Below are 72,089 nucleotides of genomic sequence, written 5' to 3'. Positions count from 1 at the left end.
GGTTGGTCATTACCTGGAACTTGTGGGACATCTCCCACTGCTCCTGAGCTCTCCTTATCAAGAACTATTTCCTAACGATGGGTGTCCAGGATGTAATCGGATTCTAAGAATTGGGCGTTTCAACTGCAGAACACTTTCTGCTCACTTGGGTCATAGAATAGATAACCCAACGAATCCTTTGGGTAGCCTATAAACAGGCAACGGCTGGTTTTAGATTCTAACTTGTCCGCACTTGTTCTTTTAACGTGTGCAGGACAACCCCAAATCTTCAAGTGTCTTACACTTGGCTTCCTTCCGGTCCAAAGCTCATATGGAGTTTTCGGGACTGATTTGGTTGGAACCCGATTCAGCACATAGATAGCAGTCTCTAATGCATATCCCCAAAAGGATGTGGGTAATTGTGAGCATATGAGAAATGACCGGACCATGTCCAACAGGATCCTATTCCTCCTCTCTGAAACACCGTTGAGTTGAGGTGTAGCAGGAGGAGCTAGTTGTGACACTATCCCATTGTCCTTTAAGTAGTCCTTGAATTTGTCAGAGAGATACTCACCACCTTGATCTGATCGAAGGGCCTTAATTTCTCTCCCTAACTGTTTCTCGACTTCTTGTCTGAACTCTTTGAACTTTTCAAAGGATTCAGACTTATGTCTTATTAGGTACACGTAACCATATCGTGAAAAATCATCTGTAAAAGTGATGAAATACACGTGTTGATTCCTTGTCCTAACACTCAGAGGACCACATACATCAGTATGTATTAGGTCAAGTGTGCCTTCAGATCTTTCAGGCTTACCGTCAAATGGCCGCTTAGACATCTTACCTTGAAGGCAAGGTTCACAAGTGGGAAGATTTTCTATGGTTAGAAAATCCAAAGGACCATCCTTTACCAGCCTTGTGATTCGGTCAACACCAATATGGCCAAGTCGGTAATGCTAGAGGCACGTGGGACTTACTGTATCACGATTCCTTTTCTTGGGATTTTCGACCGACGTAGTTTCAGTTAAGTTAGTTTCCAGAGAAGGATGCAGAACATAGAGATCGTTCTCCAATTCCCCGCATGCGATGAATTTGTTATTCCGTTTAACAGTAATCATATTACTAAAATAAACAGTATATCCATTAGCACACAGTTTAGAAACAGAAATTAAATTTCTTCTCAAGTTTTGTACATAAAGACAATCTTTAAGCACAAGTACTCCTTCTCTAAAAACTAATTCTACGGTTCCTATTGCCGCAGTTGCAACGCTTGCAGTCGTTCCCAAGAACAGTGTCACTTCCCCTTCACTCAACCTTCTGCTAACTTTGAACCCCTGTAGTGAGTTACACGCATGAGTTGAAGCCCCGGAGTCAACACACCAGGACACAGAAGTAACTAACATATTAGTTTCTATGACACAAGTTTCAATGTTACCTTTCTTAGATTCCAGGTAGGCAGGACAATTCCCCTTCCAGTGGCTGGTCTGCTTGCAGAAGTGACAGACATCAGATGCCCTATTCTTCTTCTGCTTCTTAGGTTTGGCAGCTTTCTTCTGGGGCTATTTGCCTTTCTCTTTTTCTTGCCCGATTTGTTAGCTTCAGCAAGCATAACCACAGGCTCATCCTTCTTGAGTAAATCCTCGGCTCTCTACAACATATTGCTGAGTTCCTAGACGCTGACAATCAGCTTATTCATATTATAGTTCATTGTGAACACATTGAAGGAAGAGGGCAAAGAATTTAGGATGGCATCCACTTGCGTGCCAAGATCTAGCCCGGATCCAAGAGCTTCTACTTCATTAATGTATCCCATCATCCGAAGACAATGGTCATGAACTTTCTGCCCTTTGGACAACGGCGCGGTCATGAACAATTTCAGGACCTTCTGTCGAGTAGAACGGTTTTGCTCTTCATACATTGTTCTTAGACTGTCCAATACGTCCTTGGCTAGTTCGATCTGATCGAACTGCCTCTGTATTGAGTTGTCTAGTGAGGCAATGACAAAGCAGTGAGCTAGGGAGTTCTTATCCTCCCAATCTTGGTAGTCCCTCCTACGGGCCTCAGAAGCCCTATCACCCAGACGTTCCGGGGCAGGATTTTTCACCACCTTGTCTAACTTTTCGGAAGTTAGGACCAGCATAAGATTTCTGTACCAGTCGGCATAGTTTGGGCCCTTAAGCTTATTATCATCTAGCAGCTTTGCAAATTGACCATTTGCCATTTTCTGATAAAACAGCAAAATAATTAGTCCACGACCTTAGTTTGATTCATATTACCTACATAGATATGGATTTTAATCTATGTTTCACTCCATTTGTTCATCTCTGAGATTTCCTTCCTTTCTCAGGGACGCAGACGACGAAATGTCTCTGGAAAAGTAGGAAATCACATGGGGTGCGTGAAGCCAACTGTTTCAGCTGCATAACCCCACCACCTTTCTGTGACGGATCATATCCCCTCATCAAATGAGCTTCCCTTTGGCCTCTGTCAGACAAGGATCAGAGCCGTTTTCAGGTAAACCTTTCTGTCCAGTGAGTGCTTACCCATCATATTCAGGTTACGCCAAGGTACCGTGAGAGAGTTCCAATTTTCTGGTGAAGCCCCTCCCACATCGGTCTATGACGCCCCTATCATCTTATGAAACACTCTGACAGATCCAACAGCAAATGGATAGCCCAATTTTATGGTGTGTTTCCTCATTACTGAAGAACCCATCATTGTGCTAATGACGGAAGGCCTTTAGAGAGTCCATCATATGGATCTCCCTATCACATGCACTCATATTTGCTGGAGGGAACAAAATTACGCCCTAGTTCTAATTTAGGTCAAACCAGAGTGGCTCCCACTAACTTTTATAAAGTCAGATTTCTGGTGGGCCTTAATCGGCTAGGGGTTCCGTACGCATCCCTTTTCAGGGTTGTGGGGCCCACCAAACAAAGAGGGGTCATCCAATGACCTTAAGGGACACCATGGCAATGATGTGCATTCAACCATGGTGTGCGTAAGAGCCACTTTCGAGTCTTCATGGGCCAAGTACTTATGGCTCATGATCGCAGCACATCAAACATCCAAACATCACATGTAATGGAGGAATTGATCCAATTAATTAACTGCTGTAAAGCCTATCGAATAGCCCATTTAAAACTAAATCATTAACAATTAATGTTCACTAGGTGTATGGGCTGAATCGCAGATAGCAGTTCGGCCCATACATCTCACAATAATGGGCTTTTGTAGTTTTAACCCTTTAAAACTGGGCTTTACAGGTGGGCCGAATTAATCCCTGTTATTGAACATCAGATTTGGAACAGAAAGAGTGAGAAAAATGGATTGAAAAACAGTCATCTTCGAACCCCAGATTCGGTCCAAACAGTTTTGGTCCAATACAGTCCGAAAAGGTCCAAAACTGATTTTCAATTCAAGAATTAATTCAGGAAAGATCTGAAATTAATAATTTTGATTTCAAGCATTCACAAATCAATCTATGGACTGTTTGCACCACCTGCAAAACAGAGGTTAGTCTCCAATGTTGCAGTTTCACAAACTGCAAATCGTAGGAAGCGATTTCTCCATCTGCAAATCTCCAGCGCCGTCATCTTCTTCCTTCTTCTTTAATCAAGAAAATAAATAACAAAAATCCTATTTCTATTAATTAATTACATTCTTGATCAAATCCTATACATTCAGTCTAGAAAAAAAATTATTTACAGGCCGAATTGAATGAAATAAAAAAATAAAAAAGGAAAAAGGGTGCGCAGACTATCTGCGCCAAATCTGCACTGCGATCTCCAGGTTCGAACAGTCCATTAAATCAAAATTAAATATAGAACAATTCTAAATAAATTTTGGATTTAACAAAATTAATTTCATATCAATCGCCCTTAACAAAAACCAATTCTTGAAAAAAAAAAGAAAGAATTCTGCGCAAATCTTGGAAAAACAATTTCTATCCATCTGCGTAGGGTCAGATCTGATTTTCTTTTGGTTCAAGATTCGAACCTGTGGCTCTGATACCACTGAAAGAATGGTAGGATCCATCTAATGGAAGACATAAAGGTTGCGGAATGGGTGGGGCGAATTTCAAAAATTTCCTACCTTCTCCCAACTGGGAATCGTATTCCCTAGATTTAAAATACAATATTCAAGGATCCTACTTGAACCATAATGAAACCAGATCTGAACCAAAAGATAAAAGGGAGGAATATACCTGATCCGGAGAAGCAGTATCTCCCAAAGTTGGTGTTCACGCCCAAAGAATGCACCAAGATCCGTTCCTGCTGAATATGACACAGTTGTGAATGGAACAGAACCAGCAGGGTGTGTGCTACACACTGGATCCTTCGCAAGAACCCTCTGCAAGCACTAAACACTGAGTCTTTTTCAGTCTTTCTTGCAAGACTGATGTCAAAAACAGATTTCTTGACTTCCTATTTCTGCAAAGATCGAATCTTGCAAAGGTAGATGGCGGCGGCAAGAGGAGAACTCCAAGGGCGAAAAGGCTGAACTGCTTTTCTTCTCTCTCTGGTGTATGAATGAGATCCAATCTCAATTCGCAGGGAGTTTTCTTTTCACCAAAACCCTAGTTCGAATTCTGATGTTTTTCCCTTTGTTTTTCTCCTCTTTTCTTCTTGATTAAGAAACCTCCTAATTAGGAGTTATCCCAATCCAAATCTGTATTTGGATAGGGGATTATCTTAATCCTATCTGCAGATTAAGTTAGTTTACTCCTGATCTTATCAGGAGGTTACCAGATTCAAATCTAATTTGAATTTGGTCTCTTGGAGTGGATAAGGTTAAAGGCCCAATCCTTTTACTAACATTAATCTCAGATTCGCCCCACAAATGGGTAATCATATCAGCCCAGCTCGAAATGGGCTTTTGGCTCATTAGATGTTCAGTGTTTAACTAGTTCCCAATCTGTTGCCCAGTTGGGCTTCTTTGTATGGTGTGGGACCCAAGCATTGATCTACACACCAGCCACATGGGTTCGGCCCAACCTTTAATACAAGGCACAGCCGAATTCACTGAAAGACTCAATAAACCCCTGAGCCCATCATATAGACCCTATGGGCCCAACACTTACATTAAGTGGTCCTTGGGCCAAGCCATCTTATAAAAACCCAGGGACTGTGGGCAGGTGCAAGATTAGCCCATCAGGTACTATCCTAAATGGTCTTACACTTAACCTCTCAGCCCTTAATGATCAAGCACTACCCGACAAGAGAGGACCTCTCCCTCGGCTGCAAGGAACAGTGCTGCACTCTCTACTCACATGGATCCCGGGAATTAAAACCATTTGCAAACAATTTGAAACCGTACAAATATATAAATATATTAATTTTGCAAAACAAAGATTCCAACGATTGAAATCAGCTGCCGGCAGTTTGGTTTCCATCAGGGAGAGTGCATTCCCGATCATTACCCTTTGTCCGACAAAGGGGTTGATCCCGTCACTATGATCACCCACTCAGATGAATTCTCAGACTGTCCCAACATACCCAGGTTTTGATCCCCATCTAAGGATCTCACTGATTGGCATATCAAAGACAGCCCGATCCGACACCTAGTGAAACGTCATAATCGAGTCTAGGGGTTAGGTGTAACTTTCCAATTTTGCCCATCTGTCTCCAAGGTCTAGGGCAACATTGGAAATCTGGTCCGGTTCAAGGATTCAAGCAATCCCACATTGCATGTGCCTCGGGTCCCACCCTGGCGGCTGAGATAGACCATCCCATCACTTGGTGGCACACCAGTATCTGTTATGGTCACACCATCCGGCAAGGCACCGCGGCGCCGTCATAGGCAGCAGCACACACAGCAGGCTGCACAGCAGTGGGCACCGCCTGGCAGCACTGCACAGCAGCATGCACCGTCGATAGTGCGCAGCACGCACCATGCACACGCCCGGCACCGCACGGCAGCGGCACCACGGCGCGCAGCACGCACCGCCAGGTAGCAGCGCGCACCGCACGCACTGCACGCCAGCATGCACCATGCACACGCCCGGCACCGCACGGCAGCGGCACCATGGCGCGCAGCACGCACCGCCAGGTAGCAGCGCGCACCGCACGCACTGCACGCCAGCACGCACCGCGCACACACCCGGTACCGCACAGTAGCAGCACCATGAGGCGCGCGCACGGCAGCGACACACTGAGGCGCGCGTACGCTCTGCGCGCATGCATCGCGTGGCAGCCAGCAGCAGCAGTAGAGCGGGGCCCACACGACAGCTCATAGAGGTGGGCCCATCCTTATCTGGACACATCAAGCCAACTCGCCACCAGCTTACCTCATCCTTATCTTATCCCTTATCCCTTATCTTTATCTAATCTTATCTTTATCTTATGTTAAGTAAGAGTGAGTTACCATTAGGAGTAGGTAATTAGGAGTTTGAGTTTAATTAGGAAATTCCTTCTGTAATCTCCTATTTAAGGAGCTACGAATTGAAATAAAACATTCAGTTTTCCAGCCAAGAAAAGAGTGAGGAGAGTTTGGGTGGTCTCTTGGACAAATCACCCCAAGGGAGAGTTCGGGTGGTCTCTTGGACAAATCACCCATTCAGTTTCCGTAATCGGGTCTGCAAGCAAGGGAAGGCGCAAGGGGAAGCAGGGCTTTCGCACCGTGGACCGACCCGTGACGGGATCCTACGTGCGGGACCATAACAATTGGTATCAGAGCCAAACGTCATGGGCGATATGGAGAAGTTGTCTTCCAAGGTCCACGAACTGGAACACCAACTTGCAGAAACCAGCATGGAGGTTCGTGAAGTCAGGGAAGACATCCGGGAGATGCAACGCCTGCTGGAAGCATTCCTCTCCGATAAAGAAATGAGCCCGGAGGGAATCGCCAACACAAACAGAAGCCATCCGGACTGGGCAGAGGCATGCAGTGAACAACAGATCGCTGCCCCTACAGCTGTAGTTAATTCCAAGGATCAGCGCACGGAGGATGAAACTGTAAAGTCTCCTCTTTTGGCCAGGGACGATGACACGAACATTATAGTAGAACCTGCTGAATGCGCTCCTTTGACGAAGGCAGGTGGGCTTGGCAATGTTGCTGGGGCTTTACCGAAGGCCTTGGCTCAGCGTGGACATAAAGTTATGGTTGCGGCACCACCGTATGGTAACTATACAGAAATCCAAGAAACAGGAGTGCGCAAGAGATGTAAGGTGGAGGGGCAGGATATAGAGGTAATTTTCTTCCAAGCTTATATTGATGACATCGATTTTGTGTTCATGGACAGTCCTATGTTTTGTAATATTGAGGAAAGAATATATGGGGAAGGCCGAGAGGATATTTTAAAACGCATGGTCCTCTTCGGTAAGGCCGCTCTGGAGGTCCTCTACTGTAAGCATACCCGGTACAGCATTCTTATGATCCACAATAGAGCACAACGGGGTCGTGGTCCAGTACGTGATTTCTATTATGTGGATCTTCCACAAAACTACTTCAAACCCTATGACCCGGGAGGTAGGGAACACCACAATATCCTTGCGGCTGGCCTGAGGGCAGCCGATCGTGTAGTCACGGTAAGCCATGGTTACGCCGGGGAGCTGGAAACTAAAGAAGGTGGCTGGGGTCTGCATCAAATAATCCAGCTTTATGCACTGAGCTACGGGGCAGTCCCTATTGTTCATACTGTTGGTGGACTGAGAGACAGTGTGCAGCCGTTTGAACCATTCGCAGAGTCCCAAGCCATATATCCAGAACACGAGCTTGAGGACAAGCTCGTAGTCCGTGAGGGGTGTAATGTTATGGTCACACCATCCGGCAAGGCACCGCGGCGCCGTCATAGGCAGCAGCACACACAGCAGGCCGCACAGCAGTGGGCACCGCCTGGCAGCACTGCACAGCAGCATGCACCGTCGATAGTGCGCAGCACGCACCATGCACACGCCCGGCACCGCACGGCAGCGGCACCACGGCGCGCAGCACGCACCGCCAGGTAGCAGCACGCACCATGCACACACCCGGCACCGCACGGCAGCGGCACCATGGCGCGCAGCACGCACCGCCAGGTAGCAGCGCGCACACACCCGGTACCGCACGGTAGCAGCACCATGAGGCGCGCGCACGGTAGCGGTACACTGAGGCGCGCGTACGCTCTGCGCGCACGCATCGCACGGCAGCCAACAGCAGCAGTAGAGCGGGGCCCACACGACAGCTCATAGGGGTGGGCCCATCCTTATCTGGACACATCAAGCCAACTCGCCGCCAACTTACCTTATCCTTATCTTATCCCTTATCCCTTATCCCTTATCTTTATCTAATCTTATCTTTATCTTATCTTAAGTAAGAGTGAGTTACCATTAGGAGTAGGTAATTAGGAGTTTGAGTTCAAGTTGGAGTTTGAGTTTAATTAAGAATTTCCTTCTGTAATCTCCTATTTAAAGAGCTACGAATTGAAATAAAACATTCAGTTTTCCAGCCAAGAAAAGAGTGAGGAGAGTTTGGGTGGTCTCTTGGACAAATCACCCCAAGGGAGAGTTCGGGTGGTCTCTTGGACAAATCACCCATTCAGTTTCCGTAATCGGGTCTGCAAACAAGGGAAGGCGCAAGGGGAAGCAGGGCTTTCGCACCGTGGACCGACCCGTGACGGGATCCTACGTGCGGGACCATAACAGTATCACCCTTGGCAGGATAAATCTCCCCAGATTTACCCAACGGCTGTGAATATTTAAAACTAACACGAGTCTCTATAAGTGTCCAGTTTTAGGGTCTTACATAGAATTAAACCAAACAACATGAATCAAACATGTACTTTATTTATTTCCACTAAATAACAAAAGTACATCAAATCGGATTGAAGCTAAGGGCATACAAAACTGTCTAACAAAGATCAAATCCTGACTTCTCCCACAACTAGAGATCGAACTGGCAAACAGGGTGGCAAGAACAGGCAAGCGGCAAGAGAGTATTCGCAGGGTGCAGAATTCTCTCTTCTTGATTTCAGCACTGAAGAAAATCCGATGTGTTTGTCTAAAGGCTACCGCCCCCTTCTCTTTAGGTGATAAGGATAAACCCTTATCTTATCTGCAGATTAGATTAGTTTTCTCCTAATCTCAGTAGGAGATTTCTAGATCTGATTCACATTCAGATCTGGACTCTTTGAGTGGATAGGGTCAAGACCATATCCTATCTGCTAATCCATCTCAGAATTTGCCCCATTATTAACTAAACAAATAGCCCAGTTCGAAATGGGCTTTAGGCCCATTGAGCTTATGTACTCACTTAACCTTCCTAACTGCTGCCCAGTTGGCTTCCTTGTATGGCATGGGACCCAAGCATTGATCAACACATCAGCCACATGGGTTCGACCCAACCTTTATTACAAGGCCTGGCCGAATACACTGTTATGGACAGTGCACCCCCTGAAACCCATCAAATGGGCTCTATGGGCCCAACACTTACCCTAAGTGGTCCCTGGGCCAAGCCAATTTGTAACACCCAGGGACTGTGAGCAGATGCAAGATTAGCCCATCAGGCATTATCCTCAATGGTCTTACACTTAACCTCTCAGCCCATAACAATCATACATTGCTTGACAAGAGAGGACCTCTCCCTTGGCTGCAATGAACAGTGTTGCACTCTCTACTTATATGGATCCCGGGAATTAAAACCTTTTGGCATCAATATTGATAGCTTTCAGTTTCAGCCCAATATTGATGATTCGTTTGTATAATGAACATATACATGTTTTGTAGTTTTTGTACGAGAAGCACATCATGATAAAAATAAACAGATCAAATAATATTATTGTGTGATGATTGAGGCACATCATGATAAATTGGTTGCTTTCAGTTTCAACCCAATATTGATGATTTATTTGTATGATGAACATATACATGTTTTGTAGTTTTTGTACTAGAAGGACATCTTGATAAAAATAAAGATATATATATGTTATGGTTTCGAAATATATAAAGATATATATATGTTATGGTTTCGAAATGATTTGCAAAAGGTTTTAATTCCCGGGATCCATGTAAGCAGAGAGTGCAACACTGTTCCTTGCAGTCGAGGGAGAGGTCCTCCCTTGTCGAGCAGTGTTTGATCATTATGGGCTGAGAGGTTAAGTGTAAGACCATTGAGGATAATACCTGATGCGCTAATCTTGCATCTGCCCACAGTCCCTGGGTGTTACAAGGTGGCATGGCCCAGGGACCACTTAGGGTAAGTGTTGGGCCCATAGAGCCCATAAGATGGGTTTTAGGGGGTGCACTGTCTATAACAGTGTATTCAGCCAGGCCTGGTAACAAAGGCTAGGCTGAACCCATGTGGCTAATGTGTAGATCAATGTTTGGGTCCCACGCCATACAAGGAAGCCCAATTGGGCAGCAGTTTGGAAGGCTAAGTGAGTACATAACCTTAAATGGGCCTTAAGCCCATTTCAAACTGGGCTGATTTGATCAGTCAATTAAAAGGGGCGAAGTCTGAGATGGATCAGCTGATAGGATTGGGCCTAGACCCTATCCACTTAGAGAGTCCAAGATCTAAATGAGATTTAGATCTGGAAGCCTCCTAATTAGATTAGGAGATGGCTGATCTGATCTACAGATAAGATAAGGGTTATCCCTTATCACTTAAAGGGACCTCTTACACTCTCTTGTCGCCTCCTTACTGTCGTCGCCATTACCCTCAATTCGATCTCCAGTTCTTGGGAGAAATCAAGATCTGATCTTGATTCCAATCTTTAGGGGAAAAGATTGGTTGGATTTGTACTCACATGCCATCCAGTTGATTCTTGCGAAGGGTCAAGTTCTTTTGGAAGAACATTGTTGATTCTACTCCATCTTGCACTACGCCATCTTCAGTGGGAGCAGATTTTGGATCCTTCCTTGGGCGTGAACACCTCCATTGGGAGATATTGTTTCTCCGTATCAGGTACATCATCCCTCCTACTCCTTTTGGTTCAGATCTGGTTTGGTTTTTGATTCAAGATTGATCCTTGAAAAATATGTTTTTCTAAAATAGGGAATTCGATTCCCTGCAAAATATGTTTTAACATCTGAAAAATTGGACAAGGTAGTCAAGTCTCCTGCCCCGGAATGTCCGGGTGATAGGGCTTCTGAAGCCCATAGGAGAGAATTCCAAGATTGGGAGGATAAAAACTCCCTAGCCCGCTGCTATGTCGTTGGTTCTTTGGACAACTCAATACAGAGGCATTTTGATCAGATCGAACTCGCTAAGGACATATTGGACAGTCTGAAAACAATGTACGAAGAGCAGAACCGTTCTACACGGCAGAAGGTCTTAAAAATGTTCATGACTGCTTAGATGTCCAAGGGGCAGAAAGTTCACGACCATTGTCTTCGGATGATGGGATACGTTAACGAGCTAGAAGCCCTTTGATCTGGGCTAGATCTTGGCACTCAAGTGGATTCCATTCTGAACTCCTTGTCCTCTTCCTTCAATGGGTTCATTTTAAACTACAATATGAACAAGCTGAATGTCAGCGTCCAAGAGCTTAGCAATATGTTGCAAAGGGCCAAGGACTTACTTAAGAAGGATGAGCCTGTGGTGATGCTTGTTGAAGCTAACAAAACGGGCAAGAAAAAGAGGAAGGCAAAGAAGCCTCAAAAGAAGACTACCAAGCCCAAGAAGCAGAAGAAGGACAGGACAGCAGATGCATGTCACTTCTGCAAACAAACCGGCCACTAGAAGAGGAACTGTCCTCAGTACCTGGAATCCAAGAAAGGTAATTTTGAATCTTGTGTCATAGAAACTAACTTGTTGGTGGCTTCTGCATCCTGGTGTATTGACTCCGGGGCTTCAACTCATGCGTGTAACTCACTGTAGGGGTTCAAGGTAAGCAGAAGGCTGAATGATGGAGAAGTGATGCTCTACTTGGGGACTTCTGCAAGCGTTGCAGCTACGGCAATAGGCACCGTAAAATTAAAATTTAGAGAAGGAAATATTGTACTTAAAGATTGTCTTTTTGTGCAAAATCTAAGAAAAAATTTGATTTCTGTCTCAAAACTGTGGGCGGATGGATATTCTGTCTTTTTTAGTAATACGATTACTATTAAAAGAAACAATAAATTCATCGCATATGGGGAACTGGAGAACGGTCTCTATGTTCTACATCCTTCTCTAGAAACTAACATAGCCGAAACTACGTCGGCCGAAATCCCCAAGAAAAGAGCACGTGATACAGTTAATCCCACGTGCCTGTGGCATTATCGACTTGGCCAAATCGGTATTGACCGAATCACAAGACTGGTAAAGGATGGTCCTTTGGACTTTCTAACAGTAGAAGATCTTCCCACTTGTGAGCCTTGCCTCCAGGGTAAGATGACAAAGAGGCCATTTAACGGTAAGCTTGAAAGATGTACAGGCACGCTTGACCTTATACATACTGATGTATGTGGTCCCCTGAGTGTTAGGACCCGTAACCAACATGTGTATTTCATTACATTCACCGATGACTATTCTCGGTATGGTTACGTGATGTATGTGGTCCCCTGAGTGTTAGGACCCGTAACCAACATGTGTATTTCATTACATTCACCGATGACTATTCTCGGTATGGTTACGTGTACCTAATGAGACATAAGTCTGAATCCTTTGAAAGGTTCAAAGAATTCAGACAAGAGGTCGAGAAATAGTTAGGGAGAGAAATTAAGTCACTTCGATCAGATCGAGGCGGCGAATATCTCTCTGACGAAATCAGGGACTACTTAAAGGTAAACGGGATAGTATCACAGTTAGCTCCTCCTGCTACACCACAACTTAACGGTGTTTCAGAGAGGAGGAATAGGACCCTATTAGATATGGTCCGATCACTTCTCATTCATTCAGAGTTACCCACATCCTTTTGAGGATACGCATTAGAGACTGCGATATGCGTGCTGAACCGGGTTCCAACCAAATCAGTTCCTAAGACTCCCTATGAGCTTTGGACCGGAAAGAAACCAAGTATGCGACACTTGAAGTTTTGGGGTTGTCCGGCTCACGTTAAAAGAACGAATTCAGACAAATTGGAATCCAAGACCAGCCGTTGCCTATTTGTAGGCTACCCAAAGGGCTCAGTGGGCTACCTATTCTATGATCCAAGTGAGCAGAAGGTGTTATGCAGTCGGAATGCACAATTCTTGGAAAATGACTACATCTTGGACAATCTTCGTCAAGAAATTGTTCTTGATGAGGAAAGCTCAGATGCAGTGGGAGGTGTCCCGCAAGTTCCAGGTAGTGACCAACCTAGAAGATCTACTCGGGTGTCCAGGTCACCGGTCCATTTTGGTTACGATCAGGATAGTTACCTAGTCGAAACCTTGACTAGTGAAGAGGATCCCGTAACTTATACGGAAGCTATGTTGGACATAGACTCCCTTAAATGGGTAGATGCCATGAGAGCTGAGATGGACTCAATGAAGACCAATGGAGTCTGGACTCTAGTGGATCCGCCCTCCGGGGTAAAAGCAATTGGTTGCAAATGAATCTACAAGAGGAAGAAGGGCCTCGATGGCAGGGTTGAGACCTACAAAGCTCGTTTGGTGGCCAAAGGATACACTCAGAAAGAAGGCATCGATTATGAGGAAACATTTTCGCCCGTGGCCATACTTAAATCCATTAGGATCCTGACAGCTGTAGCAGCTTACTATGACTATGAGATTTGGCAGATGGATTTCAAAACTGCGTTCTTAAATGGAGATCTTACTAAAGATATCTATATGCAGCAACCGCAAGGTTTTGTAGCTACGAGTCAGGAACACATGGTCTGTAAGTTGAATAGATCCATATATGGACTCAAGCAAGCTTCTAGAAGTTGGAACATTCGATTCGACTCTACGGTCAAAAAGTTTGATTTTGAGCAAAATCCGGATGAACCCTGTGTTTACAGGAAGACCAGTGGTGACAAGGTTACGTTTCTGGTTCTGTATGTAGATGACATTCTGCTCATTGGGAATGATGTAGGAATGCTAACTACGATAAAAGTATGGGTATCACAACAATTCTCCATGAAAGACCTTGGAGAAGCCTTCTATATACTGGGTCTTCGACTCTATAGAGATAGATTGAAGCGGATTATAGGGTTATCCCAATCTGCTTATATTGACAAAATAGTCAAGAGATACAACATGGAAAACTCCATGAAAGGAAATGTTCATTTCAGGCATGGAGTCAATTTCTCCAAGAAGATGTCTCCAAAGACCTCTGAGGAGATCGAGAGCATGAAAGACATTCCATATGCCTCAGCCGTAGGGAGCATCATGTATGCCATGCTGTGCACTCGTCCTGACATCGCCCAGGCAGTGAATGTAGTAAGCAGATTCCATGCCAATCCAGGGCAGGAGCATTGGACTGCTGTAAAATGCATACTTAAGTACCTTCGAAGGACAAAAGAGTTTTGTCTGGTATCCGATGGTAGTTCACTACAGATCCAAGGGTATACAGATGCGGATTTCCAGTCGGATCCGGATGATAGAAAGTCTACATCTGGATATGTTTTCACGATAGGATCATGTGTTGTTTGCTGGAAAAGCAGCAAACATGGGTCCATAGCAGACTCCACAACCGAGGCCGAATACATTGCTGCAAGTGAAGCTGCCAAGGAAGCCGTGGGGATGAAGAAGTTCGTTCACAAATTGGGAGTAGTTCCATCCAGCACATCACCCATCCCATTGTTGTGTGACAACAATTGAGCGATTGCTCAGGCTAAGGAGCCACGAGCCCACTTGAAGTCGAAGCACATCGAGAGGAAGTACCACGTACTCCGGGAGATTGTTGGTAGAGGGGATATCTTGATTCAGAAGGTAGCATCAGCGGAGAATGTAGTAGACCCATTGACTAAGCCACTGACACAGAAAGTGTTCGAGAAATACGTGGAAAGTATGAGACACTGGCTTATACCAGATTGGACCTAAGTGCAAGTGGGAGCTGTTAGACAGTTGTATGCCCTTAGCTTCAATCAGAATTATGTACATTATGAATTTATTGTAAATGAATAAAGTACACATTTGATTCATGTTCCTGTGGTGTGTTTCTGTGTAATACCCTTAAACTGGACACTTAATGAGACTTGTGTTAGTTTAGAATGTTCACAGCCATTGGGTAAGTCTGGGGAGATTTATCCTGCCAAGGCTGACACTGGTGTGCGGCCAACTATTGGGGTGGCTTGTCTCAGCTACCAGGGTGAGACCCGAAGCACATGCAGTGTAGGATTAATAGAACCTTTGAACCAGACCAGATTTCCAGTACTAAAATAGGGAATTCGATTCCCTGCAAAGATGGGAGAAATTTTTGAAATTCGCCCAATCCCTTCCGCAATACTTGGGCATCCATGTGATGGATATCCCATCCCTTCAAGATCTTCACACCGGTAGAGCTTGTTCAGGTCGTAAAGAGGGTCGAATGACTTGATTTTCGAGTTTTATACGGAGGACAAACAATGTCATTTTGAAATATCTTTGAGGATAGTAATGTCTTTTACGCACATCTGAATTACATCTGAGCGCATTAAGCACTCACCCCACCTCTTACGAATTAAGATCTGAAATTGGATTTCAAATCTAGTATTAAGAGGAAATACCAGACGTCAGTGGTGTCTAAAAAGCAACTAATTCAGACCTTAAACGTCTGAAAAGTGCAATCAAACACCACCTTAGCTATCCCTCTTATCAAGAAAAGTGGTTTTTTAGCAAAATCATGTGAATCATTTGTAACTTAGGTTGAAGAGAAATTATGGATTAAATTCTTTAAGAAAAGCATTTGGAGAGAGATTCAACAACACTATAAACTAAAAATTATTGGAGACATCAAATAAAGCTAAAAAAAGCATACTATGAAAAAGATATTGACACATCCAAAATATACTATACAATATTTACAAGACTTAAACAAAATGGTAGTTAGTTGCATATAGGTGATCAAAAGACCACAATATTTACATGGTTCTACAAAATAGAATCAAAATAACATTTTTGGAGGATGTATTAGCTTGCACTCTCTTTTTATATGTCAATATCTTCAACTTTGTTCACAATGAGGTGTTTTTTACCTCTAGGTGTAGAAGTCAACTTCACATTGGAGAAATAAACTTTATGAAGGTATTCAGCCATTTGCTTCATGATTTGATCAACATAACCCTGTAAAATGTAAAAGAAGTGTGTTTAATCTAAATCATAAAAGCATTTTTCTTTTTAACATTTTTAATTTTAATAATAAGTGTACATATTGTGAAAGCTCCATGATTTGTGTGGATGTACAACTAAAGAGTTTTTCAACTTGTCGAGCAAAGATGAAAATTGGCATAGAAGCTATTGGATCACTTCACCAATAATTCGACATCTACAATTAAGTTGTTATCGTATTATCTTTTCTAGTATTTTATTAAAAATGATAAATAAATAAAATAGTAAAAACATTACCTTGGAGTTGCTATAGCAAGTTTCTCGCATCCTTCACACTTAAAAAATGTTTCATAATTTTGTAAGGTCTTTCAGTTGCATTGATTGCATGATATGTACCAAAAAGATTGTTCTGTAACCAAACTTGTAATAAAAGCTTTAATGCAATTGACGCTTTCCTTTAAAAATAGTAATATCATGTGAGAATATTGAAAGAAATATATAAACATATATACTTAAATAAAAGAAATGAGTGTTATTACCAACTTGGCAAAATTTGAAATATCTTGAATAACATTTTGTTTGGGTGTGATTAATGTTTTATTGGCAAAAGCTAAATGTGCTTTTTCTTCCATCTATTTTTTCAAAAATTAACCATTGTCAAGTGACCTAGAAAATAATATTTTATTAGTATATATGTTTACAATATATACAAGAATTATGTTTTTTTAAATTGAACTTGTCAAAGAATGGATTAGTGAGCATACAAAGCTTGCAATCCTTTTGCTTTAGGTATATTGGGAGTCACTGTTATCTTGCTTGATGGTTTTGTAAAAAGAGAGATACTTGTCTTGTCATAGGTATTTACTATTAAGATTATGATAACAATTTTATAATATTTAAAATCTTAAATTTATTTTTACCATTGTAGATGGCCAAATCTTTAGCAAGAATAATATGTCTAGTATTTGATAATTCTACAAGAAGCTTCCCTTCAGTTGTAGCAAAAGTATTCCATGCTTTGAGAGTTATGGATTGCATGCCATAAGAGAAAATGGTAAAAAAAATAATATGTATAAAATCAAATTATAAAAAAGCTTAACTATGAAATTGTTGAGAATATACCTGTTGTCAATGATGATAATTTCAAGAAGCACTATTTCTTTATTATCATTTTTCTTGAATACTGCTTTTTGTTCCATAACATTCAATACGATGGCAGGAACATCTATAATATAATTAGAATTGAGTAAAGTTTTTACATAATATAGTAAAATGGTATAGGAGTTATTACCAATTTACTTTGTTGTGTTAATTAATTCATTCAATTGTTGAAGAGGGGCGAACTTATACACCTTTGTAGGTGTTAGCACTATATCTTTTATCTCCTCAATCTTGCTATTTCTATTGATGGTCATTTGATAATTGGTTTTGAACTTACTCAAATGTGTAACATGTGTAGGGATCTTTCTTATGACACCATTTGAAATGGAAAATGTACTATCAAGATTTATAATAGGCTCAAAGAAATCGTTGTTATCATTAAAGATTGTTGCCTGCATTTGATTTCCCTAAAAAGTTTTAAAAAATCATATTAGCTAAATATTAACAAAATTATAGAAAAACCTAGTGTATACAATATTATATAAAGTTACCTCCTTGTCAACTAAGACCAACCATTGATAGGAAGATGAACCAATCCTTGATGCTCAACATTGTGTGATTTTTGTAAATTTAATCTTTACTCTCCAATTGATTGATTTGTCAATTAGTTTTGAGAGGAGCACATATTTTTCTTCCATTCTAGAGGACTTATGACTTAGTAAGAGATTTTGAATTCAACTAAAATAGGTTTCTTCAAAGTTAAAGTTTAATTTGTTTACATTGGTTTACCTGCCAAGTGGAACTTAAATGCTCTTTTGGGTGGATAATCTAGAATGATAAAACAAAATCTGGACAAGGGACCTGTAACATGACAAAGAATCTTAAATTAATTCACGAAATAATCAGTATATATAAAATGATATAATAAAAGGATAAAATTTAATCTGTTTATATTGATTTACTTGTTAAGTGGAACTTAAATGCTCTTTTAGTAGATAATCTAGAATGATAAAACAAAATTTGGACAAGAAACCTACGACATAACAAATAATCTTAATTTAATCCATGATATAATAAAAATAAAATTTAATTTGTTTAGATTGGTTTACTTGCTAAGTGAAGTTGAAATGCTCTTTCAGTAGATAATCTAGAATGATAAAACAAAATCTGTACAAGGGATTTGCAACATAACAAAGAATGTTAAATTAATTCACGAAATAATCAAGATATATATAAAATGATATAATAAAAAGATAATATAGATGGTAAATACATATTTGATAAGAAATTTTGAATTTAAGGAAGACGTTTGATAAGAAATTTTAATATTTTATTTACCTTTTAGGGAAGAGTATATTGAAAATGGCAATTGCCATATGCCAATGCTAGTAGCTCTTGATACACAATATTTGTTGTGTATGAGTTTTCTTCAATCTTATTTGAAGTTGGATACAAAAGCACTTTTATTGCTTTAGCTGACCTAACTCCAGATAAAACAACATAGAATTGGCCATGAGAAAGCAGGTTGAGGTAGGTATATTCCAACATTTTCCAATGTTTGGCCTTGAGCTTTGTTGATTGTCATTGCAAAGCTTAGTCGAATTGAAAATTGTTTTCTTTTGAAGGGAAATGGAAAATTTTCAACTTCTGATGGTTGCAAGGGAATTCGTGGAAGAAAAACTCTTCTACCTCAATGATGGCCAACAATTACTTCAGCATCAATGACATTTGGTTGAAAATTTTGACATATCAATCGAGTTCCATTACAAAGTCCATAGGAATGATCTATATTCTGCAATAAGATCACTGGACAATTTTTCTTTAATATCAATTGATGTGGAGTCAATCCATTTAGGAATTCAAATGGAAGAGATTATTTGCTATCATCAATTGTAGAGTCATAGTTATAGTATATGGTTGAATCTCCTGGAAATTGGTTAATTAAAATTTGATTAATTTCATCAATAAAATCATTTTTTTTTTGTAGTCAATATGACTCTACTTGTAATGAAATCTGCATTGAATGCATTGACCAATAAATTAGGAAACATAGTATTAGTAAGTTGAAATCTTGAATTGATGCCAATATATGGAATAATCATGAAATCAGGAATACGTCTTTTTTTTTCTAATATAGTTCTTTAGTACCATTTCCAACTCGTAGTAAAAATTCACTTAGCTACAATTTTTCTATGTGATTCCATAATTTTGACATCACTAAACTGGCATCAATTGATTCATGTCTTCCACCTTGAGAAACAATAGGAAGCACTTGTCGAAAATCACCTTTAAATACAATGACTTTGCCTCCAAATAATGAATTGCAATCTGTTATGTATTGTAGCATAATGTCAAGTGCTTTAATTATTTCATTGCCAAGTAGTAGGTGGAGACCACTGCCCGTAGGGAATGAGTGATTGGCCACCCTATTATGGCATTGTATGGGGAGGGGGTTGCGGCCACCAAGAAATCGTGATTGAGTCTGACCGCATAGGGCCATGTGCCGACTTCTACAGGTACTGTTATTTTCCCGAGGGGCCTGATTTCCTCTCCGCTGAAGCCCATCAGAGGAGTGTTTGCGGACTTCAACTCGCTTCTCTGCAACTGAAGCTGGTCAAACGCCGACTTAAAGAGAATGTCCGCCAAGCTGCCTGAATCAACAAACACCGCTTGACTTCGAAGTTGCTGATCCTTAGTTTGATGACAAGCACATCATCGTGGGGGTAGTGGACCCCTCGCGCATCGTCTTCCGTGAAGAAAATTGGTTCCTCCGCCTTTGGCCTCTTCGGAGAGTTCTGCTCTTCTCGGGCAGTTTCGCGAACTAATGCCCGGGCCGCTACCGAAGTACAACTCGCTACTACCGAATCTCCGACTATCACGTGGATGGTTCCCCGAACTAGCCTCTCTTCCAGAGGCAGTCTCTGTGACTATTCGACCAGCCTGCTGCTGGACTCGGGAGCATCCTTACCATGCTCCCCTTGCCGACCTGTCTTATTATTATTATTATTATTATTATTATTATTATTATTATTATCATTATTATTATTATTATTATTATGTTGTTGTTGTTGTTGTTGTTGTTGTTGTACAAAATTTCTTAAGTACTCGCGACGGATGAGTCCCTCTATCTCGTCGCAGAGATTATTACAATGTTCGGTACTATGACCGTGGTCTCTATGGAAACTACAGTACAAGTTTTTGTTCCTCTCGTTTGGGTTCCCTTTTAGGTGAGGTGGCCACTTTACGTACAGGGCATCTTTAATCGTCATCAAGATGTCAGCCCGCTTCGTGTTCAAGGGCGTGTAGTTTGTCCAACCTGCCATTGGAGCTCGGAACGGCTGGCTTGGTTTCGGTGCCCGAGCTGGATCCTTCCGGCTGTCTCCTTGATTGGGGAGTTCTTTTCTCTTTCTTTTTTCAAACCCGCCCCCAGTCCTTTGGTTGATCTCCTCCTCCGTTCACATGAACTTATCCGCGAGCTTAAGGAACTCAGCAATGGTCGCAGGCTGGTTGGCCACTATGTGCCACTTGAATTCCTTGTGTGTCACCCCCATCTTGGCTGCCACGAGCTGAACCGCGGGGTCCAGGTGTGAGATCTGTAGGCATGCGTCGTTAAACCGCTTGATGTAGCTGTAGATGGGCTCTCCTTCCTTTTGGACCATGTCAATGAGGCTCTCCTCGGTTCGGGGGGACCGCTTGCTGGTGACGAAGTGCGCGGTGAAGACCTGCACGAACTGGGCCCAGCTCCTTACTGACCCGGGGGCTAGGTTCCTGTACCAGGTGCAAGCCACTCCTCTGAAGGTGGTAGTGAAGGCTGTGCACATACAGGATTCGCTGGTCCTAGCCAGGTGCATCTGGGACTGGAAGGCATCAACGTGGTCGCTGGGGTCAAATGACCCATCATACTTGTCGAGTGGGGGGAGTTTGAAGTCTCTGGGCATAGGAACTTCAAGGAGTTCTGATGACAGGGGGGAAGGAACTGAGAGGATTGGAGCAGCCTTTACCTCTTCCGAGCTCGCTTCTTCTTCACCTCGGAGCTCGGGCAGGACGCAGGTTGCAGTTCGGCGGCTTCGCCGGCGGCGCCTCTGCTGCTTGGAAGGTGGTTCCAACAGAGGGAGGAAGGGGAACGTTCATGGCGGGAAGATTCACGGGCGCCACTGTTTGTGGCGCATTTAGGCTGGGGATCCCATCCACCGGGAGGGGGATGGTGAACTGTCCGATGCACACCACGGGGACTTGAAGTTGTTCCCCGGTGGCGTTCATCTCCATGCTACGTCTGGTATTGCTGGAAGAAGCCATCGGTGTTAGGGTTTCTTGGAAAAAAAAAGGTGTTATGAAAGTTTTAGAGGGAGGCTTTTAGAAGCGTTTCCCATAGATGACGCCAATTGATGGAGCATAATCCGGTCGGTCCTATCTGTCAACGATCTTGCCTCTAACTGGAGCGAAAGGTGTCTGAAACGGGGAAGAAAGCGAGTAGTCTCTGGGGAGGAACCCGATGAGAGTGCTCCGAAGCTCAAGTTAGTATTCTCTCAAAGGCAAGATAAGAAACCAGATGGCGCAAAGTTATCACGTACCTCTATTCCTAGGGGGAAGAGGGCATTTTATAACCACTTTGCGCACTCACTCCCAAGCTCCTGTCAGGTCGGGTATCATTACCTCTGCACTTCTGCCAGTTCGGGTGTCATCACCTCTGCTGGGGCAGACAACCGCCACTGTTCTCTTTGTCGGAGCCGTCTTTGTAACTAGAGGTGGTGGTGACAGGTGGCCGTTGAAGTGCGATTGCCAAGAGTCGAACCCTAAGTCAGTCAGGTGCGCCGCCTCAAGATACAGACTCCTTTGGTGTAAGGTACGGTTGTTCAGTTCGGCAGCCTGGAGACGAAGTGTTGGAGTGGTGTGTGAGGTAAAGTATTGAGTTCGGATAGAAGTGTGGCCCGAACTGCCCTGGGGTGGGCCAGTTCGGGTTGTTGCCCTTTGCGCTCCTCATAAGACTCGGGGTCAAAGGGAGAGTTCGAGCTCTTTTTGGGGAGCTCGGACTGCTGGTTCCTCCTCTCGGAGCTCGCGCCTTGAGCGTACTGCCGTGCCGAGCTGTTGGTCCTGCCAGGTCACCCTCGGTTGTTTCTACGTGTTGGGTGGCTAAGAGGTCGGGCCAAATCTTCCTCCATCAGATTTGAAGAATAAATCAGAAAAGCTATTGAACATACCCATTTGGGCTAAACAAACCATGTTGAGTTTTGGATTTTATTAGCACCGGAAAGGAGCATCTTCTTTTACTACCTGAGCCAACTAAATGAAGTAGTGTCATGGCATCACTTTGATTTTACCCAAGTGAACTTGAAGAAATAACTCAGTAGTTTTGTGAGTTGATGGCTACCTTGTAAAATTAATCCAAAAATATTAATTCGAGGGTTGAAAAGTAGCCTATTTCTGCATGTCCTTACGAAGCACATTAAACACTATTTGGAGATTCTCCCTTAGCTTCTAAGGAACTGCAGCAGAGTTTGCATTGCTTCTTCCAGATTGTTGCAACTGAATGAAACTGAGAAATATGAAACCGATCACAACGAAGATAAATGAATGAGTTTCGTGTTGTTGTTGTAGCAACTTTAATTCGTGTATGGAGGGATCACCGCCACTGAGTTCGCGTTGATTAGGGTTTAGATAACTAGAGAGAAAGGGAGGTGAATGAGAGAAAATCAAGAAGATTCAAAAGAAAGAAAGATGAAAAATCAAAATACAAAAATTCCTAATATATCGATGGATACCCATTGGGTACCTATCACCCAACCTGCCCAAATCCATTAAGCATGGCTTTAACTGGTTAACCGACCCACTATTGACCTGGCATTGAAAAAATACAACCCTACCCGTTAATAAATGGGTGGATTCAAGTCATTCAATAGGTTGGGTTGGAAATTGCCACCCCTCCGTAAGTGGAGATAGGGGGACCCTGGGGGCTGGAGAGTTATATATATGGTATCTCCATAGATGATTGGCCCATCTATGTTTATTTGCTCCTTCCCCCATGACCTAGGTTTGTTCAACCTTATAGTGATTTTTCATGGATGTATTGAACAAATACGAAACTATAAGTTTTAAATATGTAGATTTTAAGAAATGTTAGCAAAGAAAAAGTTGATACAACTCTTGGATTTCATTTCGGGATACTGATTCATGAAAATGTTTGTTTAATGTTGTCTTATAACAGTGGGTCTTTTTAATATGGTCCCGCAATCTTTCTAGGCAAATGTATGGAGTTCCAACATCTTGTTGTTTACTAGCACTATTTACAATCGATTATGGTTGTCATTTTTGAGGGCCCCACCTAAGCTCGACTACTTTTCAAAATGAGATGTTGAATGGGATAGGCTTGGATTCTGAGGCTTAGTGATGGGTTTGGGCCAGAAAATTTGGGCTGGATATCAATTTGGGTTGAGGCCTGGAGTAGCATAGATCTAGATTCATATCATCATCTAAACCATGTTTCAACTATATGGGGTCAAATACATAAATCCCATTTTGCTATTCTATTTTATTTAGTATCACATCTATCATCAAATTTGGACACTCAAATTATTTCTTACTACTTCAATCCAAGTTCTTTGTATCTGCCCATGGTTCTTTTAACCCCTATAACTTGTAAGAAACCACTTTTAATGTATGTGGTAGATGCTATTCTATGCATAAGACCAAATCATTTCAGCCCTTTTTTATTCATCTTATCACATATTAGAGCTATTTCCAAGTACCTTTGTATGACTTTATTTCCAACCCTATCATATATGATTTCATCTTCCATTGTCCAATTATTGAAATTCAAACCTCAAATCTGATTTATAATTTAAAAATATTGGGCTAGGATTGGATTGTAACCAAATTAGATGTTGATGGGGAATGGAATTTCTGGAGTGCATTGACAGCCTTATATCCAACAGTTTGCCCCATATAACATGGCTGACCTTACAACTATTTTATAAATTTTTTCTTTTAGCAAAAGTGGTATTCTCCTATTGTAAGACTCTTGATGCATCCTACCATTTTGCCCATCATACCCTAATTCTACAATTGACATCTCAATCTGCCCTTTGTTATGAATTATTGAATCAATATAGTGGTGCAAAATATGACCAAAAATACTTTAAAAAGCAACCAACCTACCTAGATCTGCACTGCCCCAACCTAAATTGTGTTGGGTAGTTGGATTTTCCTGAGGGGTTAGGTTATCCAACTTAAATTTTGCCTTAGATTGGGTTGGGCTTGGGCCCAATTCTCACTTTCTCAGGTATCAGGATTGGACCTAGTTTGGCCTTACACTCAAATAAACCCACTCCAGTTGAACCCTATTGTTGGTTGTTTTGATCCAAGCCCAGTCCAATTCAAAGTCAAGCAGGTATTTTTCAACCCTAATCAAATCCGCATAAAAAAAGTTAAAAACCCAACCTGATATAGTTTTAGAGTATAGTTGGTTCAGTTTGGTTGAGCCTACTAACTCCAACCAACCTAGTTATTTTCCGAATCCAAATCATCCACATCTCTCCTTTAACTGTTTTCTCAAGTGGTGCCTACTTCTTGCACCTAAGCCAAAACCTTAGTCTGTTTGGTTGTTGAGAAGGGATGGGATGAAAAGGGAAAATTTATTTTCTCATTTTGATATTTTGGTGTTTGATTGTTGAGAAGGGAAATTACTGTTCATCGTCTTCCTTCAAACTCAAACCAGTGGCATGGATGAGGTGAGTTCCAATCTCCCCCTCATTAGTAAAAGAAGAACGCCCAAAAAAAATTTAACAAATAATAATATATTTATAAATCAATACTTCAGCAGCATGTAGGAAGGGTTTGTCACCTTCAAAGTTGCAAAGGATACAAGGGCGAAGCAAGATCTGGAGTTGTTCTCACTGCCTCCAATCTTCACCCCAACGAGAAAACGTATAAAATTAAATAAAAAAAGTAAAAAGAATAATTGGGACCTGGTTTAATAAATCTAAGGGAAGAGAAACATATCTCATGGGAAAAACTGATTCGAGGGAAGAAAACTCTAACCTTGAAGCGGGTTTGAACCCAAAAAAAGGCATAAACACCTTGGCACGTTTTAACAGAAAACAATGGCTTTTAGCTGATGAACGACCATGTTCATTCAAGGTTCTACAAGCACAAGTGTAGATCTGTAAAACATCTACCTCTATACCGCCAGAAGCAATGGATTTTAGCCAACGAACGACCATGTTTTCCTGATGGCATGAGGAAATCGATGATGCCAAAAACGTGAAGAATATAGTTGCCTTAATTCAATGGTCATGGATCTAGTCTTATCTTGGCCAGATATCGTCAGGAATGCTACCAGAGACTTGATTGTTGTAGACGCAAGGAGATGGTGAGAGGACGGCTGCGGAGCTTCTGTCAAAGGTCTCGACATTTTTTTCTCACAATTTTCTCTTCTCACCGGAGTCTCACAATTTTCAATGCGACCCTGCATCCTTGGTTTTGAGAACCAACATCCCATCCCATCCCATCCCAAAGAAACATTTTAAGAATAAGAATCGTGTTTGGCATACATTTTTCGTTGGAATGAAACAAATTCGTCCCACCGCGCGACTTTCTACGGAGTGACAAAATTTGGAGATTCTTTGGAGGGCTAATTCTTGCTACGTCCTCCCTTTAAAAATTGAACACATGCGCCATATTTACACGTGAGAGTGAGGTTGGAATAGTAAATTTCCACAAAAACAAAACCTTTTTGATCAAAACCCAAAAACCCATCATTTTTTCCTCTCTCTTCCCCCCACCCTCTACGACGGCTAACTCGGCTCTTGAACCACACTTGGACGACAGTAGAACTCTCAAGTATGTATGTTTTTCTTTTTTTTTTTTCTTTTTTTTTTCATATTTTCATTATGAAAACGAATATATGAATGATCCGTTAAACTGTTTTGGGTCTACCGATCAAAACCCTAGACTGATTGTTTGTTCATCTCTTCCCCCACCGTATTTAATGGCTAACTCTGCTCTTGAACCACACTTGGACGACAGTAGAACTCTGAGGTATGCATGTAAACTGTTTTGGGTCTACCGATCAAAACCCTAGACTGATTGTTTGTTCATCACCTTCTTTCCCCACCATCTCTACCGGTTAACTCTGCTCTCCAATGGCACTTGGACAATGTCAATCTCTCTCTCTCTCTCTCTCTCTCTCTCGCTTCGCTCGCTCGTAGCGGGGCAGAATAATCGTCGATACCAACCGGGAGTTTAGTTTGTTTCTAAGTTCAATCTCAATGTCACCACCCGTTTCAATTTTCTAATCTAATGTTTCATTCATAAACGTTTATCTTAGTTTGTTCAGCTTTAGTATTTATTTTTATTATTTTATAAAACCTCACCCTTGTCTAATTTTCTGGGTAGTTTCATGTTAAAGTTTCAAATTCTCTTTCGTGTTCAGTTGTGTTCATTTCACTGCGTAGCATCTCTTCTTTATTTGGTTTTCCCGTATGGGTTAAATAAATTAACCCGTTATGCTTGTAGTTTGAAATGCTTCTGTTTAGTCTCCATATCTCTGAAGGTATTGTTGCTTGCCTATTTTGACGTTTTCATTTCTTGTTCCTTGTAGATAGGAAACTTGTGTACAAAATGATTTCAGCTATTTCTTGGGTCCCTAAAGGAGTTTCAAAGTCTGCTCCAGCTGTGGCAGAACCACCTTCAAAAGAGGAAATTGAAGAGACACTGAAAAGTGGTGCTTTAGAGAGAAGGTAGAACTCTTCCATTGTGAATGGATTCTATATCAGGATGGGTCTTTTGGTCATTATTGTTTATTGTTGCTATTAGTTAATTTGAAATCTGTGATCTGTATTATATGATTTTATATGCCATCTTATTTCGATACTTATTTGTGTTGGGTGCAACGATTAGGAAATTTAAACCAAATAAATTATATATCTCTCTATGTTGAATTGTTGATATATAAATTTGCTTTAGTTATTCTTTTTGATAATGAAAGCAAACTTTAGTCAAGAAAAGTGCCAAAGTAACAAGAAAACAAGGAGGGAAAGCATTAATGCATGATTAACAACCCTCCTCCCCAAGGGTTAAAAGTTATAGCATCCACTTGTTACAGAAGTTAGCAAAAAGGTGGCCCTCAAGTCAAAGTCCATAGAATCAACATCCATGAGATAATGGTTCTTTCAATTACTCTGATCTTCACTTGAGCCTCACTAGACTTCCGTTATTATTTTTTTATGAAAATTTCTCTTTCCATAAGCATGAGCAAATTGCAAGAGGTGTATTCTGTTGTTTTCATCTGGTGATCCTTATTTATACTATTTTCCTTTTTAGATAATAAATTTGGTGCACCATTACTTCAGCTTAGCCTCCAACATTTTTTTTTTGATAAATACTTAGCGTCCAACATTTATGTATGTGATCTTTCCTTGAGATGATCTGGTTTACCTGAATATAAAATATTTGACTAGTTATTGGTGATGGATCTGTGATTAGTGATGCCTACACACAGTCAGGTGTTATAAAGGAGCTGAGTTATCTGGTGATCTTGAGGTTGCAGCTTCCTAGCCAAACACAGGCTTCAAGTTAAGCTCATTTGCCCAGATGAATCTGAACCCTGATAGTATTGGTGTAACTCGCTTAAAGCCAAACTCCTTTACACATGATGCATATGTACATGTTCATCATATGTTCAAATTTCATTTTTTGAATATTGGACTCTATTAAATGGTCTATGGGTTCTGTATCTAGTACTGTACAATACAAAGTATACTGCACTAAGCTTTGACTCATAATTCTTGCTTGGTCAGGTTATGCCTCTTCTCTCTACCTTATATAGTGGTCTCAGTACAGAGTATGAGATTTCTTGGTCATGTTGAGATTTCAGAAGGTTCATCAGAGAACTAAACTCAACTAGGTCTTATCCTAATTAATTTTGGGTTGGCTATATGAATCTTGCTTTGCTGTTCCACTTTGTCAAGGGTCAACTGCTCATTTTTAGAGTAGGAAAAACTTTTGGTGTTTAAGTGAAAATAAATTAAAAATAGTACTTAACATTGATATTTGTACCTTGGTTTGTATCTTGCTCTGTCTTAGACCTACATAAAATTTTGATTCAGTTATCTGTTATCTTCGAGTTCTCTTCACTATGTTCCTGATATCTTTTTTTTTTTGTGATTTTTCCCTGAATCACATTTGATCATGAGAACATTTAACTGCATAATTTACATATATAACCTCATAGAAGAAAAATTATTTGATTCTCACATTGGTGGAACTGGCATCCTCCACTTTGGTCTGAAAACTGCATGTTTGTGTAGTGGAGATAGTGAGAATGAGGAGGAAGAAGATATGAACGTTGATGCTTCCAAGCAGAACAATGAAGTTGCACGTGCATTAGCTGCAGCAGATGCACTTGGCAGGACATCTAAAAACACAAATTCTGGGACGAGCTTTGAAGATATAACTGATGGCTTAAAAGAGCTTGACATGGACCATTATGATGAAGAAGATGATGGTATCCTCTTTCTGTCCACTACACAACCAATTTTATGTTTTTCCTCCTTTTTTTATCTTAATTACTTTTGGAGGTTATCGATGATTCAAACAATGCATTCTCACTTTTCTCCATGTTAAGTATTTCCCCTTTGGATATATGACCAAAAATGCATTTCTTCCTGGGTAACCTTAGGCATTGAGCTGTTTAGTACTGGCCTTGGCGACATCTTTTATCCAAGTAATGACATGGATCCATATCTAAAGGACAAGGATGTAAGTATGATGTCCTTTGTTGTATTAGCATTTGAAATTGCATGCATTATGGGCTTATTGTGCATGCAATGCAATTATGCTTTTGGCAGGATGATGATGATGATGATGAGGAAATTGAGGATATGGCCATAAAATCATCAGATGCAGTTATAGTTTGTGCACGTAATGAGGATGATGTCAGTCATCTTGAGGCATGTAATTGTTCCTTGAAGAGGAGTTCCTCTTTGTTCAGTCACTATTCACATATGAATTAATTTGTATAAAGCTTTAAATATTCAACCTTGCAGGTGTGGATATTTGAAGACTTAGATGATGGTGATTCAAACATGTATGTGCATCATGATGTCATCCTTCCAGCATTTCCCCTTTGCACAGCATGGCTCGACTGTCCTCTTAAAGGTGGAGATAAAGGTGCGCTATTACTTATTGGCACATAACTTTGTTGAATTTTAATGTCTGTTTGTTATACAGAACTTATATGTTTCTTATACAATATCAACTACCAAGCAGTTATTTATTTGTTTGAACTTTAATTAACACAACTTGTGGGGAATTATTTGAGAAAATATTCCTGATTGTTCTCTTTTTTTGAATAGTAAAATAAAAATTCATTAAAAAATAAAAACAAAGTACAATAGGGAGGTGAAATCACCCGAGAGAAGAAGGCAACAGCTCAGCATCAACCAACAAGAAAACAACCATGCTACAAACACTCGAAGAAACAAAAGCAAAAACACAAGAACCTCCCTGACTCAGAAACACATCAGTCTTCTCCTTCGAACACTTCATCCCACCCGTATCCTTGCTCGTTCCACACCACTCCCTCTACATAATGCTGCTTCATCCTTTTCTTTGTTATTCCTCTCGAACACTTCAAACGCTTTCCTAGTAAACTCCTCTCCTCCACAGAAAAACAGACCTAAACTTTTGCCAACCCTAACATTCCTATCAGCCAAATTTGCAATGTCCACGTTTCCTCCCTCCTCCTCACCAACTAGAGGAAACTCAAAAAAACTCTTTTCAGCAATGCTCCCCCTCTTCTTTTTCCTCTGACCCCATACCTAACTCAACAACCTCCTCTGAAACTTCTGACACCTGAGTCTCCAAACCATCTGAAGCTTGAATTTCATGACCACTGCCCACCTTACCCTCAGTAACTTTTTGAGCTCAAATATTGAAAGCCAGACAAGCAATCCCAAAAAATTATCAATATGAAAGTTCCTCTCTGCATGCATACCTGAGTTAGTGTGGATGTGTGGTGTCCAAGCTAACGTGTGGCACTTATTTATTGTCAATGTTCAATTGGCATGCTGAATATCTTTGCAGAGCCTTCTCCCACATATCATAGACTAAAAGTCTATTAGCTATAACCTATGTTACCCAGACATGGAAGAAAACGGCTAGACAAGGTGTTATAAAGTTTTCACCAAAAACTGAAGTGCCTGACACAATACCACACTCTTATGCAGGTATCCAGATACCATAGGTTATCACAAAAGATTGAAAATTTTATTTTTTTTTGATGGACTTATTGAAGGTTTTCTTCTTCCTATTTTGATTTATAAGCATAATTTAAAGATTAAAATCCTGTATGTAATGCTGATTATTTTATTAATACAAGTTCCTGTTATTGTTGATCAATAAAAAAAAATTTAAAGATTACAATTTCTAGCCATATGTTAGTAACTAAGTTAACCATACTATGTTACCTGAATACCTGTATAAGATTGCTGTATCATGTCCGATACTTCATTTTTTAATGTAAATGATCAGTGATAACTAGTGGCCAATCTTTTGAGTACAAGATTTCTCTATGGGTCCGTTTGGTTTGTAGTCAGAATCGGAATCTGTCCTAATCAGAATGGTCTATTCCCTAGAACTGTTTGGTTCAGACAGGAATCAGAATAGGAATCGGAATTGGCTGGAATGGATTCTCATTCCCAAGGGAGGGGGAGGGAATGGCCATTACCTCAAATGGGGCAATGCCATTTCACCAGGAAAGGGAATCAGATTCCGAATCCACCCAACCAAACAGTTGGAATCAGAATGGTCCATTCTGATTCCAGTGCCCTATTCCTGCGAACCAAATAGACCCTAAGATGTATGGTGCCATGCATTTCTAATGTATCGAATGCATGCAGCATGAAAGGTGTGGTGACACATGTTCGGCACATGACTTGATAAAATGAGTTACACGACTATTGTCATTGTTGCAGACATCAGAACTGCAGGGACAGCATATAATGTGTTTCACCATGTTATGCATCAATTCTTTGTTCTGGACCATCTTCAACAGCAGTTAGCATCTTCCTATGGGCAAGCCCAACATAAACCAGTGGACCTTGGTTCAACTTTTCTTGTTACCCACTTAAAAGGGCAACGGCGTTTGGATTTGGAATGAATGTTACATGCAATTGATAAGTGAGGCGTGTTCATACATGTCTAACCTAGTCTTGGCACATTTTACTTTGACATGTGTTGAAAATCTGTAGTGACTAGGGTGCTATGAGTTTTTTCTATCAGTTATTTCTTTATCACTGTTTTATATTACTTTCATTTTGCTGTTTTGCCGATCAGGAAGTAACTTTTTCCTGTTATGCTCACTTGCTAAAGTTTCCTCCATATTCCTCTTAACACATTCATATTGACAGGGAACTTCATAGCTGTGGGCTCAATGGAACCTGCCATTGAAATATGGGACCTAGACCTTGTATGTGAAATTGATATTACATTGTATTATTGGTTTACATTAATAAGAGAGATGACATAGGTACCTTCTACATTTGTAACATTTTCTCAATGTCTTATTGGCAGATTGATGAAGTCCAACCTGTTGTGGTATTGGGGGGCATTGCCAAGAGCAAAAAAGGAAAGAAGGTCCTCCATTATGTTTTCCTTTTATAGTCCTTCAAGTTTTGGTTTTGAGCCTGCATTTATGATATCGAACCATACTGCAAATTAATTAATAGTTATCTATTATTTTCCCCTAGATAATTATAGACGAGTGGTCATAATAAAATGTGGGGGAAGGGCAAGCCACCTGTACATGAATGAATGGATCCAGTAGGCTAATGAAAGGCTCCTTCAAGTGCTCCTGAGTTGCAGGCTGGCCCAGACTTGGGCAGCGGTAGATGCCATGGCTACCCTGTAAAAGCCTGGCCTGGCCCAGCCCATGATCATCCCTAAGTGTGGCCTAATACTGATTGACCATTTTTTTATTTCTTTTGATGGGATACACAATCGGGGGGGGTAGCCCATCCCCCAACCCATGTGCAGGTGAGATTCCATCCCAAGTCTCCGCTACAACCAGCAGGAGACCTTACCACACAGCTGGTTGGCACCTTGCCAAATGACCATAGGCATGTGCACATATAGAGATTAAATGTCGCTCTTGGGGCCTAAACATAAAGTCTAATGTGTTCTAGCCTAAGAAAGGAACCCATTATTGCCAACCCATAGTCCTAGCCCATGGGACTTTGAATATTTGACCTGTGGCCCAAAGTTGAAGCCCATTCAGCAAGCTAAATATTGAAGGATCTGGGAGAATATTCTAGAAGAATGTTCTAGGAATATATATATATATATATATATATATATATATATATAATATTGGTTTTTTGGTTTAGTATGAAACATGTTTTGCAAGAGAGGGCTTTCTTGCCCCTTAAGGAACCTTGTCTTTTTTTTTTAATATGTTCTGAAGGGCTACACAACGGGGGTAGTCCATCCCCCAACCCATAACCCCCTTAAGGAACCTTCTCTTGCCTATAAATAGCCCATTACTCCTCTTTTCCATATTAATGAAAGATTGAAATTTTTTGCTCTGCAACTTTTGGTGTGAAGCAAGAGTGCAAGACTCCTCCCCTTTTGGTGGGGAGACTCCAATTTTCCCCATCCTAATCATGATATTTTTATACCAAGGTTTGTTGGGTGGTGAGACTCTAGTCACTCAACCCATCGTATTGGCAAGACTTCACAAAATATAATTCTCTCCTCTTTCTGCTTTGTTTCTTTCTAATTTTGTGCAGTCACCATTAAGTTCAGCATAGCTTGGAGCTAGGGGTGAGCAAATGGGTAGGTTCTACCTGGAACTAAGTGGAACCGACCTCGAACCAGCCTTGAACCGATCCTATCCAATATGTTACAGGGTAGGCTCTGGTTCCAAATTCTTTGAACCGACCCCCACCCAGGCTGGTTCCAGGGTCTAGGGGTTTACCCTACCCGAACCGACCTTTGGTTGGCCTTGGTGGAACCGACCTTGTTGGAACCTGATTTGGAACCGAACTTGCCTTGAAATAAACCCCAGAATACTTTTGGGGATTTGAAGATTTGAATCCAAGCATTCATGGTTACAAAGGCCATGGTCTCACTTGACCACTGAGTTACTTAAGTGATTTGATCATTTGTTTTCCTTTTAATATTTGAATGTGTACAATAAGTAGTGTAAAAGGTAATATTTACAAAATTTAAATTTAATTTATAAGTTTTTAACCATATAATGATAATCTACATATTAAGTTATCCAATTTAATCAATAAAACATTTTAAACTATATATTGTATTTATTAAAAATCAAGTTTTTAAAGAACATGCTTTTTTTTGTGAAGGGGGAGAGTTAAAAAAGTACAGGTTCCATGGATAGACCCTGGAACCGACCCCAGAACCACCAAGGCCAGAACCGGCCCTGGAACCGACCTTCACAGGGTAGGTTCCAGTTCCAAAAACCAGGAATCGACCCCTACAGGGTAGGCTCTAGATTCTGCCATGGAACTGAACTGAACCGGCCCATGCTCACCCCTACTTGGAGCCATGGACCCCTCCCATTCCTCAAAAAAAAAAAAAACATTTGACCCCTCCCCATCCCTTGTTTTACTAGACAATCAGCCATATAATTAGCTTCTCTTTGTACCCATTGAAATGTTACTTCCATGCCCTAGTCACTTTGTCAGTCACTTGAATTTTTTTTTCATTTCATTCCTGTAAATCCAAAGAACTTTCCGTTTGTTCTGAGCCACCCAATTACCAATTGTAAGTCCCCTTCAATCACTACTTTAGCAGTATTCAACTTGCTCTTTGTGCACCCTTCATTACAGCCATTATCTTAGCCCTCAACAAATCTCCAGAGCCAATTCGGCCTGAGAATAAGGCAATAATGAGACCTGACTTGTTTCTGAAAATACCTCCCACTCCTGATGGTTCTGGATTACCCCTACTACTGCCATCAAAATTGAATTTGATAAAACCCCTCTTCTGTGCTTGTCTACTTGGAAAACCGACCTTCACAGGGTAGGTTCCAGTTCCAAAAACCAGGAATCGACCCCTACAGGGTAGGCTCTAGATTCTGCCATGGAACTGAACTGAACCGGCCCATGCTCACCCCTACTTGGAGCTATGGACCCCTCCCATTCCTCAAAAAAAAAAAAAACGTTTGACCCCTCCCCATCCCTTGTTTTACTAGACAATCAGCCATATAATTAGCTTCTCTTTGTACCCATTGAAATGTTACTTCCATGTCCTAGTCACTTTGTCAGTCACTTGAATTTTTTTTTCATTTCATTCCTGTAAATCCAAAGAACTTTCCGTTTGTTCTGAGCCACCCAATTACCAATTGTAAGTCCCCTTCAATCACTACTTTAGCAGTATTCAACTTGCTCTTTGTGCACCCTTCATTACAGCCATTATCTTAGCCCTCAACAAATCTCCAGAGCCAATTCGGCCTGAGAATAAGGCAATAATGAGACCTGACTTGTTTCTGAAAATACCTCCCACTCCTGATGGTTCTGGATTACCCCTACTGCCATCAAAATTGAATTTGATAAAACCCCTCTTCTGTGCTTGTCTACTTGGAATAAACATTATCAAGTATATCTCCTTTGTGGGACCCTTAACATTGGATTTACATCCTGTTTGTGTGCCATGCATATTGGACATACATTTACTACTATTAACTGTCTCTAGTACCCTTCAGGCTGTAATAGTTACATTTACTGTTTCCTTGTTTTCAGCTTGTTTTTGTATCCTTACTGTCTTATATTTTATTGAATATGACCTTCCTCCTTGTGTCCACACATATTTGGGTATTTTAGGCATCGGTCAAATACAAAAAGGACAGCCACACTGATTCTGTACTTGGGCTTGCATGGAACAAGGAGTTCAGGTAAGCATGCAACTTTCTATCTATCAAATAGTTTCTGTTAGTTTAATGTGCATATTTTTTATATTGCTTTTGATCGTGCTGCTTTTTTTTCATAAATTTTATGCTCAGGAATGTCCTTGCAAGCGCAAGTGCTGACAAGTCTGTCAAGATTTGGGATGTAGCAGCAGGAAAATGTGACATCACAATGGAACACCATACAGACAAGGCAGGCACCGTGTTTCATCCTGAGTGTTGAACTTTGGTTTGAGAGAAAGCCTGACTGATGCTCTACACAGTCATATTCTATACAAAGAAATGCTGACCACTTTCTGTTTTCTCCATTTACATTAGTGATCACTAATCCCCATTCAGTTTAGTCAGTTATACTAGACTATTTTGAAACTTTGTTGCCTGAAGACATGCCAGTAGGGTTGCTTCATATACGGAAACACAGAATCTTGGTAATTTAGATATCTCTAAGGAATATAAACTTGCTGGTCTCATTGAGCTAAGTAGGATAATCTAAAATCCAACTCTTTGCTTTTTTTTTTTTTTTTTTTTTTGATCAATAACACTTTCATTAATCATCAGTAGAAAATTTACAGGAGGAAGACAAACACACTTATCTTCCAAGAGTCACTAAGAGCCTCATAAAAGAAAGAAAAAAGAAGAAAAAGAGAAAAGAATACAGAATACACTAAAGTTACAGCTTAGCCCAAAATAGTGAATCCCTTTCTGCCCCTTGTTTAGCTAAACCGTTAGCTAGGGAATTAGCCAATCTTTTAACCCAACATGTCTTAACTTCCATCTCCCGCACCAGCCACATGAATTTCCTCCTCTCATTGTTATACTTCCATAAACCATTCCCTCCTATCACCACCTCTGAATCCCCTTCAACTATGAGTTTCTTGATGTTCAACTCTTTAGCTTTTCGGACTCCTTCCATAACTGCAAGGATCTCAGCTCTAAGGGAGTCACCCACTCCAATTGGGCCTGAGAACATGGCAGAGATGACCCCATTTTCGTCCCTAAAAACACCTCCAATCCCCGATTGCCCCGGATTTTCCCTACTGCATCCATCAAAGTTTAATTTCAAGAATCCTCTAGGTGGGGGAGTCCAAACCACTTTCATTACTGACTTGGTCTGTGTGCAATTTGCAATTTCACCCCACTTCCTCAACATGTCATCCACAATGTAATCTGTGAATAGTTTCAAATATTTCAGCCACTGTACTGCCCTAATATGTATGGTAGCCTTTAGATCTGCTGCTCCTCTTTGGATTTCTGAGAATATCTTGGAGTTTCTTTCCTCCCACAATGTCCAACATACTACAGCCCTTAGTCCTCTCCACATTATCCTTCCCCTTTTTATCCGCCACCTGAAAAAGGTGGGGGAGAAAAGGCCCTGCAAGTTTGATGGGGGATTCCAATTGCGTCCAAATAAGGAGGAAGCCCAATCCCAAATTGACCTCGCAAAGTGGCAAGACATAGTAGGTGAAAACCAGTCTCCCCATCCGCTTTACATAGAACACACCACTAAGGTGACAAACAAGTATTGGGTCTCTTCTTTTGGAGTAGATCACCAGTGTTAATTCTTTCCAGATAGGCTTCCCAACAAAAACTACCAACCCTAGGAGGTATTGCTCTACACCAAACCTCACCAACAGGGAAAGGGGGGAAGGTAGGACTGGTGGACTGACTTAAGACTTTGAAGAACGAGGCACAAGAGAAGATTCCATTGGGGGTAGGTGTCCAAATTCTAGAATCCTCCCTAGTGGGGTCTAAGACAACATTATCAAGAAGTGCAATAAGGCTCGAAATACTGTCAAGGTCTGAGTCCCTCATCCCTTCTTAAACCCAAGTTCCACCCAATCCCAGAAGTGGAAGAGGACGGGGTGATGAAAGACGAGATCGGCTCATTTTTCAAATCAGATAGAGCATACAAAGAAGGAAATTGATCCTTTAAAGGGGCGCTCCCCACCCAAGTTTGTTCCCAAAATTTTATGGAATTACCGGAATTCAAGTCATACCTGATATTAGGGGAGAAAACTGGTAGCAGGTCATGGATGGCTTTCCAAGGAGAGTTGCTTGTGGTCCTAGCTCTGATTCCAGCATCCCATCCATTGTCCTCCAGCCCATGTATACTTGCCACTATTTTAGCCCATAGCTTCTCCTTCTCCATAGGGAACCTCCACAACCACTTCCCCAACAGAGTCATATTCCTTCTTCTGATACTCCTAAGCCCCACACCACTGCAAGACTTACTCCTACACACTATCTCCCAGCTAACTCTGTGATCCCTCTTCTCCTCTCCTGGCACCCACAGGAAATCTCTCATAAACTTCTCTAATCTGTTAGCGACCTTTACTGGGATTTAAACACCGATAGGAAAAAGATGGGTAAGTTAGCAAGTGTGGCCTTAATTAGTGTAATTCTTCCACCGAGAGAGAGGTAATTCTTTTTCCAGGATACCAGTCTTTTTTCAAACCTTTCCACCACCGGGTTCCAAAAGCTCTCTCGCATGGGATTATCACCTAATGGCAACCCTAAGTAGTTCAACGGCCACCCCGAAACTTCACATCCCAACAGTTCAGCACTCTCCCTAAGCTCTCCCTCCTCCAGGTTCACCCCCACTATACAACTTTTCCCAAGGTTAACCTTCAAGTTAGACATTTGCTCAAACAGTTGTATCACCAACTTCAAGTTCCTGATCAAGCTCACATTACCGCCTTCACAAAATAGAATCGTGTCATCAGCAAACTGTAGGTGAGTGAGGGGGGTTTCCACCCTCCCAACTCTCTAGCCTCTAATGAGTCCCCTATCATTTGCTCTGTGGATCAGTTTCCCCAGAACCTCCGCAATTAGAATGAACAAGAAAGGAGATAGGGGGCTTCCTTGTCTTATACCCCTATTGACTGGAAAGAAATCTACCACTGTCCCATTCACTAGTACTGAATAATGACAACTCCTGACACAACCCATGATCCACTTGCACCATCTAGCCCCAAACCCAAATTTAGTCAAAACTCTCCTCAAGAAATCCCAGTCCACCAAGTCATAAGCCTTTTCCAAGTCCAACTTACAAACCACTCCCTTCTTCTTATCCCTCTTAAAGTTCTCCACACTCTCATTAGCAATTAAAATCTGATCAGTTATTTGTCTCCCACTCACAAAGGCTCCTTGATAGTGTGCAATGATATCAGACAATACCTTCTTCAACCTCATAGACAACACTTTTGCAATGATCTTATACAAGCTATTAACCAGGCTAATTGGCCTAAAATCCTTCGGGTGGGATGCATCTTTTTTTTTTGGAATTAAAGCTATAAATGTAGAGTTCACACCCGGATTGACAATTCGTCTCCTGAAAAACTCCTCAAACACCCGCAAGAGATCATCTTTCACGATATCCCAACAATCCTGATAAAAAGCCATTGTGAACCCATCCGGCCCTGGAGCTTTTATTCTATCCATAGAAAACACAGCCTCCTTGATCTCTTCTAGAGTAAAGCTTCTTTCCAGCCTTCTCCTGTTTTCCACCTCTACATCTGGCCAGTCCAGACCTTCTACCCACACCCTTCTACTTACAGGCCTTCTTAGAATAGATTTGAAGTGCTTCACACAAGCCCTGGCAATCTCCTCTTGTTGTACTAACTCGACTCCATCTACTACCAATTTGGAGATAAGGTTCTTCCTTCTCCTACCATCTGCTAGAGAATGGAAATACCTAGTGTTTCTGTCTCCCTCTTGCAACCACTTACATCGAGATTTTTGCCTCCAACTAATTTCCTTCTTGTGCAGACAATCCTCTAGCTGTCTTCTCAAATCTCTCCTGAGATCATTGTCTTCCTCTCCAAATTCTCCCATTTCTTCTTTAGAGTCAAGGCTTTCAATCTTATCCATCAAATCTCCCTTTCTTTCTTCTATCATCCCAAACTCCATCAAGTTCCACTCCTTGATTCTTGCTTTCAAGAATTGTAGTTTCTTATGAAATCTCATCCCCTCCCAATCCACCAGTGGGTTACAGTCATGCCACCATTCCCTCACTTTGTTAGTAAACCCTAGATGACGTAACCACATATTTTCAAATCTAAAGGGGGTAGGACCTCCACACCTTCTTTTCTCCTTACATAATACTATGGGCCAGTGATCTGAGGTCACCCTTGGGAGAGCTCTAGAAGCCAAGGTTCCCCAATGTTCTTCCCAATCCAAAGAGAACAGGAATCTATCTAGTTTAGAGCAAATGGGTCTAGATTGGAGGTTTGACCATGTAAACGTCTTATGGGCTAGGGGAATCTCTTTAAGCTCAAAGGCATCCACAAAACTATTAAACTTCCTCATGCTTTTTGTCACCCTCTGGTTAACCTTATTGGACTCCTCCGAGAATCTGATCACATTGAAATCCCCACCCATGCACCACGGCCCATCCCACAACCCTCTAACATCCGCCAGTTCCTCCCACAACTCCTCTCTCTCTTTGTAGTCATTCGGTCCGTAAACATTTGTGAGCACCCATGTATAGTCATCCTCTTGCTGCTTAAACTTCAGAGACACCGAGTACTTTCCGATCAACTCCTCCAGACCTTCCACCACATCCTTTTTCCACATTGTTACAATCCCCCCGGAGGCACCCCACGAGGGAGCAGCCACCCAGCTAATTCCCATGGCTTTCCATACACTCATTGCCCATTTATCATTAAACTGCATTCTCTTAGACTCTTGTAGCAGCACAATGTCTGGGTCACACCGTTTGATTACCTCTTTATTGTCGCCCTCTTCCTTGCACTCCCAATTCCCCTCACATTCGAACTAAGAATCTTCATTCCGCTTCTTGGTGAACCCCTTGCCACTTACCACTATTTTCCCCTTTCCTCCTGTCTCCCTTTACCCCGAGCCTCTTATCACCTTCTACATCTCTCTTCAATCTCTCTACTTCACTCAATCTCCTCTTCTTTATTCTGATCTTCTCCTTCCTCTTCTATAAGTTTTTTTTCAGCACATTCAGATCTTTCAATCTGCACCCTAGCTTCCCTACAAATTCTGCTATCATGTCTCCTCTCACCAAGTCTGCCAACCCTACCCTTCCTACAGGATCCCCTCCATCTGTATCCACCTGCCCCTTCTTCCTCTCCTCTAGTCCCACCTCTACTCTTTCTTCTCCATCCACCCTCCCTTTCCTATTACCTCCCTCAAACCCTGCTCTCTCCTCGTAGTCCTCTCCATCTCTACCCTCATTCCTTTCCCTCCTCTCCACTAACCCCTCCCCTCTTCCTACCTCCCCTTCCCCTCTCCAGATCAGCTCTCCTTCCACTTCCTTAAGCACTCTTTCAATAATTTCCCCGACTTTTTCACTCCTAAACCTTCCTTCCGGCACCTTCCCACCTTCCTTCCTTCTGGTCTCTCCCTCCTTGGAGAGCCCATCTGCTGGCTCGGCTACATAATCATGGGCTACAAGACATGGAGCAGGAACGGAATCTGGAACCAAAGACACTGGAGACACATTAGTAGCACAAACCGAAATCACTTGGTTACTTGGGACTGATGGACAAGCTGGAAAAGGACTGCTCCTTGCCTCCCTCTCTTGTTCCAGAGGTTGGTAAAAATTTATCTCCCTGAGTTGGTCAGGAAGTACTTCTGTCCTTTGGTCACCCTGATGATCTTTCCACTCTACCCCTGGTTCACCCCTTGATGGTGTGTTCCTGCTCTACTTCCGGTTCTCTCGGTCTGCCCTTCTGATCCTCCTTGCACACTCTGAGGTCTTGGGAACGGGTTGTACCGCTTGCCTTCGTCACCCTGAAATAAACTTACAATATTCCACCCATCCACGTCACCTCCAACGCAACTGCCTTCATCGTTTACACTGCCCAAGCTAGTACCATCAACCGAACAGTCCTCTGAGTCTTCATCATCTTCACTGCACTGCACTGCGCCCAGCCTTCATCCTTGTCTTCCTTCTCTTCAGGTCTTCCTTTAACGTAACTTGGCTTCGGCTTCTCTGAGGAGCGCCGCAGGGGGCTAAACTCCTTCAGCCTTCGTCGGTAAACCCACCGCAAGTCGAGCAACTTCTCTGCTTTTCGGCGCTGCACGCGTTCCTCCTTTGTCTCGCGACTGGGGACGATGATAGACCATTAGCATCGTCTATCTTAGTCGTGTCCCCAGTCATGTGAGTTACTAAAGGCTCACACGCCTTCTTAAACCACTGGATCTGGCCCGCTGACCCAAATGGGCCTTTAATCGCACCCAAGACTTTTCGAATGGGCTTTGGCTCTGGCCCATTTTTAAGCCACTACGACCTCACGTGACTTTTAAAAGAGTCACACGCACTCGGTTTGGTTTTATCCGGTCTAGATCCAGTTCTTCCTTGGACTTGCTCCTTTTCCTTGTTCAAATAGGTCAAGTTGGCGCCGGTTACAACCTGTGCAAAGGACCTGCCACCCTCCAGGCTGTTCACTGCTCCCACACGCATAAAACCCACCCCCTGAGTGCTACCCTTTTGTTTCTCCAGTCTTTGTTTTTCCATTTTTGTGAAAGATCTTTTCTTGTTTGAATCAACCAATCCCTTCTTGCCATGCAGTACTTCTTCTTCAACCTTCTCATCTCCCTCCCTACGAGCCTCCTTCTAGAGCACCGATTCAAAGGATGAAGCCAGCCACACTGAATAGCAAAGCCCTTCAACTAGCACCTCAATCTTTCGAGGAATCTCCTCAGGTTTTACACCATTCAATAGAATGGAGGCTGAACAAAGGTCTCCCCAAAAGGCACCTCCTAAAGATCCTCCACACATCAAAGCAATGGCTTCAGCAACTTCCTGCTTCCACAAGTTAAAGGGAAGACCTAAGAGACGTACCATCACTCCATCTTCAACAAAGAAATCTTTGGAGTTTGATCCCGGACACCATCTTGAAACTGTGAAGCTTCCAAGAGCAGCTTGGATATTTAATGCCTCAATCTCTACTCTATTCTCCAGCAGATCCAGCACAGCCTTATCCTTCTCAAAGGGTGTTAAAATAAATGTACTCTTCAGCTTTAAACTTGCTATTAATAGATCTGCAACTTTCCTCCAGTCTAGTATATGAGCTGAAGCTTCAACTATCAGCTTACTCTCCCAATCTCCTCTCTGTATGTTTACTCCCATTCTGTATTTGCTTGCCCCAGCTGTCACTAATAGAGTCTCTTGCTTATTATTTCTCACCAGACTAGTAGAAGTGCTCATCTTCCTTTTTACTGTTTTTTCTCTTTTAGCACCCAAGTGTTGCAGCAGTTCACATAAGAACTTAGGGGCCAGCTTTGGGGCTAGCTTCGGGGCAGCCTTGTGGCGCAAGGAGCGCTGCCGGTAGGGCTGGAGCTTCAACCAAACAAATTGTCCTGGATCGAATGATAGTTCCCGGTGGTGCTTATCATAGTGGAGCTTCATGCGGAGCTGGGCTTGCTGTAAGCGAATGCGGACGTCGGCGAGGAGGGCGTCGCGGTCCTGTAAGGAGTGATCGTTTGCGTCCAAGCGAGTAGATCCGGGCTCGTAGGACAGCAAGCGGGGAGGATCCCTGCCGTAAACGACGCGAAAGGGAGTCATGCCGAGGGAGGAATGGTAGGCTGTGTTGTAGCAGTACTCGGCCCAAGGAAGCCATTCCAACCACCGTCGAGGTTGATCGCCTACGAAACAGCGGAGATACATCTCGATAGTGCGGTTAACCACTTCCGTCTGACCGGCGGTTTGTGGCCGGTAAGCTGATGATTTGGCCAGGGTGGTGCCGTGCAGTCGAAATAACTCTTTCTAGAAGGCACTAGTGAAGACCGGGTCTCTATCGCTGACGATGGATTCCGACAACCCATGTAAGCGAAAGATATGTGTAAAGAAGGCGAGGGCAACCGAAGTGGCACTGTACGGGTGTGATAGAGGAATGAAGTGCGCGTATTTAGAGAAGCGGTCGACTACCACAAAGAGAACTGATTTGCCCCCTACCTTGGGAAGTCCCTCAATGAAGTCCATGAAGATGTCGGCCCAGATCTGCGATGGGATGGAAAGGGGCTGAAGGAGGCCTGCCGGGTGTAGGTTTTCCCATTTGTGCTGTTGGCATGTGGAGCAATTCTAGACAAAATCTCGAATAGAAGTCTTCATACCTCGCCAATGGAAATCAGTCTGGACGCGGTGTAGTGTTTTTTGAATGCCCTCATGGGTGGAGTTATGGATGCTGGTGATGATGGTGGGAATCAACGGGCAGTCTGCTGGAAGATGGACTCGTCCCTTATATAGTACCAACCCGTCGTGAAGTGACCAATCGGGGTCGGCCGTGCCGGTCTGGATCTTCTGTAGTAAGAGCGACCATTCCGGGGACTGTGGTGCTGCCTTCTTAATGTCGTCAAACAGAGAGATTTGAGGTTGGGAAATGCTACATAGAACCATCGTGTCTTCTTCTCGCCTAGACAAGGCATCAGTTGCGCGATTAGAGGATCCCGCCTTATATTCCACCCGGAAGTCAAACCCGAGCAGTTTGCTAACCCAATGCTGCTGAGGGGAAGTGGTGAGACGCCGCTCTAACAGGTATTTGAGGCTATAATGATCAGTTTTGACGATGAACAACCGCCCCCACAAATACGGCCTCCAGTGCTGGATGGCTCGGGCAAGGCCGATTAGTTCGCGCTCATAGGCTGGGAGCTTCAGATGCCGGTCGGCCAATCTGTGGCTGAAGAAAGTGATCGGGTGCCCTTGCTGCTGTAGTATGACCCCGATACCCACTCCGGAAGCATCGCACTCGACTGTAAATTCGAGGGCGAAATTAGGTAATTGCAGGACAGGGGTTGAAGACGGTGCATTTCACAGTGACAGAAAAGCTTCATCAGCTGCGTTGTCCCACCGGAAGGAGTTTCTCTTCAACAGGTTGGTTAACGGGGCTGCCAACACTCCATAGTTCTGTACAAATTTGCCGTAGTAACCCGTTAAATCGAGGAGCCTGCGTAAGGCCTTGGCGGATTGAGGTTTGGGCCATTCTCTTATAGCCTGAATCTTGGAACTATATACTGTTACACCCTGCCCATGGATGATGTGGCCGAGGTAAAGAACCTGTCGTTCCCCGAAGGAGCACTTGGACCGTTTCAGGAATAAGCTGTGTTGGCGTAGGAGTACGAAAACGGTCCTCAGATGGTGGACATGCTCTACCCATGATTTGTTGTAAACGAGGATATCATCAAAGAAAACTAAAACAAATTTGCGCAGATGGGGCTGGAATACCGCGTTCATTAGTGCCTGAAATGTAGATGGTGCATTGGAGAGTCCGAATGGCATGACTAAAAATTCGAAGTGGCCATGGTGGGTGCAAAAAGAAGTCTTCTTCACGTCACCGGGAGCCATGCGAACTTGGAAATATCCGGACCTGAGGTCCAACTTAGAGAAATACTAGGCACCATGCAACTCGTCCAGCAGTTCGTCAACAACGGGAATAGGGAACTTATCTTTGATCGTCCGGTCATTGAGTTCTCTATAGTCAACACAGAACCTCCACGTTCCATCCTGCTTCGCCACCAACAGAACCGGCGAAGAGAAGGGGGAGTGACTTTTTGCGTATGATCCCTTGGTTCAGCATCGCTGTACATTGTTTTTCTATCTCATCCTTCTGTAAGTGAGGGTAGCGATAAGGCCTGACAACGACTGGTGCTGAACCCGCCACCAAAGGAATACGATGGTCGCAAGCTCGGGAAGGGGGAAGGCCCTTCGGTTCCTGGAACAGATCTGAAAACTCGGCGAGAAGTTTTTCCATGGCTGCTGGTTCTGTTCGGAGTGCATGAACCTGCGGTGTCTTTTTTTTAACCTCGCAACCATGCCATGAAACTTGCTTGCCATTCAGGTGGAAGGTCATGGTGAGTGCGCTAAAGTCCCACAAAATCGGGCCTAGGGTAATTAACCATTTGACCCCAAGAACAATATCGAACCCATCCAATGAGAGTACAAATAAATCAACAAGAATTAGTTCAGAATTGACCTGTACTGGGACGTCCTTACAAATCCCTGGACTGTGAACTTTTTCACCATTTGCGACAGCTACCTGTAGTCGCCGCCGGAGTTCCATTGGTAGTTTTAACTGCAGGGCTGCATGTTCACTTATGAAGTTGTGTGTGCTCCCTGAATCGACGAGAATGCGCACCGGCCGACCTGCAATCTGTGCCTGTAATTGCATGGTCTGAGAGGTTTTAATACCGGTGATCGCATGGAGAGAGATCTCTGGTTCGAATGTGACGGGTTCCCCTTCCTCCTCCTCTTGCTCATCTATGAGAAGGCAAAAAAGCCTCTTGCATCTATGTCCTGCCGAGTAGAGGTCATCACAGTTGAAACATTGACCTCTCGCTCGGCGCTCTGCCATTTCTGCCCTGGTCAAGCGCTTGATGGGAGGAATGACCATGTTACTGCCTGTACTTGTCACTGCTCTAGAGGTGGTGGTCGTGGGAGGCTTCATTTCTCGGCTGGTAGCAGAAGAGGGGGTCGTTGCTGCTGGTCTTGGGGGCACCCACGAGTTCGGTGGATGACCCACATTAAAAATTCCGCAGCTGAGCTGCAGCTTGCGCTCAAATGCGCGGGCTAAGTTCATGGCTGTGACCAAATTTGGGGGATTCTGCATCTCGACATCCACCCGCAGGGGTTCTGCTAACCCTGCTATGAACATATCCACTTGCTGGTCTGGTCACACGGAGGATGCCCTCGCGAGGAGGGTTTGGAACTGTCGCTGGTATTCAGCAACTGTTCCGGTCTGTTTAAGGTTAATTAGCTCGCCCAGTGGGTTGCTAGTCAATGGGGGTCCGAACCGAAGAAGGCAATAGGATTTAAACTGGGGCCAACTGAGCCCGGGTTCTTCTTGCTTTAACCGATAAAACCAAAGCTGTGCTTCTTCTGTTAAATGAAAGGCGGCTAGGCTTACCTTGTCCTGGTCATTTGTCCGTTGATTCCGGAAGAACTGCTCGCAGCGATACAGCCAGCCTAGGGGGTCTCCGTTGCCATTGTACGATGGGAACTCCAGCCTGCTGTACTTGGGGATGATGGCTGCTCCATGGCCGACAGACTGCTGTTCGCCGGAAGACTCCGACAGATCTGGCCGGCGGTCATTAGCTGCTGTCCCTCCATCAGAGTTCCTTTCCGTACTGGAAAGAAACATCTCCATTAATCGCCACAGTTCTCGCACTTCACCTTTGATCTCACGAACTTCGGAGTTGGTCTCCACGAGTTGGTGCTCGAGGTCGTGGACCCTGGAAGGTAGCTGCTCCAGATCTCCCATGACGCCTTGCTCTGATACCAAGTTGTTGAGGGCCCGGGAATAGGATCTCGTCATGGGTCGGTCCACGGGGAAAACCTCCTATTTTCCCTTGTTCCTTCCTGCTCGTGATGAACCTATCTTGGCGCCTTTGGTGATTTGTCCAAGAGATCACCAATTCTCTTAACTCACTCTTGACTGAATAATTTGATATCTCATTCAATAATGGGTTCTCCTTAAATAGGAGAATACAAGAGTCCTAATCAAAGGGAGTCTCCTTGCTGAATAGGGAGACTTCCAGTTCTATCTTGCTAAGGATAAGATAAGATAATCCTAATCTGATAAGCTACTAACAAGATAAGATAAGCTAAGCTAATCCTAATCTGATAAGCTATTAACAAGATGAGATAAGAGATAAGAACAAGCAAAATGAGCTAATCTAATCTAGATAAGGCTGCTGTTGCCGAACTGGGTAGGATGAGCATCACTGAATCCTTGCTGCTGCTGGCGGTGGGCCCGGGGCCTGTTGCTGCCGGCGGCGATGGTACGTCTTCCCGAGGAAGGCGTCCATAACAGCTGTAATGCGTTCCATTTTCTGCCCTGACAATACATGCTGTTATTGATAGGTAATGGATTCTGGCTTTTCTTGTTCTTGTTACAGGTTCAAGCAGTTGCGTGGAATCATCACGTGCCACAAGTTCTTCTCAGTGGATCATTTGATCACTCAGTTGTTCTGGTACGTATCAGTATCTTTTTGTTTTATGTCTGTGCTATTTACTCAAATTATATATTCAGATCCTAAGGACTATTACTGAAGTCAAAACTTAGATGGAAATGAAATAATTAGCACCATGTTCTATATATACATGTTGACTTGTTGAGGGAATGCGGTTGGGACCTCCCATTTTATTCAGTCGGTATGAAGAGATTTTGAACTCTAGATTGGAGTTTCTATCAATCTAATCTATACATTCTTTTAGGAAAAACTGGGTGATTGTCAAGAAAAACCCACAGATATGTTTAGGACTTAGGGTATCCTACCAGGTTGCTTTCTGCATAGATGATCCCTCATATTGGTTATTGGATAGTGGTTCCTGACAATGGCCATGTGTACAATGTCTTATTTTTGAGAATTACTCAAATATTCTATACAGAAACTTCATCTTTCTTTTACATTCTTATTATTTGATCCATTGCAAGTTATTCAATATGGAAGAAAGTACTTGTTATGGTAAAGAGTGGAGACATTCAGGAAGGAAAATAAATAAATAAAACAAAATTGTTGGAAGGTTTCTAATCAGGTGCTGCAGGGAATTGGCTGTTCTCTAGGCTATTTTTGATTACTTTAAGGAAGTGTCTTTTTTCTTACTGTTGTATTTTATGATGCTTACATATTTTAGTATTTCAGATAGAGTTCTTTCCAAGAACACATGCAGAAAAATGTTAGTAAACTTTTTTTTTTTCCTTTGAAGGCCAATGATTGCAAATATTGGGAAACGCTCCAAGCCTCCAACCAAGCCCAAAACCGAAGCAAAATTATATAAGCATGCTGCCCTAAGCTAAGCAAGCATATTCTGTCAAATCCACCTCTTACAATCGCATTAGCAACCAAGGAGGCAAAATTTGGAACCAGTTAAACATGATATTATTTGTATTCAATGAACTTACATCTCAGTAAATGTGATTAACAATCATGCCTGCTAGAGTTATGGGAGATTTGGTTAATGGCTTTTCATAAATCTTGGTCCACCTCAATCTTCTTAAATCACTGAGGAGAGTCTAAGCCCTTGGGAATTGGGACACAGTTGAATGAGTTAATCTTGTTGATGTGACAATCTGGCCTCTCTGAAATCTGTGGAATTGCAGGAGATCCAATCAGTGGCTATTTGTAAATCCCAGTCAACTTCAACCCTCATGTACCACCCCTACCATGTGTCTCAGATTCCCAACAAACACCCATCAAGGTTTGACTCTAAAAGTATACAGATTGGGAGATGCTCAAATCTGCTCAATCTCTGGGTGACGAGGATTGGACTTTGATAAAAGTTGTGTCGTAGGTGTGAATATGGGGAAAGTGAGCTCCTTGAGTGTGCAAATATTTTGGGTTGTGAAGTGTCGAGTTGGCCTCTAATTTATCTTGGTCTTCCCCTAGGAGATAATCCTCAAAAAGGAAGTTTTTGGATTCTAGTAGTGGAGAGGTTTGAAAAGAGACTTGCTTCTTGGAAGAAAAACTACCCATCTCTTGGAGGAAGAATCACCTTAATTATCCTTTCCCTCTATTCTCTTAATTTAATGAAATTGATGTTATTGATCAAAAAAAAAAAAAGAATCACCTTAATTAGGTCTACTCTAGCTAATCTGCCCATTTATTACCTTTCAGTTTTTAAGGTGCCTGCAAGGGTGGCTAGCAAGTTAGAAAAACCAATGAGCGACTTCTTGTGGGAGCTAGGGGAGGAAAAAAATGATCATAGGGTTAGATGGGAGATGGTGTGTAGGAGTAAGCAGGATGGAGGGCTAGGTATTGGGAACTTAAGGAAGAGGAATTTGGCTTTGTTAGGGAAATGGTTGTGGAGATTTTCATTGGAGAGGGAGAAACTGTGGGCTACAAGATCACCCTGGAAATCCATCCAAGCTATTTTGCTTCTTTTCTCTCCTTGGATCAGGTATGACTGCACTCGGGTAACCTTGTAAAGTTTTGGGAACATGTTTGGGTTGGGGACTCCCCTTTGAAAGACCAATTTCCAGCTCTGTTTGCAATCTCCACTTTCAAAAATGAACCAATTGCCACTTTCCTTGTTTCCTCAAATTCAAATTATGGGTTTGGATGGAACTTGGGTTTGAGAAGAGCACTCAGGGACACAGAACTGGATAATATTTCAACTCTTTTGTCCATTCTTGATGGGATTTTCCTGGAGCCTACAAAGATAGATAGTAGGATTTGGACTTTGTCTTCCTCCGGATCCTTTACTTATGCCTCCTTTAAAGCTCAAATACAACCAGAAATTCCTATTGGTTTGTCGTTCCCTATCAAGGAAGTGTGGTGTCAACTTATACTTATGAGGGTTGGGAGTTTTTGTTGGGAAGCTTTCCTAGAAAGAATCAACACAGGTGATTTACTTCAAAGAAAAAGACCCAATAGCTGTTTATCTCCACACTGGTGTGTTTTATGCAAAGCTGCTGGTGAGTTTGGTTACCACTTACTAATATCCTGTGTTTTGGCAAAAAATATTTGGGATTTGTTTGCTTCTTTGTTTGGGTGCAGGTGGATATCCCCAACTAATGTGCAAAGCTTGTTTTCCTCTTCTTCTATTGAATGCTCAACAAAAAGATCAAGAATCATGTGGAGATGTGTGAGAGCTGCTGTTTGTTGGACATTATGGGAAGAAAGAAATGCAAGGATCTTTTCGGAAAAGGAGAGAGGCTTGGAAACTATAGTAGAAGTGATTCATATAAGGGTAATACATTGGTTGAAGACAATGAATGAGTTCACAGATTTTTCAACAAATGATATATTAAGAAATTGGAAAGAAATTGCTAGCTCAGTTTCAAGAAAGAAGACTTCGAATCTCAATTGGAACCCTCCACCTCCTGGTTTTATCAAACTAAATTTTGATGGCAGTAGCATGGGGAATCCAGGGCCTTCGGGTATTGTGGGGGTACTAAGAGATGAGAGAGGTCATGTAATAGCTATGTTTTCTGGCTCAGTTGGAGTGGGAGACTCCTTGAGGGCTGAGGTGTTAGCAGCCTTGCAATGGGTGCAAAGGGCCAAAGAAATTAATGTTAAGAAACTGATTATAGAGGGAGATTCTGCAATTGTAGTGGACTGGTTAAAAGAAGACACTTCTAAGATGTGGAGCTACAGCAATGAGAAGAGAAAGTTCAAATGGCTGATCAAAGATATGGAAGTCCAGTGTACTTGGTTAAAGAGAAATGCCAATTCCTTTGCTGATAGATTAGCTAGGCAAGGGGTTAATAGGGATTCTGGGTTCTGGGCTCAGTTGTAAGTTTTTGTGTGTTTTCAGTCAGATGTATTCCCATACCTTGGGGAGTTAAGATTCCTTAGCTCCTCTTCCTTGTAATTTTATTCCTTTATTAATGAAATCTGTGGTTATTGATAAAAAAAAGAGTTACTTTGATGATGGTCTCAGTTGAAGAAAATCTTTCATTCTTTTCCTCCAAAATACCTCGTAACATAGCTGGCACCTTTTCATCCACTGATGTATGCATTATCTTTCAGGACTTGCAGGAGGGAGTAAGGTACCGTGGCTCAGAAAAATGACAATGTATATCTAATAAAGAAATGGCTTTAGATCCTCAAGGCAAAATGACATTGAATGAATATGAAATTCGTTCTCTTCCACAGCTAGATACAAGTGCAGGCTGGGAAAAGTTTTAACTACTTACCTTTTTATAGGTCACTTCAAAATATAATGCTCTAGGCAGCAGAGAGCTTTTTTGCAGCACATTGTTGGAAAATCCACTGGCCTCTCTGACTGGCAGTCTGCACAAAAGAACCTTGTAGAATGTGGAACAGAGGAAGCTGCTCTTTGGATTGAGATTTCATTCATCTATCCTGGCAAGGATTGGGGAAAACCATTTTCAAAAATTCAATTAAGGGAACAACTACAGCACAGTCATGGTCTTTCAGGTTGAAGAGGAGAGAGTGAGGGATAGTTGATTTCTTTTTGTTTAGCAGTTGATACATCTTTGGAGGCTTGAATTTGTTTTGACCTTCAAAAAAGAATTTGCTTAAATTTTCATTAATCAAACACTTGGTAGGTTATGACTTATGACATTATAGAACCTGAATATGGGTGTTATCCAGTTGATGAAAAGATTTGAAGATTCTTCCTGTAGTTGGACTATGGAATGGAGTGGCAGGACAGGATTGAGGTAGCCAATCCCGAATAGGTGGGATGAGGCTTGGGTCTGATGGGAAAATTAGCTAGCTAAAAAATGAAAGTAACATAACATGAAGTGGATGTACAGTGTGAGCAGGGATTAGTTGAACGTGATGGCTGTGGAACCAATGATAATGTTCCACGCCATTTATAAAATACATGGGACCCGCATCAGCTAATCCGAATTAGCTGATGCGGAATATTATCATTGCCTCCCATCTTTCACAGTGGGGTACATGACTTTATTACTGGTGTGGAATATTATCATTGGTTCCACAGCCAGCTGAACAGCCATCGCGTTCAGCTAATCCGAATTCATACAGTGTACCTTCAGGTATTGGTTGACTACAAGTTAAGTTTTCTTATCTGTTCCAAGTCAATTAAGAATTTTATAATAGGCATACATCAGATTAAATCTCTGTTTGTTAGGTCATGATTATCCGAATTATCAACTTTATGACAATGCAGTTTTATCCCTCCCTTTTGATTTGACTGCCATTTAACTGTTTTTCAGTGACAACGGAAAATATAGTATTTAAAATTTTCTTCTGGAATGTGAATTTTCAGTTGTGAACTATTCTTCAGAAAATTTAACTTACATTTATTATGTTTATGATGTTCAGAAAGATGGGAGGCAACCTTCACATACGGGATTTAAGTGGTTGGTTACAGCTGATGTAGAAAGCTTGGCATGGGACCCACACACTGAGCACTCATTTCTGGTACATTCCTGGATCCTTAATGCCATAATGGTCTTTAACCATGTTTACATTAAATAGATTTTATATTGAATAAAAAGTGGTTCCTTTTGGATGAGAAATTAAATCTCATCACTTCATTAGTTAATAGAAAGAAAACTCCAAAGAGGAATGGATATGGGTGGCTATGCCTTCTTGGTCAAAAGATGGATTTACTTGGATATGCCTTTCTCTTTTTGGTAATTTTAAAATACGTTAGATTACTGGGATATTTTAGGCAGAAAAACAAAATTAATGAAAAAGAAGCCATAAAGAAAGGAATCCACTTCCTCCAAAACTAATCCTTTTCTGTGGAACTTAATCACTTTATATTGGCATCAAGAACAGTTGATGCCTAAATACTGAGCCTAACTTTTTCCTGATGAACTTTCCATTAACAACCACTTGTGGAATTGATCTATCATTTAGTTTTGGTTGAGAAATTGGTTTTTAGGAGGTAAACTACTATGGAGTTCCTAATGCTTATGTCGTATGTGCATGATAAGAAATAAAATGGACAGTTTTCATAGAGAAATAGCACCTCCACTTTTTCTTGTTGATGTCGAGGTGTTTTATTTTTTTAAGACAGCTTATGGGTATATATATTGGTTCTACTACATTGAGGGATTGGGGACTCCAATGAGCTTATATCCTTCTCATTTCAAGGCTTAAGGCTTTAGGTTCTTCAATATAGGTGGCCGACAGGGTTCTACTGTCACATTGCATCAATCTCTTCAATTTAAAGGGATCTTGAGGCTTGCAAACATGCCTTAAGCATTTTTTGAACAGTAACGATCACATTTTATTAGGAATTGAACAGGATGTTCAAATTATACGGATTCACAAAAAAGATATTCATTCACTGTTCTTGTCATGCCTAAATCATTCATTCACTGTTCTTCCATTAAATATCTTGTTCCTTGGAAACTGCATGAAAATACTTTTGACTAGGGGTGGGGAAGCAAAAGAGTGATTTATGAATTTGTTTGACTTGCATATGATTTATTTTCAGGTCAGTCTTGAAGATGGTACAGTTCAAGGTTTTGATATCCGGGCTGCAACATCAGACACAGCTTCTGGATCCAAACCAAGTTTTACTCTGCATGCACATGACAAGGCTGTTTGTTCACTCTCTTATAATCCCTGCATACCTAATGTATGTATCATATGCCATCATATCTTTGGAATATATACATAGATAACCACATTCACCTTCTTTTTCTAACTTCACCTTGTGCTTTTCTCAGCTGCTTGCAACAGGGTCTACAGATAAAATGGTAATACTTAATGTTCTTCAGAAAGGCTATTATTTCTGATAAGCTGGATAGGCACCTAACTAGTATTCTTACTTGTATGCAGGTGAAACTTTGGGATCTTTCAAATAACCAACCTTCATGTGTTGCATCCAGGAATCCCAAAGCTGTAAGTGACCATTGAGCTCAATGTAATATTGATTTGTTCAAATCTTTTGATGTGTAGAACTGTAGATGTTCATGAATCCTTTATTGCACAGTTGTATCACTTTTTATATCATCCCTCGGACAAATTTTGTTATGATCACATACATTAAGAGTCCAATGGCTTGTCATATATTTTTCATTGGGACTTTCTTGCTGAATTTGCATGTTCCAATGGTCTCACAAAGCTTCACTGTGTAGAGAACACTGATGTGGGCCCCACGGCTGTGGTCCCCACTGTGGTCGTATGACAGCACATGTAACCTTTGTTAATTTATGTCAATGTTAGTTGGTAGTTATCTTAGACAGCTTGTTATTTCAGTTTATTATTGTTTTATTTGCCATGTAAGCATTAAGGGAAATTCTGTCCTTTCCTACATTTAGTGAACATAATCTATAAATATTGAGAGAGTGGCGGCGGCAGATTCATTTGATCTGTCCCTCTTTTCAAAACTCTTGTGTACTTCTGCTTTCTTCTCCCTCTTTCTTCTACTTTTCTCAATCCGAAATCTTTTGGAATTCAAGACTGACTGTAGTCTTGATCGACTACTCACTGCAAGTTTTTTTTTTTTTTTTTGGTTCGCAGTTGGAATCGGAATGGGAATGGGAATGGGAATCCTTCGGAATTGGAATCGGAATCGGAATCGGAATGGTCTATTATAGTCTGTTTGGTTCAGACAGGAATGGGAATGAGAATTGGAATAAGGAGGAATGGGATTTCATTCCCAAGGGAGGGGTAGGGAATGGCCATTCCCTCAGATGGGGGAATGCCATTCCAGCAGGAATGGGAATGAGATTCCGATTCCGCCCAACCAAACAGTTGGAATGGGAATAGCCCATTCCGATTCCGATTCCAGACCCCTATTCCTGTAAACCAAACGGGGCCTTAGATCAATCTGACATGTGCCATCTCTCTGTATTAGATATGCCTAGATTGAATCTAACCTGGAAATCACTTCTAACATGTATATATTGGGTGAAAAGATATTCTTTTCCTTTTTTTGTTATTATTTTAAAAGAAACAACACAATGGTCTCGTGGACTGATAAGAAAGCACTTAGAACTATTTCTGAACCCAAATTCTATATGTTTGTAAATAATTGACCAGAATTACTAATCTGGCCCAACAAAACCTAAGATATTGATATTGAGTATAGGCCTAATTTTACAATAAATCTATTCTTTTTCTTACTCTATCTTTCAAAGTATCTTCTATATCTCCCATGAAATGATATTACTAAACATTTTATATGAAATTATTATAGGTAAACCAGAACAAAATATAGAAAATGTAAGTAGATAATTGGTTCAGAACAAGTAAACCCAATTCTGATCCTGCTGATAATCAGAATTAAAAATGCAAATCCAGAGCTGAACCTATTGATAATTGGGACTAATATACAAACTGAGATCCTATGTGATAGGGTTCTGAGAGTGGCCACTTTGTGCAAAAAAAGAAAGAAAAGAAAAAGAAAAAGAAAAAGAAAAAAAGCCAAAGCCTGTATCCAGTGTATCCCTCCCAAGACCTCAGATGGTTGGGACCAACATTGGGTAATGGCCTTTTTTTATCCTATGCAATAGGGCTAGTTTAGTTCTATTCATTTGGGACCAAGACTAAGGATTATTCTAGATTCACAAATTGAAAGAACATATAGCCTAAATTCCCCAACCAATACTTCAAGTGCCTTAGTTTTTTTTCCTGGTATGCATCGGAGTGCTCTAGTTGGTGCCGTCTTTTTTTCCTGTGTCATGGGTGTTATGCACATGAAATTGTACTGTCTACTGTGTTAATAGTTAGCTGAAGCCTCTAGGTCAAGTTGATCACATTAAGCATATATGTACCTGTGTAACCTGTATATGTTGTATTACCTAATATCTGCACACTGGATTTTCCTTAATCCGAATCTTGTTTTTTAGCTTATTCTGTTGGAGGGGCTACTTCTACTTCTATTTAAACCTTCCCCTCTTTAGTGAATTGGGATTTTCTCCTCACAGAGCACTCCTCACACGACCTCAGTCACATCCCACCATATATTGGGAACATCTCCCCTGAATAATAATATACAAGTACGGGAGATGTTCCTGATAGGCGGCTGAGACACTCTTTAGTCACAGATGGCACTACTCTCTCTCTCTCTCTCTATGTATCTATCTATCTATCTATATTATATACTATCTATCTATTCTGTAACTTTCAGACTACAAATGCTTGTGTCCTTGCCTTGCTGTAGCCGGATATCACAAGTAACATGCATATATTATTGTAGTATTTGTGCATGCTTTTCATCTGTTACTAGCATTTTCATCCATCTTGCCTTGGCTGTTGCCCATCTTAGAAAAATTTTCCCTTTTTTTTGTTGTTTGTCAAAATGTCATCAGGGAGCCATCTTTTCCATTTCCTTCTCGGAGGACAGCCCATTTTTACTGGCTATAGGAGGCTCCAAGGGAAGATTGGAAGTAAGTAGGCAGGCCTTGTCATTTACCTTCATTCTAAAATGTTCCAGGAGCTTAAAACATAGTACTATTTAACCGTTTTCTGAACTTTTGCAGGTTTGGGACACCTTAACTGATGCTGGCGTGGCACGTCGATTTGGGAACTACAGCAAGAAGAAGGTGGAACCCATGACAGAGTCTTGAAAACCAGAGAGGAATGTATTCACTGCATGTTGGCAGCAAGAGCCGTTATAGGTAAGCATGTTCTAAACAAGAGTATCGGAAGGAATCAGTACTGGAGCGAACCGCCAATAATTATGCAGATCATATGCGGGTGGGCCATTGGGTCCTTTGTCATCTGTGAAATATAATGGGGGGGGGGGGGGGGTGAAGGACTGTTGAGGGCCATTTTTATAACATGATACCTTAAAATTACCAAGAAAGTTGGAAGAAAAAGGCGAAGGGATGCTTCATTGTACTTGCTCAATTTTGTTTTATCATTTTTTCAGCTTTATATATATTTGTTATTGGTGTCGCATAGGCACGCAGTAACCTATCGATTTTCACGTGGTCCGGTGGTCGCTTGATGTTCATTATTAACCTTGTCTTTCAATTCTTGAATCACAGTGCATGTCAAGATACGGGTTGCTTGTTTACCCCTTTTTTAATTTAAATTTTCTGTATTCTTATCTCCTGTTCTACTAATATATATTTTTTCTGTTTATCCAACCTCATTTGATGAATCTTTTGGAACAGGTCTGCAAATGTTTTCCTTATATCAGAATCAGAATTCAAATCAAATCCAACTAAGGCGATCTAAATGCAATCAATTCATGATATATCAAAGCGAGTTTTATTGATATAATCATTTTTGGTTTTATATATTAGTATTAGACCTGTTCATGAGCCGGGCTGGGCTTGACTTTCACTCTTCATTAACATAACTTTTTGAGGCCTGAGCCCGAGCCCGGCCTGACCATTGGGCCCAAGCCTGGCCCTCGTAAAAAGCCTGAAGCCCGATTTGACAAATATTTATTTTATTTTATTTTTATTCATCGAAGCTGAATCAAATGAAAAAAAAACAAAGTTTAGAGAGAGAGAGAGAGAGAGAGAGAGGTTGGCGGTTGCTACTATCTGAGAATCTGAGATGAGATTGCGGTTGGCGGTCCCTACTATCTGAGAATCTGAGGTGAGATTGCTGCCTCACCGGAGAATGATAAAAATAGAGATGACTGATAAGAGGACCGAGGACCGACTAGGGCTTGCTGCTACCTGAGTTTGCTGGAGAAGGAAAGATTGGTTGCTGCTTGCTTGCTGTTAGCCTATGTTTGTTGCTGCCTCGCCGGAGATTGCTGGTTCGTTGGTGACTTGGTGCTGGTGGTTACTCCCAAGGTTCAAAATATCGTTATGTATCAGTCCATATCAACCAATACGTATTATATTAGGGCCTTCCCAATGCACCCCTACAGGGGGTGGTATCGGGTCAAGCCATGGTTCAAAGGGTAGCCAGGACTTAAATTGACTCTTCTGAACCAGTTTTGAAAAAAATAAATAAAAACAAAAAAAGCACCGATACAGGCTGATATGCCCTACCAGTGTATCAACGTATTGGCCTATATCGATATTTAGAACCTTGGTTGCTGCTTCAACTCTCTGAGAGTGTGAAGTGAGAACAAGAAGAGAAGGGGAAAGGGTAGTCGGGCAAGGTTCAAAGTATCGACACGTATTGGCTGATACGTATTGTTCTGGGACCCCTCCGATACGCCCTTATAATGGGTGTATCGGGGGGGGGGGGGGGGGGTTTGATCGGTTCAGGGGGTGGATGAGACCTAAATTGCCCCCCCTGAACTGGTTCAGAAAAAAAAAAACAAAAAAAAAACAATACTGATTCGCCCGATACGCCGATATGGGCATATCGGGCGTATTAATTATATATTTTATTATATTATATTATATAATAGGTAGGACTGGGCTGGGCTTTTTTTGACAAATCCTGAGCCTGGCTCGAAAAATAATTGGGCTTAGTGTTTTGTGCCTGAGGTCAAACCTGTGGGCTTAAAAGCTTGTCCAAGCCCATCCGGGGACCGGGCCGGGCCGGGCTGTTGGGCTACCCGGCCCATGAACAGGTTAATTAATATTCAACATTCTGAATGTTAATGAACCAAATTTGGATCAATCATCTATGGCTTTATGCACATGATTCTATTCGTTTCAGCTGCAGCTCTATTTTGGAAAGGCTAGACTATATTTTTGTGTGTAAATGATACCCCAGGTGCCTTGAGCCTGTTTTATTAGAGTAATACATTAACAAATGAGCAAACATACCAGGAAAGAAATGTTAAATTTTGGAAAATGTTATCACGTTGAGAGTCTCTCAGACTCATGAAATATTTTCAATTTTCACAGCGTTCCATGGTCAAGATTGGCTTTTCTTACATTTAACGGAGCATAACGATCCACCAATATCGTCAGGTCACATATAAAGGGGTTTCGTCACCATTTATAGGAACCTTGATCAGTTAACAATGTCCATACGAAATGTTTTTTACCTAGTTGTGTATAAAGGAAGGTTGATGTTGAGCTGTGCAGGTTGCTTCTTTTTTAACATTGGGTGACATTATTTACACTGTTAACCTAATGTGTCTTCTTCTTCTTCTTTCTGCCTTGATGCTATCACTTTACTTGTAATTGAAGATGGCCATCATTAAAACCAGTGCGCAGGGGAAGTTGGAGATTGTAAAAGTACAAAAATATTTTTTATCAATATTTTAAAAGCTGATTCAGAGGCTGAACCATTTTTGTTTCAAGCACCAGTTCAATCATTTGGGTTGAATGAGTTAGACTGTACTACATCAGCAAATACACATACATGCATTATTTTATATATAATTTATATTTTTATTCAGTTTTTAATTTTTATTTGTAAAAATATTAAAAATTGTAATTTAAGGTCAAAAAAGGGTTTTTAGCAAAAATAGCGAAACAAGGTTATGCCCTCCAAAAGTTTGCACATACATAGTGTAAAACACCTGGTGACCAGCCTGGGTCAGACGGTTTTTGACTAAATAAATGGGTTTTGACCAAATCTTGGGTTTTAGCCAAACTGGACCAGAATCATAGCCGGGTGACAGTTCATCTGTGGTGGGTTGAAAACAATGCTTTTAATCATGAGAGCAACTGAAATTTTATTAATAGGAGTGCGGAAGAATGCTATAACCAATAACATCAAAAGTTTAGAACAAAATACCAAATGAAAAAACATTATTGTTCAAGAAGACTAAGAGATGGATGAACATGATGCTGGCGTGTATGGGATGGATCCACTATAAGAAAAAAACTACCCTACATAAATTTAGACAGGTTCACCCGTATACTAGATATCATGATGCCTTTGGTGATGATGTAGCTTCAAAATTTGTGTCACCTTCGCGACGCAGGCTGTTGTCTCTTCTGTAAATAGCTTTGGCGCCCTGAGAAATCAAGGAGGTGAGATTTAGTTAACATGCACTACTAGCAAAAACTGAACAAGTTTCATTTATTTCTGATTCTACTTTCTAAGTGCACCGGTTGATGCAAGTTCACTCACAAAGTAGCTAGAAACGTTTCCACAGCCGTCTGGAATCACAAAATTTGGGCCAACTGTATTCTTCTGTCGGAGTTTGAATTTACTTTGTCCTTTGCTTGTTCTAATCTTTCCTTAGATATGCAGCTAATCTATATGCAGCTAATCTATAAGTTAGATGAGTAATTACAATTTCAGCTGTTTATGTTCTATTTTCAGACGGAATACAATACTGGAACAGTTTAGGCCTACTCAATGTCACAGGAATGGATGTGCTATGAGACGTTGGAAATAAATAATCACCCCCTGCCATATATGCAAAGTTTGAATTCTTTTTGCCTCTGCAAGTTGTTACACAGATGCATAAAGCACTGCAGTAAAACAAGTATTGCTTATGCGATACCCAAGGGAACCCACCTGCCTATCCAAGACTGGAGTATTCCTACTGATTGCATGAGTGTCTAAGTAAGCACTATGTGGCAACAGAGGAGTCGCCAGTACTTATCTTGAGTAAATTATATTTAGACATATATCTCATGATTTATATGCATTATAAGATAATTTAATTGTATAGGTATAGACGTATAGTTATTTCTGTAATTAGTATGATTTTGTTATTTCTCAGTGTACAAAGGTTTTCAATGGTGCATATCTATCTTATCATTGGAAAAAAAATTAGGGTGGGAGAGGGCGGAGAGAAAAGTATACAAGATAGATGAGAGACTTAGATATGAAATCTTACTTTACACACAAAACATTTCATGATCTTGTGTACAATCTACACATTTAAAAATTAGTAGCATAACATTTTTATTTCTTGGAAAAATATATCTAAGAGACTTAAACTTCTTGCCTTACAGGATGTCCAGCCTTGAGGTTGAGGTTGATTGTTCATTATACCATATCTATTTAATTATTTGGTGTCAGATTTTTAGATATGTATTTGGTCCCCTGCTTGCAATCACTCTCGGAAAAGGTCTGGTTCATTGCTACTGATAAAAAAAGGTCATGGCTTACAAGCTAAAATACTTTGAAAGTCACTTAGACGCCTTGAATGCATCAATAAGCAGACAAGGCCTGGTTGTAGTAGCTATCTAAGAGAGAGTTGTAGTAATATGACAGTTGCCACTATCATTTGGACGGGGAAATAAATAAATCCATATTTGCTTGTTTACTTTGACTTTGTCTTTCAGACAACTTTTAACCTTATCCTGGTTAGTTCTGCCTTTGACCCGGGTTCTAAAACCATTATATCATCCTAATTTTGTAGCAAGTCAGGTCAAAGGCCAATCATCACAGGCTTGGCAGTCACAAAGTCCTTATATCATAAAAGTGCAGGATATATACATGAGTTTCTGGATTCTTGTGCAAATTTCTGGGGTTATGGGGTGTTTCATCTTGTCCTCCTTTGGTTTAAGTATAACTTGATGGACAAGGCCTTTGAGAATAGTGAACTATCAGCATTGATAAAGAAAAGTATTACCTTCAGTATTTCTTAATGAGAAGTTTCCTGCTTCCTCATTAATAAAGATATTATAATGACAAATAAGAGCCAGTAGGCTAGAATTTAATTTATGCTTTCACCTCAACTCACTATTACCCCTTGGTATAGATACTTAAAAGTTTTTCTTTTGAATCTTTCACCAATAACACGAGTTTGGATCTATTTTCCTACCTAAACTATTTGAACATTATGATAAAGTGAATCATATATGTAAGATTTTCTTCTTTTATTTACCAAATACAAAATTATTGATTATAAAATTACTACAAAAATTAAAAACATGATAAATATACATGCATGAAAGAAAATGAAGCCATCACTTACTTGGAAAATGGTTCCGAGCTTTTTTAATGCATTTGCTCGATGCTTGAGCACATCCTTGGAAACGTTAGGTTCTTTGAGAACCTGAAACAGAGCATTGAATTAGAACTTATCACTCCAGAATAAGAGACACTAATAAAATCTGTGAGAACAGATGCACTAATGACAAACCATATCAGCATCACTCAATAAAGTAAAACGAATATGTCAGTCTCTTTTATGAAAAGAAAGATTTAGTGCTTCCACTTCCACTATGCATCCTTGAGTTGAAGGCCATTCTGGTGAGTTTGGATCTCCTCCTCATAGAATAAAAGAAAAAAAAGAATCCTCCTCGCACCCACCTCACAGCATGTTATAACTGCACATCAAGAACATCTCCCTACTTGTATATTTTCATTCATGGGAGATGTTCCCAATGCACAGCTGCAAGTGCTGTGAGGTGGGTGTGAGGACTATTCTGTGAGGAGGAAATCCAGATTCCATTCTGGTAGGCTTGAAGACTACAAGTACCTCCTGGTCCCAGATGTGTTGGATTATTTGACACTTTAATAATTATTTACTTATTTTCATAATGCAAAAATTTGTGTTAGTATTACAAAAATCAGATGACAGGAGTGGTATGTACGTGCATATCATGTGCAATTTTGTGGTGAGACCCACTATTTTGTGGAAAATATACCAATCCCTCCCAACCCCAAACAAAAATAAAAGCTGACATCTTCAAAGCCATCCAAAATAGATGTTCAATGATACCTAGTGTAGTGGGTCTAATGCACCACTTTGTCATCATTTGCTCATATGCCCTAAAAAAATCTGTGCAGTTCTCACCTTCCATTCTGAGAGTTAATAGAAGGAGAGTAGTTGTCAATTTGTCATTTAATAACCTCCTATTTTCAAAGTTAAGGCTGTTCCTCAGTGGGAGTCCCTTCCCTTGGGGAATAAGAATTCCTTTCCATTATGGAATCAAAGAAAAATTTTTAATACAAGAGCTCCTTTTGGGTCCTGTAAACATATCCTAGCATCCCCCTTAGGAGTAGTGTGTTCTCCTTCTAAACAGACCAACAACTGTAATGGAGAATCCACCTCACAACAATTAGGCAGAATATAGGGCTCAACCTGACCTGATATCTCATCTCTTACAAAGGTCAAAGGCCCCTTCCCTTTCCTTGGGGAATAAGAATTCCTTTCCATTATGGAATCAAAGAAAAATTTTTAATACAAGAGCCCCTTTTGGGTCCTGTAAACATATCCTAGCATCCCCCTTCGGAGTAGGATGTTCTCCTTCTAAACAGACCAACAACTGTAATGGAGAATCCACCTCACAACAATTAGGCAGAATATAGGGCTCAGCCTGACCTGATATCTCATCTCTTACAAAGGTCAAAGGCCCCTTTGTTTTTATCCATGCAGAAAGGTCAGAGAAGTCATTACTTAAGGCTATAAAACTGCACCAGATTTCCTTCCAGAAACTAATTCAGTTCCAGTCATCCATGATCCATGTCCACTGTTGTCCTTGATTATGCCTTCCTATATGTTCGATGGTTAACTAAGACCTCATGGCCATCCGAATCCCAGTATCCAATCTTGTATGTAGCTTGGACCACTATTGTAAACATCTTTTCCCTCTCTTAACAACCACAACGTAATGCAAGTATAGAAGAAAAATATGAAAAATAAGAGGTATCTCCATATCTGAGTTTCATGAATGTCCTGGGAATAACCAGGGTTATCTTGAATTGGGCCCACAGGCTCTGTTGGAGCCTACTAGCCACATCCTTTCATATATGAGGATAAAAAGAATTTATTAGGCTTCTTTAGATCCCATGTTCACTCAAAAGATTTTATGTTATTTAGAGGTTTTACGAAGTATTCCTTGGTTGTTACTTAGGGTCCACAAGGTATCATTGGACCTTAAGTTGAATCTCTTCACTTTTATTTAGAGCTATCTATTTGGGGTCAAAAGTATTGTTTTTCTAGAATTTTAGTGCCATTAGGTAGGTTTTTCAGAAATCCATCTAATCAGATTCATGAATTGGATGTGAATTGAGAAACTTCACACTCTATTGACAAACACTTCCCAAAACTTCTTAAAACAAAGCAATTAACCATTCAGTTCAGCCATTTCATTTGTTATGAAAATAGTCTCCTAGAGTCTGTAAATAGAAACCCAGCCCCCCATAGTGAGTCCAAAACATAGAGTCTTTGTAATTGGATTTACTTTTCATGAGCGGAGTTGAAAAAAAGTTGAATTGTGTTGTGGGAATTTACTCCAGATACCTCTTCTCTCTTGTCTCTAGTAAATCTATATTATTTTTACTGCTTTCTCTTTAGTACAACTGTCTATTCTCTTTATTTTATTTTTCATCATCATCATCGCCTTATCCTGACTACATAGGGTTGGCAACGTGATTCCTGTTTTGCCATTCTGAATTTAGTATCCATGACCAATAGAGTCTGGCAAAAGTTTAAATGCTGGTTGTCAACCTGACACAACCCTACTCCTTTACAAGGTTCAAAGTATCGACCCGTATCGGCCCGTATCAGCTGATGCATATTGTATCGGGAGCTTCCCGATGCCCCTACAGAGGGTGTATTGGGGTTTTGACTGGTTCAGGGGGTGGACAGACCTTAAACTGCCCCCTCTGTACCAGATTTGCAAAAAATAAAAAAAATCTACCGATACTGCCCGATACGCCTCTACCAGCGTATCGGACATATCAATATTTTGAACCTTTCCAACTTTCCATATCAAATTGTTTGTATCCATCTGTAGATCCCTATTTTCTGTTGTAAGTAGATGTAGATCCACCATTAGGATTCCAAAAATTTCCTAACCATCCAAAGAGTGACAAATTTAAAAGAATCTTTGAGGGGGGAGACACTCCCAAGGGTGCTGGCTCATATACATGCATGTACGTGACTTACATATTAGTAATAAGAGCACTATGAACTTCATAAGATTTAGTAATAGGAGGACCATGAACTTCATAGGACTATGAAACCTTTACTGGTCAAGATAAAGGTAGGTTTTAAGTAAAGGATATAGTATGCCCAAGATAAAGAAACCTTTACAGGGAGTTCAAATGCAATATGTCCTACTCTTAATAAGAAAAAGTTAGTACAACAAAATCTGCATTCTTTAACTTTTGGGGCATGGATTCAAGTTGGATTCCCTTTAAAGTAAACAATCCACATCCCTAGAGTGGGCATGTCATTCCACTAGCATACAATTGGTGCATTATGGTCATATCACATATGATACTCAAAGCTAGGGATAATATATAAATAAAGCTTACCGCGTGGCAGACATGTGAGAGGGTTAATTCAATGTCCACAACATTTATCTTCCAAAGAGAATTAATCATGGCATCTTTCTTTTCTTCAATCTGCTTCATCAGGTTTTCTTCTTTGTTCTCTCCTTGTTCCAACTTCCTTAACTCTTCCTGTATCTGAATTAAAGACACAGCACCTACACATTCAGGAGAAAAACAAGTTCATTGCTTTCTTTCAGAAGCTTGGAATAGAGAAAGACCCAAAAACCAATCTTTTCCAAAGGGGCTCTCCAATTGCCTAAGCAAACACATCTAAATAATGACCCAGCAAAAAGGAAGGAAAAATTTGTTTGGACTATCTGGATGGAGAGAAACCACACAACTTTTAAAAACGAAATTTTCTTACTGGATGAATTATGCTGCAATGCAGTTGCAAAGATTTTCTCTTGGATAGGCACAGCTAACATTACAGAGGAACTATTATTTTGTAATTAGTATACCTTTTGTTCTTTTTGAAATTCCATAGCATTGTATAGCCACTCACTGTATTGGGAGTCTCTCCCATTTATACATCATTAATACAATTGTAGTTTTCCCTTTCTCCAAAAAAAAAAAAAAAGAAGAAGAAAAGAAAAGCAAACAAACCTGCAGCTGCTGTGACTTGTGATTTTATATGGTGACCTTTGTCTCGGACCCACTCTGCCAAGAATGGCACACCCATGTATCTCATGTTCTTCCCCAATTCTTTTGCAGCTTGCCTCGTATAGATATAACCAATGGTGTGCAGCATAGCCTCACCAAAAGCTGAAATTTAAAAATATGAGTTAACAAGAATTGTGAACTTGCAATAGGAATAAGAAAACCAAAAGTTAGGAAAACTCATAGAGAACCTATAACATATTAACATGATTCTGCACATTTCTGATCTTGTGAAGTGTTTAGCGCTGTGCAATGTCTAGTTGTCTACCATCATTTTACATTCCCATGAGGAATCTAAAACAACTTCTGGAACTTAGAAAAAACCATTATCCAATCATGATCTTGGCTTTATGGAGAATTGGAATGGGTATATAGGCCTCTCTCAGACTCAAACCTGTATTCTCACACTTGTCAGCATGATATTTTACCATTGCATCAAGTAATGGACCCTAACTGTGGAAATTCCAAGATGAGTTTCCTTAGGAGAAGGTTGTCAATAGAAACTTTGAATGAAACCGTTATCTGCTGCTGGTCCTGCCTATCAAAGTAGCTGTTCTTGGACTCAAACCCACATTTTCACACTTATCAGCCTGGGATTTTACAATCACACCACAATAGCCCCTGTAAGCACAAACTTGATTGGTCAGGGAACAATTCAAGCCTAATGGAACAACTCAGTGAAGCAGGTGAGACAGAGGTTAAAAAATGACATGCCTCATTGGAATCACCTAGGATATTTGGTAATAGGATACATGGCATGGGAATCATAAACTGGGCTCCAGTATTTGGTTGTCTATAATGGTCCTAGCAAATTTTGAGGGAAGAGTATGGTTAGAAGAATTCAACTGTTCCAGAAATGATCTCACCATGTTTGTCAAGGTGATGCCTAGGCAACAAGGCACCCTTGGAGGCTCGCCTCACCTAATCGCCAAACAGTTTTCTATAAAAACTTTTATATTCTTAACTTTTTGAGGTTATAATTATTAAATAGACATTTTTAAACTAAAATATTCATTTTGTGTGTTTATATATTAATTTCTTTTTATTGTTTTCTTATTTTTTAGGGTTTTAATCAACACAAACATTGCTAAATGCTGTGTATTGAATCCTCAAAGACTTCAAAACCTGAACCAATAAGTAAGGAAGAACTTAAAATGTTGCCCAATCAACACATTTTCTTCTTTTTCTTTACTAATTTTGTGTGTATATACTAATTTCTTCTTCTTCTTCTTCCACATTTTCTTTTCTTCTTTTCCTATAACAGAAATAGGGGTTCAGCCCCTATATTTTTTGAATTTTCTTTTCTTTCTTCTTTTTCTTCTCATGAATATGTTGGAATATGTTGATTTTCTATTCTTTAACATAAAGCTTATACTTTTCTTATGAAAATTATGGATATTTATTAAGGAAATATGATTATGAAACCTAGGGAACTACCCTAAGATACATGTTTTTACTTAAAAAAATCCATCGCCTAGGCGACTAGGTGACAATGCGCCCCCCTATCGCCTAGCCTTGCCTTGGCGCCTTGAAAACTATGGATCTCACCAAGACCTTCAGTGATGGAATGCGATTCAGTTCACCTGATTAGATGGACCTTCAGAAATAGTCAGGGCTGAAAAAACTTGGTTCTATTTTTCAAAAGTTAATGAGCTTAGTTAAAGGCCTTTTAGGATTATTTTAGGAAGCAACTGATGCAACCAATTCTTTGACTATGGATGATGGTGTGCTCTGATGGACACAGGGAAGGGGAATCTGTTTAAGTCTTCATTCTTTTCTCTACCTAAGATAAGGGGAAGGATACTTTAGAGACACAATATTGTGGTGTATATGAGGGGAAAGCAATGTTAGAATCTTCAGAGACACCTTTCAAAGTAAAGAAGCCACTATTGAAAGAACCCAGATTTCCTACTCACTTTTCCTACCCACTCTCTACCCACCATGAATTGCAGCCACACATCTCTCAAATCATAATAGAGATGTGTGCTGCAATTCACGGTGGGTAGAGAGTGGGTAGGAAATCCCGTTTGCTATTGAAAAGGTTGCAGTTTGTGCTGTGAATTGGGTGAAGACAATGGGAGCCTTCAAAGACTTCTAAATAGAGTCTACTGTGAGAAATTGGTTGGAAGTGGCAAATTCTTCCATGATCATATGGACCTGATTCCCTTTTGGTCTCTTCCTCCAAATTACATATTTTGAAATGGAAACAGCATGGGGAACCTTGGTCCTTTGGAATTTGAAGAAATAGTTGGTTAGCCATGAGTGTGGGATTCCATACCCAAACTCAGGCTCTAGTGTGTGTGGTTTCATACCCACACCTAGTCGTTTCTAATTTCTTTTATTGGTAGTTTCTAATTTCTTTTTAGTAGTTCTAATTTCTTTAGTTTCTAATTTCTGTTATTAGAAGTTTCTAATTTCTGTTAAGTGGGCTGGCTGGCCTTCTTGTTTCTAATTTTTGTTTATTTCCTATTCTTGTAAGGATCCTAAAAGCTATAAATAAAGGAGTGTATGGGGCAGCAGATCATTCACCACTGAACCCCTTCTTTCTTTTCTCCTCTCTTCACTCTTTCTCTCTCTCTCTCTCTTTTCTTCTCTTCAAACCTGTAATACAGTAAACAGTTATTATTCTTCTTCTTTCAAGTTGGTATCAGAGCCTTAGATCTAGGGTTTCTCATGTGGATTTAATTCAGCTGACCACATGAGAATTGTTTAGAGATGAAAGTTCAGAAAGATCCTTATTTCGGTTGATTCTTGGAGGTTGCAAGAAGGATTTATCAGCTGTACTAAGATTGGAGAGAGCTTCTTGTAATCAGGAAGAATCAGGCAGGAATTGAGTGATCAAGATCGATTCTTGATCAAGATTGGAGGTGCCGATCAGTTTTTTTTCTTGGTTCTTTGATCAAGATTCAAGGTGCTGACAGTAATCGATTGATCAAGTTTGATGACTGAAGGTAGCAATCAGTTTTCTGGGCCTTTTTCTTCATAAAGTAAGTACCTTTTCTTGAGATTAATACTCAAAAGGACTTTGTTATTCATTCAGAGAGGTACGGATAGAAAATCTCAGGACTGATATCAATCCCAGGACAGTAGTTGACTGTTATCTAACTGTAAAATCATTGTCCTAGGTTGGCTGTTATCAGCCTTGAAATACAGTTTTTTCTTGTCACAGTAGTTTAAAGCCTCTTCTTAACTTAGAATGGAGTACAAGAACCAAGGGGAAGGTACTTTTGGGACTGGTGGTTCAGGTAACATGACTGAAAACACCTTTCAGATTACAACTGTTAAATTTGATGGATCAAACTACTTGGAATGGGCCCAATCAGCCATGATGGCTATTGGAGGTAGAGGAAAATTGAACTTCTTGTTAGGGGATGTGAAGGAACCCTCCAAGGAGGACCCTACTTATGCTAGGTGGGTCCAAGAAAATTTTTTGGTGATGACATGGCTGTGCAACTCTATGCAGCCACACATCATCCGAAACTACTTGTGGGCCAAAACAACATACTTGTAGGCCAAAACAGCTAAGGAAATATGGGATGTTATGAAGGAAATTTACTCTCAGCCTCTTAATGTTGCTAGGGCTTATGAGCTAAAATGTGAGGTTAAAAATCTGAGGCAAGGAGAGAAGCAGGTCTCTGTTTACTTTTCAACCTTAAAATCCCTGTGACATGAAATTGACCATCTTGAAACAATTGAGTGGGAGAGTCAGAAAGATGCACAAACATATAGAAAGCAGGTTGAAATTAATATAGTTTTTGAGTTCCTAACTGGTCTAAACTCTGAATATGACATTGTGAGACAATAGTTGTTAACAAGAGATAGTGTGACTTTATTACAAGCCTATTCCCTAGTGCATAGTGAAGAAACTAGGAGAAAGGTTATGTTGTAGCAACAGCCCTCCGAATCAGCCTTGGTAGCAGTTAGACCTAAATTTGGGGGGGATAAGGAGAAGAAGGAAGCTAAGAAGGACTTAGTATGTGAACACTACAAGAAACCTAAACATACTAAGGACATCTGTTGGAAGTTGCACCCTCATCTAGTTCCAACAAATGTTAGAAATAAGAAAGGGAATGTTAATATGGCTGTCAACACTGATAGTACAACTTCATCAGGCACAAGAGGCACTCCTCTAGATACCCTAGCTGTAGTCCGAGCTTCTCTGACTCAGCTAGAAAATGAATTTAGTAGTTCAGCTCAGCCTACTTCAGCCCTTGCTCATACAAGTACAAGAGCTATTGCTTGTCATGCTTCCGTCCCAGGTAATACTAGACCTTCCTGGGTAATAGATTCAAGTGCTTCAGATCATATGACCAGCATATCTACTCTATTTAGCACCTATTGTTTATCCTTTGGGAAAGACAAAGTTTCTATTGTTGATGGATCTCTTGTACCAATTTTTGGCAAGGGAGACATCAAATTATTAGATACCATCACCCTATCCTCAGCTTTGCATGTTCCCAAGCTTAGTGCTAACTTACTTTCAGTTAGTAGTATTACTAAAAATCAAAACTGTTCGGTAATTTTTTTCCCTGATTAGTGTATTTTTCAGGATCTGGAAATGAAGAAGGTGATTGGGATTAGCCGTGAGATGAATGGAGTATACCTGCTGGAACATTCACAGGATCTGGAAACGAAGAAGGTGATTAAAATTGTTTGTTTCTCAGTCTTGTAGTAAGATTATGCTTTGGCACAACCGCTTAGGTCATTTATCTTTTGGGTCTTTAAAGAGTCTTTTTCCAAACTTGTTTGAGTCAGTAGAAGTGTCTGGATTAAAATGTGAAAGTTGAGAACATGCAAAACATAGTAGATCATCTTATCCTTTAAGTAATAAAAGAAGCAACCTTCCTTTTGAGATTGTGCATACCGATGTTTGGGGGCCCTACCATACTCCCACCATGGGGGGGGGGGGGGTACAGATATTTCTTATTATTTGTTGATGACTATACCCGTTTTTCATGGGTCTATCTTATGCACTCTCGAGATGAGGTCCCCTCTCTGACTCAAGCTTTCCATAAGATGATTCTAACTCAATTTGAAACCAAGATCAAGATTCTTAGATCTAATAATGCTAAGGAATACTTTGCAAAACCCTTGGCATCCTATCTCCTTGATCATGGGACCATTCATCAAAGCACTTGTCCTCACACACCTTAGCAAAACGGGATTGCTGAGAGAAAAAACAAACATATTTTAGAGGTAGCTAGAAGCATCATGCTCAACTCCAATGTTCCCATACGGTTCTGGGGAGATGCAATCCATACAGCCATATACCTCATTAACAGGGTTCCTTCACGGGTCCCAAGCACGCAAACCCCATTCAGTCTTCTATATCCAGATAAGGACCTATTCACTATTCCCCTCAAACTTTTGGGTGTACTTGTTTTGTCCAAATCCTTGGACCTCATTGCTCCAAGTTTGATCCCAAAGCTACTAAGTGTATTTTCCTTGGGTATGCACAAAATCAAAAGGGATATTGCTGTTATGAGCCAGTTTCAGGGAAACGCTTTGTGTCCATGGATGTCATCTTCTTTGAGGATATGCCTTACTATCATAAGGCTTCTCCTCAGGGGGAGAATAGTGAGGAAAGGATTTCAGTTTTAGCTCCAAGAGTTCCTTTACCTGTCTCGGTTACTGAGCAGGGGAGTTGCGAAGAAAGTTGTCAAAAATGCAAAGAGTTGAGGGTGTATCACAGAAAGTGGTAGAGGCAGGTTGATTCTCGTACTCAACAACAATCCATGCCAGTTCCAACATCTTGTACAGCTCCAAATCCAGACACTACTATTGCTCTCACTGTTGATCCCACTGTTACAGAGGTTCAACCTTCACCGACAGATGACCTTGATCTTCCAATTGCTATTCGTAAAGGGAAGCACTGTTGCACCTCATCCACTGCCCATTGCATTTCCAAGTTCCTTTATTATAATTGTCTCTCAGAATCCTACAAATCTTACTTGGCATCTATTTCTTCTATTCCTATACCCAGAAAAGTGCAAGAAGTTGTTTTGATACCTGAATGGAAGGAAGCAATGCAAGTAGAGATGGATGCTCTTGTCAAGAACAACACATGGGAACTAGTTAACTAGCATGAAGGGAAGAAACATGTTGGATGCAGATGGGTGTTTACTGTGAAATATAATGCTAAAGGTATTGTAGAGAGGTATAAAGCCAGATTGGTTGCAAAGGGATTCACACAAACTTATGGCATAGACTATACAGAAACTGTTAGACAGTTTTGTATGCCCTTAGCTTCAATCAGAATGATGTACTTTATGAGTTTATTGTAAATGAATAAAGATACATATTTGATTCATGTTCCCTTGGTATGTTTCTGTGTAATACCCTTAAACTGGACACTTAATGAGACTCGTGTTAGTTTAGAATGTTCACAGCCGGTGGGTCGGTCTGGGGAGACCTATCCTGACAAGGCTGACACTGTAGTGCCACCAAGTCGGTTGGGGTGGCCTGTCTCAGCTGCCAGGGTGAGACCCTAGGCACATACAGTGTAGGATTAATTGAATCTTTGAACTGGACCAGATTTCCAGTATTGCCCTGGACCTTGGAGATTGATGGGCAAAACTGGAAAGTTACACCCGACCCCTAGACTCGATTATGATACTGCACTAGGTGTCGGATTGGGCTATCTTTGATGTACCAATCAGTGAGATCCTTAGCGGGGGTCAAAACCTGGGTATGTTGGGACAGTCCGAGAATTCATCTGAGTGGGTGATCATAGTGACAGGATCAGCCCCTTTGTCGGACAAAGGTAATGATCGGGGATGCACTCTCACTGATGGAAACCAAGACTGCCGGCAGCCGATTTCAACCGTTGAGATTTGTTTTGCAAAATATACTTTATATAAAAGAATATATATGGTTTCTAAAATGTTTGCAAAAGGTTTTAATTCCCGGGATCCATATGAGTGGAG

General features: G+C 41.1%; 2 protein-coding genes and 1 long non-coding RNA gene across 10 annotated transcripts in view; 1 reads left to right on the top strand and 2 right to left on the bottom strand.

Moving 5' to 3' along the window:
- Positions 1–22,671: 22,671 nt before the first annotated feature.
- LOC148803589 (uncharacterized) lies at positions 22,672–25,327 on the bottom strand. The gene is made up of 3 exons (XR_016077301.1): positions 25,188–25,327; positions 24,991–25,053; positions 22,672–22,812 (listed from the first exon to the last, which is right to left on the bottom strand). It is a non-coding gene; the product is annotated as an uncharacterized LOC148803589 (long non-coding RNA).
- A 519-nt stretch (positions 25,328–25,846) lies between these two features.
- Positions 25,847–56,494, top strand: LOC104610576 (uncharacterized). Of its 3 annotated transcripts, none has more exons than XM_010277264.2 (17): positions 25,847–25,988; positions 26,749–26,887; positions 28,457–28,653; positions 28,828–28,907; positions 28,997–29,098; positions 29,195–29,318; positions 31,559–31,617; positions 31,722–31,784; positions 34,994–35,064; positions 35,173–35,269; positions 46,939–47,013; positions 51,802–51,900; positions 52,928–53,071; positions 53,163–53,192; positions 53,275–53,337; positions 55,752–55,829; positions 55,923–56,494. In XM_010277264.2, exons 2-17 carry the CDS (start codon positions 26,769–26,771, stop codon positions 56,007–56,009), a joined length of 1,488 nt encoding a protein of 495 aa, XP_010275566.1. In that variant the 5' UTR covers positions 25,847–25,988; positions 26,749–26,768; the 3' UTR covers positions 56,010–56,494. The 3 variants fall into 3 exon arrangements, with proteins under 3 accessions (XP_010275566.1, XP_088745711.1, XP_010275567.1); XM_088889585.1 differs by having other exon boundaries at positions 28,828–28,908; positions 29,001–29,098; XM_010277265.3 differs by lacking the exon at positions 25,847–25,988 and adding an exon at positions 26,046–26,186.
- Positions 56,495–58,972: 2,478 nt separating this feature from the next.
- The window catches only part of LOC104610577 (chaperone protein dnaJ 10-like), an 18,763-nt gene continuing 5,646 nt past the window's right edge, over positions 58,973–72,089 (bottom strand). For all 6 annotated transcript variants that reach the window (XM_010277271.3, XM_010277272.3, XM_010277274.3 and 3 more), the window contains 4 exons: positions 65,110–65,268; positions 64,489–64,661; positions 61,196–61,276; positions 58,973–59,275 (listed from right to left, as the gene is read on the bottom strand). In XM_010277271.3, coding sequence (XP_010275573.1) covers positions 59,186–59,275; positions 61,196–61,276; positions 64,489–64,661; positions 65,110–65,268 — 503 coding nt within the window. In that variant the 3' untranslated portion in view covers positions 58,973–59,185. The remainder of the gene's footprint in view (positions 59,276–61,195; positions 61,277–64,488; positions 64,662–65,109; positions 65,269–72,089) is intronic.

This window comes from Nelumbo nucifera, chromosome 1, assembly GCF_055504915.1.
Source record: "Nelumbo nucifera cultivar China Antique chromosome 1, China Antique-T2T, whole genome shotgun sequence".
NCBI lineage: Eukaryota > Viridiplantae > Streptophyta > Magnoliopsida > Proteales > Nelumbonaceae > Nelumbo > Nelumbo nucifera.
This window is presented reverse-complemented; position numbering and strand designations above follow the sequence as displayed.

Coding starts and splice junctions, on each gene's coding strand:
- LOC104610576 (XM_010277264.2), top strand. CDS start 26,769: ATGATTTCAGCTATTTCTTGGGTCCCTAAAGGAGTTTCAAAGTCTGCT. Junction 53,338..55,751: donor CATCCAGGAATCCCAAAGCT/GTAAGTGACCAT, acceptor AAATGTCATCAG/GGAGCCATCTTTTCCATTTC. Junction 55,830..55,922: donor GCTCCAAGGGAAGATTGGAA/GTAAGTAGGCAG, acceptor GAACTTTTGCAG/GTTTGGGACACCTTAACTGA.